Source organism: Mytilus galloprovincialis, chromosome 6 (assembly GCF_965363235.1).
Source record: "Mytilus galloprovincialis chromosome 6, xbMytGall1.hap1.1, whole genome shotgun sequence".
Classification (NCBI taxonomy): domain Eukaryota; kingdom Metazoa; phylum Mollusca; class Bivalvia; order Mytilida; family Mytilidae; genus Mytilus; species Mytilus galloprovincialis.
In genome coordinates, this window is record NC_134843.1 from 64,664,212 (window position 1) to 64,736,300 (window position 72,089).

The following is a 72,089-nucleotide window of genomic DNA, read 5'->3' on the forward strand; positions in this document are numbered from 1 at the left end:
AAGTTACTTTGTACTCCTTTCTACGTAATATTCTAGTTGTGTATAAATCCGAAAGTTTAAAAGTTACAAATATAATTTTTCGATATTCACATGCAGTTACAAAAACTTAAATTGCTTGCTAAATGCAACAAGTGACCGAACAACACATTAATTCACGAATTCGCGTAGCTAATGTGTTAATTATCAGTGTTGTTCGGTCACAAGTTGACTTTTGTTTTCGATATTTGTATTCTTTGATTAGTTCTTCTTTTTATTACATTGACAATGGTTTTTTTTCACAATTGAAATTATCGGTTTTAATTTTACTGGGAAATCACGGCATTTCATTTCAATCAATATTATAATAATGTTTTTTTTTCTATTTAGAGATCCGTATGCTTATGAGTAGACTTTTTTTCCGTTTTTCAAAACTTATTTTATAGTACCTGCATGAAGGTGTACATTTCTTCAAAAGCTATATCACATTAATTATCTCCTTTATTTTACTAGTTATCAAAAATCGTTTAACAAGCTTTTGATTTTGCCACTTAATAAGGGACATTCCGATTTGAATTTTCTCTGAGTTCGGTATTTTTGTCATTTTACTTTTTAGATCTTTGCAACATAAGAGTTCGTGGCATCCTAATTTCTCTAGCATATGTTTATGAGTAATTCATTAGAGTTCTTGTGAGTGACGTAAACATGGTAAACACAAATAAAGATTAAGGTTGCTGAAGAAGATATTCAAAACAATGCAATTGCTATCTTTTAAAACCTTATTTGAATCACTGAAATGTAAGGTTAAACTTGCCTTAGGGTTTAAATAAATCTCTTTCTACCATCAAAATGATTTTGACCGCTTGCAAAAAACAACAACATTATAACAGAGAGCACTATAAAATAAATATCATTTTGATAAATCTCCAAACCATCGCATTTAAGTTGAGTGCCATTGCTTTCATTGTCATTCATTTTGTCAGACCTGTTTATTCAGTTTCATTCCTGCAGCATTCTATGAGTGATATGTCTTTCCATAATTATGGTCCTAGATCAGTATTGGAGTTAGAGCTTAAAACTTCTCAGTAGCAGGTCAGAATTGTTACTTAACTTTGCAATATTTTCATAAATATTTATTGGATATATGTTTTGTTTTTATGGCCCATTTATAGGCATTATGTTTTCTGGTCTGTGCGTCCGTTTGTCCGTTCGTTCGTCCGTCCTTCCGTCGTCCGTTCATCCTTCTGTTCCGCTTCAGGTTAAAGTTTTTGGTCAAGGTAGTTTTTGATGAAGTTGAAGTCCAATCAACCTGAAACTTAGTACACATGTTCCCTATGATATGATCTTTCTAATTTTAAAATTAGAGATTTTCCCCCATTTTTACGGTCCACTGAACATAGAAAATGATAGTGCGGATGAGGCATCCGTGTACTATGGACACGTTTTGTTTGTAAATTTAATTTTGATAAATTATGGAAACATAAAAAAACTTTCCGCAATGCGTAGGCAGGATTCACCGTTTTTTAAAGTCCTTATGTTGACGATTACTGGATTGTTCAAACGTTCTAAAATGCACCAGTACACACCACTCCTCTGTGATTCATAGATATAATCAGACCTCTATTATGTACGCCAACTGATATCCGGACTGTCCCTGATTGGGTGTAGTCTTTAATAAATCTTTTATATGTTGCCGACTACTAGAATGTTATTATGTTCTCCACACAATAAGTACACACCACTCCTGGGTGATTTATAGCTATTATTACACCCCTATTGTGCACGCCAACCGATATTCGGGCTGAGGCTGATTTGCTGTAGTCTTTAATAAATCTGTTATATGATATTCAATATTAGATTTGCAACATTAAAGGAAGCATTATTGAAATCATCCTAGTGTAACTATTTGCAAACTATCAGATAATTTTAAAACAAATATGCCATTATTTGTAAATAAATCATTTGTTTTTATATGTACAAATGTATGTAACACACATGTTTGGCTTCTGCAATTACTCAATTTTTTGAAATACAACAGAGTGGAAATTAAAATGATTTTCACCATGACTCTGCATCCATGTTAAATATAAGAGGGTATATAGGTGGTTAATAACACTACATGGAGATAAATCCATAAAAATCAGCTGAACGTTTTTATCAAGTTTAATTGTTAAGGCAATATTAAGGTTCTCAATGATCATAATTAGTGTTTGTCAAACTGCTGTACATTTTTCCGATAGTGTGTGGTTCAAGGTTTTTGAAACTTTTATATATCTTTGTCAAGGGATCTAAGTAAATATTTTGTCAAAATTTTATGAAAATTAAACGAGCCAAATTAATTTTAGTCAAGGTGTTTGGTACCACAGGCACATTAAAGAGGAGGTCTCCACTTCCGTATTCCTTTTTTTTTAGTATCCTTTATTTTTTTCAACATTATTCTCATTTTGTTATTCTAATCACTTGGCATCCGTCGTACTCCATTAGCTTGAACAAAAATTTGAAACCAAACTTTGCTACAATCATCCTCGTGATATCTGCTCTAACAATTGTGTCCGACGAGCCCGCCTGCCAACCAACATGGAAGACATGACTTAAAATATAACATAAGGGTAAAATACATATGTTGTCTATTATCTTTACTTAATTTATAAGTGATCCGAAATGAATATACTTGTACGGCATTATGTCTTTTATTAACTGTAGTCGTATGTACTATCAACTACAAACACTTTTTTGCGTCTTTGTCAGATTTACAGTAACATGAGTAAACTGCAATGACTTTTTTTACAATTTTGTCATTTTTGTTTGTTTGATTTTTGAGTTAGTTGTGTTGTATGTCCATTGTGTATGTTTTCACAGTTTTGGGCTGCTAAATCCCAATTAGAATCACATTAATCCATAGTGTCTGTTTGGGTTGTTCATCCAGTTTTGTCAAAATAAAGAAACTATCAACCTTCAGCCATTTTTGCATTTTGCGAAAAAATAAAAATTGTGGCGATTTAAATTCATTATTGGCGAAAGAATTTGTTATTACGGTTCGACTTCGTCAATCTTGTTTATTTTTTGGGGTTACTTGGACTTATCCCCCGATTAGACATAACTGGGAATTCACCTTGAACTCGTCAAGTGTGACGATTTTGAAGGAAAAATCAATTATCCGCTGATTGCATTTGATAGCCACCGGCAACACTTGACTTATCAAAGGTGCTGTTTGAATTGTTTAAAGAAATTGCGTCACTTGTCACATAAAGAATTTTTTTTAAGTGAGTATTTCGAAATCGTTATAGCAACGCACATGTTTGAAGCATAGTATTACGTCTCAACCTTTTCTTTAAATAATTGTCTAGAAAATCAAACTGTCGTTTACAGAAAAATGTTAAAAAGTAAGGAAAAAATTGTTAGTAAGACAACTAAGAAAATTTTAAACGAATTGTATGTTTATGTTAGTTTGCGGAAAAGAATTGAAAGTGGCGAAAAGAAATGGTTTTGTTTCAGGTCATATCCTCTCAAACAGGCCTACATAAATGGTCAAGGAATATAACATTTCATTTACCTAAATAAGAGACATGCACAGCCCATTTAGCTTCAGAAACTGGACTTCTGTAGACTTCAGAGACTCTGTCATCTTATTAAGATGCATCCCCTTTTACATCATCTTCAAATTCAAAGTTTTAGTTAAAGTAGATTTTCAATAAACTACATACTCAAGCTCTAGTGAGCTTTTCAAATCAACTGAATAACAAAATATATATATTCAGATATGAAAGTCACGAGAACAACACATAATTTGAAAGATATAGTACATGGTAAGATACTATCGATGACATATAAAAGTTAAAAGCATGTCTTTTCTAGCATTTTTGTCGTATGAACAATCATAACTTTCATACATAAATCTGAAAGATCTTTCTTGAATTTTTACCATTTTAAATGATTGTTTTCGCTAAAGTCGTACCAAATATCTGAACAATAGTTAAAATTCGAAAGAATGAATGAATAGTATGTTGTTAATCTATCTAGTCTGTTTGAATATACTGTCATTCGTTTTTAGAATATTTAATTGTCTTGATGCCTTTTTACATATTTCAGATATATGATTGTTTAAGTTTTGTCCGAATCTTTAGTTGTTCCAAGAAGTTTAACATTTTCTTCACAAGACATGTTGGTTCCATAATGAATGTCAAATTATGTTTATTTAAGATTTTTTCAATGGTTGTGGCCTAGAATTTGACAGGATTAACCTTCATTAAATTTACAGAAAACGAGATTTTAACTATCAGTTTCTAAATTTGTAACAGCTTTATCTATATCTTAATTACTTTATAATACAGTGTTATCATAAACATAATTAAAAATGGTACTATTTTGTACAAAATGAAATATCTTATTTATGAAGACTTTAAAAAGAACTGGACCAAAAATTGCCCCTTTGTTGTACACCTTTTATTCGCAGAAACACAACCTGCAAGTGCCACTTCAGAGTTTGATGAATGGAACAACAGAATTTTAAATGCTTTTAACTTATGGATTACTCCATCCAGAGCATATATTTAGCCTCTGTCATTATGTTCTGTTTCCTGTTCTGGTCAGACTATATAAATATTCTTTTTTGACTCACCCCTACTCCAATTCCAATTCAAAAGGAGTTTTCTAAATGTAAAGGTCAGCTTTTTTCTAAGGTGACACCCATTTCCTTTTTACTCTTTTTACAGTAGCACTCATCATAATAATCAAATATATATTCAAAGCGAGCGATCCCTGGATTATTTGAGGTTGAAAAACGCAAGTCGACACTTTAGTCGAAGAACATAAATTAACGAAATAGACATGCATCAATGTATGTCCTGAGGTCGATTGCTAGCAGACGTTTATTTAATGCGCAATGTTTAGATAAATAAACACATGTCCTTTTTCATTATTCGAGCATTTACCATTCCAGTGTATTTATAGGGTTTCCTGATAATAAACAAATGTCTTATGAAAAGAATTTATTTTTTTACCCATTGTATTGGACCATGAATAAGACACGTTACTTCCCTAGATTCATATAACAGGTGAAGTAATTAAAGAACTTTATGGTAATAATGATTTTCAACTTTTTGATCAGGTATTAATTTTTAGTTGAACGCGGGGTATCTGTGATCACTAAATCTAATTCAAGATTTCAACTGTAAACCTTATATAGGTCTTTCAAAAACAATGTTGAGGAGGGTGGATAGAGACAGTGTAAACCAACACAAAAATGTATGGTAAAGGTTGTAGACGAAATAAAAGCATTTAAATTTTAGCAGAATTTGTAAGCATAGTTTACGTAATAATACTTGCAATATACATTTTCGCATCATCTGTATTTCTAACAACATATAATGACGACTGCTGAATTGCATGAGCTACAACCACGCTTCTATTTTTTATTTTTCTTTAAGGCGAATTTGCTTACTCTACTAAACAATTAACTAACAGAAGAACTTTTTAAAATTAGTGTGCATAAAATCAACATATATTAGCTTTTTTTCTTTAAATGGATTTCCATATTTGACAACCACAAAAGATCGAAAGATAATACTTAAAAGTACCTTCAGTATAATTCAAACGTAAACATGAACAAGCTCATTCATAACATTTCTAATAAGTTTGTAAACATTTTCAACCACGCTTCCCACGCTAAACTTCAAGTCAACAGAAGAACTGGTTTAAACTGCTCAGTGTGCATAAAATCAACACATATTAGATTTTTTTCTTTTAATGCATTTCAATATTTGACGACCACAAACATTCGAAAAGATAATACTTCAAAGTACCTACGGTATAATTCAAACATAAAGCTCAAACATAAAATTTCAAAAAAGTTTGTCAAACTTTTCTTCTTTTTTTTCTTTGCATAAATATTATCATCGCGTACTTTAAGACATTATTCGCACTTTGTTTGCAGTGATCGTTTTTAAAAGTTTTTTTTTCAAAAGAAAATCGAGACAAAATAACGTTTCGGTAACATTTAAAAACACAAGGGACGCAATACACAAATAAACGAAAAAAAAAGGAGCGATACGACCTTACAGAAAGAAAAAAACAGAAAGGGGGGAGGGGGTATTCAGCTGTTCAGGTGGTACCGTTTGGTTAAATAATAACAGTCTCTTGAAAATTCCAACAAAAGAATATAACTGACTGCATGTTGTTAATTCGTTTGTTCATATTAATTATGTATTTGAAATAAAATCGACTGCGTGCACGTGCACTCTTCTTTTTTTCCTCATTAACCCTGATTAACCCTGTATAAAAAACCGAGAAGAAACAAGAAACTAATAGGAGAGTACTACATTTTGAAATATAATATATATAAAACATTATTAGCTGCTTTGACTATATTCTCTTTGCAATCCACACTGAAATAACGTATCTGAATAGATTCTGAATACACATTTGACTTTAATTCAAAGTTTGAAACAACACAATAACTAACAAAGACATTTCTTTCTTCGTTTTTGCATTAAGAATATAATTTCATCACTTTATCCATTTTGAAACACAAAACGCATGTAAAGGTATTCACGGAAACTATGAGCGGAAACTATGAGTTGTCCTTGCGCACGCAAAAGTCATGATACGCATACCCTGTGTCTTATTCATCATGTAGCAATACATGTTGTTTTCCTTTAGCTGTACTTTCTTTTTGTCTATTTTTTTAAGTTGATCTACTGTTTAAAGGGGCCAACATGTAGAATATATTTTAATATAATAGTTTATTCACAAAACAATTTTCATACATGAAAATAAATCTTTGCTTGCTCTTTCCTTTTGTATTATCTTTTTGACGTGTTCAACAATGTTTTAAGTAAGATATAAGCCTCTAACAGTCCATTCTGTAAAATATTGAACAGGTCTTCGGCCTGCGGCCTCAAACCTGTCCAATATTTTACAGAATGGACTGTTATCGGCTTATATCCCTTAAGTATTTCGAAAAAAAATGGCATTATCTAGCATACACATACTTGAACATCATTCAAGTATGCTCACAAGGAAGCTATTAAACCAAGACTTCCAAATGGTGAAGTTGAAATCATCCCTTCGTTAATTTTACGGAAGCCATCACGAGTTGGTTGACCGTTATGGAATAATCGTTTCACAAATGATATCCGATATGTTCCTTACGTCGTTACTACAATCCCCTTCCCTTTAATGAATGTGACCTACAGAATTAGACTATTTACCGGAATTTGTTATAACATAAGCAACACGACGGGTGCCACATGTGGAGCAGGATCTGCTTACCCTTCCGGAGCACCTGAGATAAACCCTAGTTTGTGGTGGGGTTCGTGTTGCTTATTCTTTAGTTTCTATGTTGGGTATTGTGTTCAATTGTTTGTGTTTGTCTTTTTCATTTTTAGCCAGGCGTTTTCGGTTTATTTTCGATTTATGAGTTTGACTGCCCCTCTGGTATTTTTCGTCCCTCTTTCAATTATACTTAAAAGGCATGGGTTACCTAATATAGCAATACGCCAGTAACCAAAGTTGTATGGTTATAAGTTCTATTCTATACTATAGAATATATTGAATATTCAGGGTTTTTTTTACTCAGTATAAATGATGGTCTACGAAGTACCTTTACGATCAAATTGCTATAAAAAGTGTTCCAGAAATAAAATATTTCAGATTCTTTGTTGAAACAAAATATTTAAAACTGCAACAACCATAAACATATCTACATGTATACTGTTAAATAATGTTAAACATTAAAAGAGAACCGAAAAAATATCAAACTAATAGGTCGACGACAAACTAACACCCCATGTCAAAAAACAAAAACGACCAAACAACAGTTACATAGAAAATTTAAAACTAAGCAACAGGAACCCCCTGCTTTGTTGGTCTTAAGTGCTCTGAATACCATTTACTACAGATAAGAGCAGTGTTACTATTAAAAACATTAATTAAATTGTTTTTACCAACACGAACTGTAACCGTACAGTATGTTAATCTTACAAGAATAAAACTATTTCGAATTGATTTATATGATGCCTTTCATGATGGAAATTAAATAACGATGTTCGAAACTCGTCAACCATTTTGAATATTTGAACCAAGATAATAAAACAAAAAAACTGAGAGAATTGTAAACGGAAAATGACCAGTTGTATCAATAGGATAAATAGTTATTAAAGGTACCAGAATTATAATTTAGTACGCCAGACGGGCGTTTCGTCTACATAAGACTCATCAGTGACGCTCATATCAAAATATTTATAAAGCCAAAACAAGAGCAAAGGTGACGGATAAATTTCTACATTTATGCACGTATCACCTGCCATATGTCTCGGTAAAGATGTCAAAAACGGTAACAGGACGCATTCGGTAAATATAGATCAGGCGATTTGCTACACCTATTCCCTTAGTTTGGATGTTTGTTCTGTCATCGTTTTAGACGAGTATCTCCGACACTAACGTCTGAGGTTATGAATTATAAGCCTGCTGTGGTTCAACAACTACTGAGTTGGTACCACTTCTGGTGTACATTTCATCTTGTGTTTATCGCTGTGACAGTTAACAGTACTGTTGTTGAAGGCATGAAGGCATGTTCTCTGCAAATGATTGGTCGAAATTTAATTGTGACGTTACTTTTCATGGTTTCTATTGAGTTTTCATATTGCTACGGCACGAAAAAAAGACGACCTCACATAAAAAGTAAACAACTTTCTTCAAATCTTTGAAAAAGAAGGCAAAATATTATTAGATAAACAGATTCAACCACTATAACTCGTGTATAACGACATTTCCCCACTCTCAACTATTACATTTTAATTAGTTTAAAAGCTCGGCAAGCCTTATGTTTTAAACATCAAAATTTAACTGTCTCCAGTGGAGATATATCAGAACACACTTGTTGCAGTTGTGGAATCTATATTTATCAATATTTGGCACTACAGTCCTTGGATGGTGTAAACTTCCCACTAACACCATACACCATTACACCATACACCATACACTATTACACCATACACCTTGTACCATTACACCATACACGTTACACCTTTGCACCATACACCTTACACATTACACCATACACCATTCCCCATTCTGTCTACACGATCCGAAATTACCCATAATGCAATTAAATTTCAACGACTACACAATTATTTATTTGTTTTAAAAAACGAATTTTGATCACAATATTGCAAATTAATATATAAAATTAAGACTTCCGTGATCATGGTCATGTAAACAATACAGATCAAATACATGTATTTGTAAATAAAGTACGCATAAAACTTTGCTTGTATAAATTAAGCCGTGATCTGCCTTCCTGTAGAGGCTGTGTTTAAACATCGTAATGCATATTGAAGTGCATATTGTTTCATTGGTGGATTTTAGTAATGATCTCATACAAAATCGTGGAGGTATAATTAAAAACAACAAAATAAATAATATATATTTATATGTTAAAAAAATTATTATAATAATGAGACAATGTAATACAAATATTCATAATAACTGGGGTTTTTTTGGCTGCCGATCCAACAATGCTTATCAAGATGTGATTGTCAAAGCAAAATAATCCTTGGACATACATTTTACTAAATATCTGTATTTCTCAGTCGGTTAAATCCTTTATATGTAAGGATAAAATCTCATAACAAGTAGTATGAAATAAAACGTAAGTTATAGTGTTATAAAATCTATTACAGAAGGGATATCGCTTTGCACTAATGTCTGATAATTGAATTTTGGGTTTATTCGCTTATCTTCATTTCACAAGATCCATCAACCATTTCCAACTCTTTTGAGTTGAAGGAGACGATCAACTCTCTAAGTCCAGCTTTTGTGGGTAAGATTTCGACTGTTGTCATGAAGGTTTGAGTGCTAGATACAATGCTGAAAATATAATGTAAGTGTTAAATTTAAAGTCAAAGTTTTGAAAAAAAAAACATTACTTTACAACTTTCATAGGTATAGTCACACAATCATTTATGTACGACAGTAGTAAAATAAATTATTGAATTAAGGAAGACATGTTGAATACATTCAAAGATGAAGCATCGATGAAAGATAAAAAGAAGAAAATTATAATAAACAAGAATGTGTCCATAGTACACGAATGCCCCACTCGCACTATCATTTTCTATGTTTAGTGGACAAATTGGAATAAAGACTCTAATTTGGCATTAAAATTAGACAGATCATATCCTTAGGAACATGTAAACTAAATTTCAAGTTGATTGGACTTCAACTTCATCAAAAACTACATTGACCAAAAACGTTAACCAAACACTTTAATCCGAAACTTGCACAATCATTTTCTATGTTCAGTGGACCGTGAAATTGGTGTCAAAACTTTAATTTGGCATTAAAATAAGAAAGATTTTATCATAGGTAACATGTGTACTAAGTTTCAAGTTAATTGGACTTCAACTTCAACAAAAACTACCTTGACCAAAAACTTTAACCTAAAGCGGAAAGGACGGACGAACGAACGGACGCACAGACCAGAAAACATAATGTCCCTCTACTATCGTAGGTGGGGCATAAAAATAATATTAAACTTTGTTTTCTGTAGTAAACATACTAGTATTTTGCACCAACTATTCCAAGTACATAGTTTACTTGAATATACCCGTTTTATGAATATCTTCACCGAGCAGCTATATATGTTGTATAAGAATCCTTATTCAATTTAACAGAGAATACAAACCTTTGAGGTATAAATTGGTTTTTCGTTAAGCCGGTACCCTCAACCGTCAATTCGCTACTAGTCAATGCACATGGAAGTGGATTTGTGAAAGAGACTTCAGCTTTTATCTTCTCTCCAACCTTTCCAGTAGCTGGTGCCTAAAGCAACAGTATCGACATATCACTATCTTATAAATGCAAAACAACAAGGTACCATCTAATATGATCACATGATATAAGAAAAAAAGAAAACAAATGAGACAGTTTTATAAGACAATACACGAAAGTATACAAAACAAAAAAGAAAGGTATTATTGTAGCAACTACAAAATTACGTTTATGATTTAGTTCAACCATTATAAATATAAGGAAATAAGGATATAGGGCATAATTGGCAATGAGACAAACAAACAAAAGTTCTAAAGGGACTTGAAACGATGATGTATAAAACTCACTATCAATACAATCAAAACAAATATAGAAGACAGCTTCCGCCGGAAACAACTTCCTGTTCAATGAATTTTTACTTTAATTCAACAAAAGAGCTTAAGCATGACATAACGGTGAGTTGCCCGAGACGAAATCAAATTAGTGTTTTGCGTCAGATACCAATTTTGGCGAATTTCGTGGTGACAGGTGAACCACGAAATTAAATGTTCAACGAATAACAAATTTCATCTAGTCTTATATACAGACTTTGGCAAAACCACGACATCCATATCCTCGAAAATGCAAGTATTTTGTAATCCACGACAATCGGACCCAAAAAAAAATAAGTGAATCCACAGTGATGCTTAAATTGAAGATGAACCCGTTTTTTTTATTCCTGGAAATGTAATTTTAATGGAGCTCCTCTATAAATAAATACCCTTATTTAACCTCATTTAGAAACGTTCAAAGTCGAATATTTTACTCTTCTTTGACATTCGCTCCGTGGTTTGATACAGTCGAATGTTTGGTTTTGTCTAGTATTTGTCATTTTTTGTGAGTGTATCTTTGAGTTTTTTGTTTTAAAATTTGTTTGTTAATACTTATTTCCTTTATAAGATGTTTGTATTAGATACACATTGATGGCGTTAAACGAATGGGTGTTTCTAATTCACGTCAAGAAATTATTGTCCATGATGAGTGATAATTTTTAATAATTAAGTAAGAGGGTCTTTTAGCCATTCACCATATGTTGTTGAAAAGCATGATAAATGCAGAGAATGTAACAACATCCTGCTTAGAGTTTAAAATTTAAACATAAACGATACGATATTCTTGTAACGGCGTTTTAATTCCTATGATCCAAGCTAAAACTACATTAAAGTTTATATCTATATATATAACGGAAGCACTTTTTTTTGCAGATACGCTTATCAACTGTCAATTTAATTGATAATGTCACCCATTATTACATGCATCTTGTTTGTGTTGATGTGTCGTGCAAGTAATGGTACCGGTAAGACTGTATTTTAATCATGTTCACGATTTTTAGCTACAAAATGTCAATTAATTTATGTTCGATAGCTGATGGCGTTTTATTTTTAATAATCATAATAAATCGGCCTTAAAGAAAATAAAACTGTTTTCTATCAATTTCGGGTATACAAGGCGCTTTTGTGTTTACAATTATCAGAAAGGCTGTAACTCAATCATTTAAAAGCTATAAATGAAAAAGCCATCAGCAAATTTAGACACGCACGACCAAACAGGACCCAGCACATATCAACATGTCTCGAAACTCATTTAGGGTCCTTCTCCGATAGTCAACGTTTACTGCTGAGCAAATATTCTGTAATCATTGATTGATACCACAAAGTCGATATTTAAATATCTAATTAAAACGCTTGACAGAATTATATAATTCGTTAGTCAGCTAACTAAAAAAAATAATTTCTATGAATTAAACGCTTACTGTAAATAGTATAACTTAAAAGGATGTTTCAAGTTCTGTCAAGATTGATACGTTATAAAACAACTGGACTAGACAATTTTAGGAAACGTTCTTGATTGTAGTTGTTTCTTGTTTTTTAATTCGTATAAATTATAAACACAAGAATATTAAAAATCCTAAATTTACAGATCTTTTAAACATTGATAAAAAAAAATGTTTAATTTTATTTAGAATATGAAGTACAACTGTTAATATCAATTCCAACAGAAATTGTCTACTGCAAATAAAACTAGAGGCTCTAAAGAGCCTGTGTCGCTCACCTTGGTCTATGTGAATATTAAACAAAGGAAGCAGATGGATTCATGACAAAATTGTGTTTTGGTGATGGTGATGTGTTTGTACATCTTACTTTACTGAACATTCTTGCTGCTTACAATTATCTCTATCTATAATGAACTTGGCCCAGTAGTTTCAGTGGAAAATGTTAGTTAAAATTTACAGATTTTATGAAAATTGTTAAAAATTGACTATAAAGGACAAGAACTCCTTAGGGGTGAATTGACCATTTCCGTCTGTTCAGGGAGAGCAACCCAACAACAGGTTGTCAGATTCATCTGAAAATTTCAGGGCAGATAGATCTTGACCTGATAAACAATTTTACCCCATGTCAGATTTGCTTTAAAGGCCGCGGTTTCAGAGTTATAAGCCAAAATCTACATTTCACCCCTATGTTCTATTTTAGCCATGGCGGCCATCTTGGTTGGTTGGCCGGGTCACCGGACACAATTTTTGAACTAAATACCCCAATGATGATTGTGGCCAAGTTTGGAATAATTTGGCCCAGCAGTTTCAGAGGAGAAGATTTTTGTAAAAGATAACTAAGATTTACGAAAAATGGTTAAAAATTTACTATAAAGGGCAATAACTACTAAAGGGTTCAACTGACCATTTCGTTCATGTTAACGTATTTGTAAATCTAACTTTGCTGAACATTATTGCTGTTTACAGTTTATCTCTATCTATAATAATATTCAAGATAATAACCAAAAACAGCAAAATTTCCTTAAAAATACCAATTCAGGGGCAGCAACCCAACAACAGGTTGTCCGATTCATCTGAAAATTTCAAGGCAGATAGATCTTGACCTGATAGACACTTTTAACCCATGTCAGATTTGCTCTTAATGCTTTGGTTTTTGAGTTATAAGCCAAAAACTGCATTTTACCCCTATGTTCTATTTTTAGCCATGGCGGCCATCTTGGTTGGTTGGCCGGGTCACGCCACATATATTTTAAACTAGTTACCCCAAAAATGATTGTGGCCAAGTTTGGATTAATTTAGCCCAGTAGTTTCAGAGGAGAAGATTTTTGTAAAAGATTTCCAAGAATTACGAAAAATGGTTAAAAGTTGACTATAAAGGTCAATAACTCCTAAAGGGGTCAACTGACCATTTTAGTGATGTTGACTTTTTTGTAAATCTAACATTGCTGAACATTATTGCTGTTTACAGTTTATCTCTATCTATAATAATATTCAAGATAATAACCAAAAACAGCAAACATTCCCTAAAATTACCAATTCAGGGGCAGCAACCCAACAACGGGTTGTCGGATTCATCTGAAAATTTGAGGGCAGAAAGATCTTAACCTGATAAACAATTTTACCCCCATGTTAGATTTGCTCTAAATGCTTTGGTTTTTGAGTTATAAGCCAAAAACTGCATTTTACCACTATGTTCTATTTTTAGCCATGGCGGCCATCTTGCTTGGTTGGCCGGGTCACGCCACACATGTTTTAAACTAGATACCCCAATAATGATTGTGGCCAAGTTTGGTTTAATTTGGCCCAGTAGTTTCAGAGAAGATTTTTGTAAAAGTTAACGACGACGGACGACGACGACGACGACGACGGACGACGGACGCCAAGTGATGGGAAAAACTCACTTGGCCCTTCGGGCCAGGTGAGCTAAAAAGCATTCCATTTGAAATCTATAATACGTTATAGTTGTTTATCAAATTCTATATCACATTAAAAAAAACAAATCTATATCACATAAGATTTTTATAAACATAAGTTGGAAAAATTTGACAGAATTAAGTGATGCAGCCAATACAAAATGTGCCTTTGTATCAACAAAACACGTATGGTAAATATTAAGAAATTATAATTATTTACATTGAACATTACAAAGTACGATAGAGAGTTTTATTCTAAAGAACTGTATGTGCGCATATTTTTATGTGTATATTGTACTTTTTTTACGATTTATAAATCTTTTTTCAGCTGGATTTACAGCAACATTACCTTTAGGTTTTACACCAGTGTCGATAGGAAGTAAAGTAAGATACAATCAGATCCTTCTAAATAAAGGCGGAGAGTATACCTCGGGTCTTTTTACGGTTAATACGAAAGGTCTTTACCACGTGTCTGTTTCCATGATGTCAGGCCGTGTAACCTCTCACACTACTCTAAAAAAGAATGGACAAACTTTGGTATGGCTATACACTAATAATGAATATGATATGCCTTCCCAAAGTATCAACATTGAACTGATAGTAGGAGACGTGATATGTGTTCAATTAAACACTGGGTCGAACCTGTTTAGTGTTTATAACACTTTCAGTGCAGTTTGTATAGGCCAAGGTAGAGGAAGTGGATAATAAAATTGGGCTACACTTACAGGTGAAGATGTAGTAAGCTAAACTATGTTACGTTTGAAACGAAACAAATGTAATCAATGAATGCTAATAAATACATGTACACTTCTCCATTTTGTTATTGTTGGACTTTTTTTAATGAGTAATACATGTATATATTCTACTCCGCGACTTAGAAAGTCAATGTTTTGAATATATAGAAAGTCAATAGTTTTGAATATACCATGCCCTCATTTTTATTTTAAATTGTTAAGGTGAAGGAATTTGAAAATATCCGAAAAGTCCGAAACATAAAATTGTCATTCTCCCCCCCCCCCCACCCCCCAAAAAAAAATAATAATTGCAATGTTGATATAAATGTAGTTAAATGAGTTCTTCCAATTAAATATAGTCCATTATATAGTTACTTCCAATTTTTGCTAAATATTGCTTGAAATGTTTACATTTGTAAATTGTTTATTGGAGAAATCACAATTTATTGTTGAAATGTTTAGAAGATAAATGTAATCATTTTCAAGATTTGCAGAATTTATCATATTAATACTACCCATCTCTGTTTTTGTATGAACGCATATTCATACTGCATTTCAATAGACATGAACATAAATAAAGGCAATAACGATATACCGCTGTTCGAAATTCATAAATCAACTGAGAAAAAACAAATCCAGGTTACAAACTAAAACTGAGGGAAACACATCAAATATAAGAGGAGAAAAACGACACAACAGAAACACAACATTAAAATGTAACACACACAGAAACGAACTATAATATAACAATGGCCATTTCCTGACTTGGTACAGGACATTATAAAATAAATGGTGGGTTAAACCTTGTTTTGTGGCATGCCAAACCTACCACTTTTATGGCAATGTTGACTATAACATTATAATGACATCATTTCATGATAGGACTACAATACAAATAAATGGGAAAACATATAGGACAGAGAAACACACGAATAATAGCTAACAAAAGGTGACAGGTTTAAAATTTAAAACGCCTGACGCGCGTTTCGTCCACACAAGACTAACCAGTGACGCTCTGATGAAAAAAGTTCGAAAGTCGAAGAGCATTGAGGACCAAAAGTTTCAAAAAGTTGTGTCAAATACGGCTAGGGCTTTCTGCCTGGGATAAGAACATCCTTATCATTTAGAATAATTCATACTTTTGCAAACAGTAACTTTTTATAAAATGACTATATAATGGACATAAATGATAAAACAGGTGACTAACTATAAAATAAAAACAAATAGATAAATAACCTAAACCAGCATATAAAAATTTGCAACCGCGTTAGCCAAATCGATAAACGCACACATTTAAGTGACGTCACATTTGAAGTTCTAAAAATTTCCCCATAACAGGATAGAATTAGGATAGAATTCAAGATTAGGTTTGTAATGTTGACATAACATTTATTAATAACAGTAAAAATTACAATACGAATTAATTTCAAATTGTAATAGTAATTAGATAATTAATTTATAATGTTGACATAACATTTATTAATAACAGTAAAAATTACAATACGAATTAATTTCAAATTGTAATAGTAATTAGATAATTAATTTATTATCTAGCTATGTCGGCATTTCTTCTAAATCAAACTGTAAACCAAATATATCGTATAAATTTTGTTGAGCCAAACTAAAATCTAATAATAAATGAACTGGATGATTAATTATCTTTACCATAACACACGAATACAACAGAAAAAAAATAAAATTTACAACTACAAACGATAAGACATTTGACAAAATCCGATGAGAATAACAAATATTACATCAAAACTAAATACATGAATTTCAAATAGAAAAGGAACGTGGCACGTCTTATAGCAATGCGAATTCACACTCAGCAAAACAGTCACAATCGGGAATAACTCACGTTCGGTAATTAAAAGATCAGACGATGTAATGACAAACCACAATCTAACACGTTGTAAAAATGTCCTTAGTTAGTTTGGACAAAGACACATCGTATGGATCAACCAATTTGTGATGTTGTCCGTAAAATTTACGAAGTGTCATTTTTAATCTGTCTTCCACATGACTTTGTTGGAGCAGTTTCTGCGTAAGGAGCACACTCCTGTATACGAAGTCCGTATAGTGTGAACATGCACGAGCATAATGTATCAATTTGGATATGGAGACACCATACGAAGGGGCAGAGGGTTTGTTACTCACAAGGAAGCTATTCAACCAAGAGTTCCAAATGGTAAAGTTGAAATCATCTCCTATCGCGAGTTGGTGGACCGTTTTAACAAAACCAGACTGGTTATCAGAATCAAAACTAGGTGAAATCTAGACAAATCTTGAAATCTAAAAATGTATTTTCCAATGTCCTCACATTCTGATAAATTATTAATTAATTAATCGTTCTTCAAATCTAAAAAGTACCACCGAATATTTCTACTTCCTCAATCAATTTCATAATATTTTTGATTGATCAATTGTTTTTTCTTTTTGTTTTTCGCGGTTTTTGAAATCATGCCAAATTAATTGAGAAATTGTAAAAATATTGGAAGTCTAAAATGAGAATTTTGAGATTGAATATAAAAACAGATTTGTTATGATTGCCAACGAAACAATTATTTTCCAGAGACAAGGCGATTAACCATTTGTTTCATTAAAAGGTATTGACGGCAATCTACTTAAGCAAGATATTTTTTTCCAAATCAGCCTTACTGGCATAAGTAGTTTGGTAAGAAAATAGAATTGTAGATTTGTTAATCATACTTTTACTTTTAATCACTTTGATTGCCAATGTGACATATATCCACCAAAGGTCAATTAAAGTGGAAGTCATTAATTAAAGGCAAATGTACGACCTTCAACAATAAGAAACATGCATACCGTTTAATAGGTGTTCGTTCTAATTAAAAAGATAAGACTCATTACCACGTTTGACTGAATGCTATTGTAAAGGTCTAAAAACAGCTTTCAAGTTCATCCGCTGAAAGATATATCACTTTTAAAAAGACTCCCCACCCTAAATTATCCCTAAATACTCTCGGTAACCATATATAAGAACCTTACACAGCTTAAATTAATTTAATAAAGAGCAGGTCATATTTTTTTTTACGTATTTGTATTTCAATCGAAAAATTACACATCGGTTTATGCCATGATTTATTCCTTGTTGATTCTAAACGTTTAGTGGCAAATATTTCATTACAGAGCAAGAAACGTGTTTATTCCGAATCAAATACCTCCTTCGACGCTTACTGTTCTTGCCATTATGAATCACTGTTCAACTAGTCAATCAGTTTCCTGGATTCAACTAAAAACAATCAATTGAAATCGAGCCATCACAATCATGAGCATATGCAAAATTTCTTACACTTCTGGCCGGAATTTAATGAAATCTCTACAAACTTTATTATAAATAGAATACATATCACGATGCTTGTTTCGAAAGTTTAGTTTGTTGAGAAAATATTTCGGTAGTTTTGACAAATGGCAAACATTATACGCCTTAATTATCCGGGATCCTATATCAAGATTTGCTTTATTTTTTTTTTACTAGAACACTATTACTTAACATGTTGCATTAAAAAAAGAACTTGCAATATAATCGGTATTCCTTTTGCATTGATTTAACAATATAGTTACTATTGATCAAATTGAAAATGGAAATGAGGAATGTGTCAAAAAGACAACAACCCGACCATAGAACAGACAACAGCAGAAGGTCACCAATAGGTCTTCAGTGCAGCGAGAAACTTCCGCACCCGGAGGCGTTCTTCTTCAGCTGACCCCTAAACAAATATCTTTACTAGTTCAGTCCTAATGGACGTCATACTAAACTCCGAATTATATTCAAGAAACTGAAATAAAAATCATACAAGACTAACAAAGGCCAGGAGTTCCTGACTTGGAACAGGCGCACAATTTAGGCGGGGTTAAACATGTTTTTTTTAGATCTCAACACTCCCCTATACCTCTAGCCAATGTAGAAAAATAAACACATAACAATACGCACAGTAAAATCCAGTGCAAGAGAAGTCCGAGTTCGATGTCAAATGAGGTAACAAAAGAAAATAAAACAAAATGACAATAATACATAAATAACATCAGACTACTAACAGTTACTGACATGCCAGCTCCAGACCACAAATGAACTGATTGAAAAATTATGTCTACATCATATGTATATCAGGCAAAGTCCCTCCCATAAGGGGTTTAGTATTATTTCATCATAAAATATATGAGAAGAACATAACCCGTGTCATGCCAACAACTGGTTTTAATATAAATGTTTTAATTCCGATGCAAAGACCCTATAAGTGAATCAATATTGAAGCCAACATATGCAATCTTTAATGACCTGGTATACATGTACTTTTCTTTTTTTTATACTTTGACGTACTGTGGTTCTATTTTCGATCTCTTGTTTATTCTATTTTAGGATCATTTTTTCTCTCTCTTGTTATTCAATTCAGAAAAATCTGATTCAATCAACAAACTAAAAAAACGTTTGTATGTTCTTAAAGAAAATTGTGTATTCAACGTTACCCACAAGACACCTTCAACAGGAGACATAGATTTTTTTTTAAATACACTTCAGCGTTGTTAACACTCCTGGAAGTATCCAACATTTAACTAAGCGTTCATGTTGTTTTGTCTTGTAAATAAACTCATCATAGATACAAGGATTAAAATTGTTTCTATGCTAAACGCGCGTTTCGTCTACAAAAGACTCATCAGTGACCCCTCGAATCCAAAAAAAAGTTTAAAAAACCAAATAAAGTATTAAGTTGAAGAGCATTGACAAAATTCCTAAAAGTTTTGCAAAATACAGGTAAGGTAATCTTTCGTAATATTCTTTCTAAATAGCTACAGTTCCAACCTAGTCTAAGAAAGATTTTCCTCCATGATAGGTACCCGACCAATCACGACTACAACTCCTTTATCATCCTGCGAGTCGGTCTGAAATTTCATGTTATACATAGAAAAACATATTAAATGCAAAAATCGTTTACTTGAGATCATAAGACAAGCATGTTAAAACCAAGACAAAGCCCTTTAAAAACTGTGATCAGCGACCTAACAATGGGTTCATTTCGTTAGAATATTTCACGGCTGATACATCCTGACCTATTGCGCATTTTTACTGCGGTGCAGATTTGATTTAAATACTATTAGTTTGGGAGATGTGGTGGTAATTTTTGTTGATGGACCCAATCTTTGGATACTATTTAAAAGCTAAGGAACATACATTCAGTTCAAATTTGAAGGTATTTAGACCAATTGTTGCAGAGGAGAAACTTCTTGGAATAGTTTTCGACGACGACGACGTCAACGGACGACTTCAGACGTCAAGTGATTGCATAAGTTCACATAAGGCTCTTCGGACCCAAGTGAGCATAACAAGTTTTGCATTTTAAAAATATCAAAATATATGAACTCGATGAAATCAGAAAAGTTTACTAATTGTAAGAACATGGGAAGCATGTGATTACTTTTTTTTTGCCTTTTAATTCGAATTCGAATTGTTCAATGTCACGAAATATCGTTCAAGATAAAAGTTAAAATGGTACTGACATAACTAGAATAATCAAAAATGATGGGTGACGAAGTGAGTAACGTAACACTTTCACATAATGGCGACAAAGGACATGACTTAGATTTGATTTTATTAAGGAAACAATAGCTGTTCAATGTTTATGAAAAGAAATTTACCCAAAATAAAACACTGTCAAAATATTAATTAGAATTTGACATATGGCTATGCATTTTCTATTGAACATACTTGTCCTCATATTTGCATATTTTTTTATTAATCTAGACTGGTAAAGTTCTGTTATACATTTCATATGCACGTTTTAGATGTGTTTGAGTATTGAACTTTGCCCTTTGTTAAAAAAACAGAAGATACCAGAGGGACATTCAAACTCGTAGATCGAAAATAATATTATAAACAGGTAAATAATAATAGACACAACATAGAAAACTAAAGAATAAGCAACACGAACCCCACCAAAAATTAGTGGTGATCTCAGGTGCTCCGAAAGGGGAAGCAGATCCTGCTCCACATGTAGCACTTGTCGTGTTGCTGATGTTATAACAAATCCGGTAAATATTCTAATTCGGTAGGTCACATTCATGAAAGGGAAGGGGATTGTAGTTACGACGTAAGGAAAATATCCGATATCATTTGTGAATAAGACAATAACAATCAAAACCAAGGGGTAAACAAAGACTCACAAAGCAAAGGACATTTACATCAACAGTAGAAATAATAAATAAGAAACAACACGAACTCCACTAAAAACAGTGAATAACATATATATTGAAATTAAATGGCGAATATGTAACAAAAGAAACTGAACAGAATGACAATAATTCATAAATTACAAACGACGATTAGCAGTTACAGGCATGCCAGATCTATACCTCAGTTAAACTGATTTAAAGATTATGTCTTCATCATATAAAATCGTAAAAGTAATAGATGATTTTATATTCTGATAAAAAACTGAACTTTGTGCAATGATTGAAGAATCAATTGCAAAATGTTTCCTAGAAATAACATAATATGTATATTTGGGGATTGATAGAATATGAAGAAACTTACTTCTCTCTGCAAAAAGATAAGTTCTTAAACAGTGGAATATATGCAGAATAAATCACGTCAACATTAAAAATGGGCACATTTTTGGGATGGCGTTACAAAACTATGTATGTACAACCATGTAAGGAGACAAAATGAAATCCTAATAAATTGAAACATAGTTCCAATGAATATACCTGTGAAAAACTTGAATGCCTGCCGCGTTATGTATGCTAACAGCAACAAACCAAAGACACAGTTACAATCGACTCTCCGTGTTGATTACTATGGATTCATTATTATTCGTTCGATGCCAATTTTCGTTGTTTTCGTGGGTACAGTTGAACCACGAATTTGAATTTTCAACGAAATACAAATTTCTATAAAGTTGTATTCGGACTTTGGTAGAACCACGAAATCATTCATCCACGAAAATTCAGGATTTCTGCAATCCACGGAAATAAGTACCAACAAAAAGAAATGAGTCCACAGAATCTTAAAGAAGGTGAAGAATATAAACAACACAGACATGACAAACAAAATATGAAAGTTGATATCGTTAATTAAATTTCATCTGATGTGTTGCTTTGACAAAAAATCAAATACCATAATTTATGAAAGCAAAATCTTTTCATTACTAAAACATATTTATAATTTAAATAAACACTTTAGACATTGAACTTCTTCTTAAAATTTTTACAGACATGGAAATTCATCAACGTTATTATTCACAACAAGTATGATACGTAACATGTAACACATTAACTGTAAACATGTAAGCAAACGCAGCTGTGAAAACTTGTACGTCAATTCCGTGTCAAAATTAAATTCTACTCAATGCCTGTATAAGGAATTTTACGTGTACTTCTGTAAATTACTTAATGAGCTATGCGATGTCGTTTGTGCGGACTTTTAAAGGTACATACACTTGTTTAAATCCTAGACAAAGGATTTCTGCAGAGTAGTTTCACAATGAATTCACCTCTTTGTTTGATACTGTTTTAAACAGAATATTTTAGAAATCTTTAGAAAGTACCAATGAAATTAATTTAAGGTGTGCTCTCTAAAAGGCCAATGTATAATTTTATAAATTTATAAGCACGGATACAAAAAAACTAGTTTGTTCCTTTATCCGCTTAAACAACGTTAACCGATTCCACCATTCTGTTTACCCTTCTAAAAATAAAATTAATGGGTAGTGTATAAATCTTTACAACAGATTTGAGTTCATAAATGATCCTGTCAGGTAGAATATTTTTATTTGATGGGATTCACAATATATGACAGATACGATTATTATGTCAGATGGGCTATGTTTATCAAGTGGGATTCAGAATATATGACAGATACGATTATCATGTCAGACAGATTATTCTTATCAGGTGGGATTCAGACTATATGACAGATACGATAATCATGTCAGATAGACTATTATTATCAGGTGAGATTTAGACTATATGACAGATACGATAATCATGTCAGATAGACTATTATTATCAGGTGGGATTTAGACTATATGACAGATACGATAATCATGCCAGAAAGACTATTATTATCAGGTGGGATTCAGACTATATGACAGATACGATTATCGTGTCAGATAGACTACCTTTATAAGGTGGAATTCGTCATAATATTATAAACATCTTAAGGGGCCAGCTGAAGGACGCCTCCATGTGGGGGAGTTTCTGGCTGCATTAAAGACCCATTGGTGGCCATCGACTGTTGTCTGCTTTACGGTCGGGTTGTCTTTTTGACACATTCCCCATTTCCATTGTCAATTTTATCTTTATTACAATTTGATTTTGATTTTTGAATTCTTAATCATTTAATCATCAACAAAAAGGGTGCGGATGGTCAATAACTGAACGTGCTGAAGGAGAAGATTAGGGAGTAAATAGCATTTAACACAACCAAAGAGAAGGAGACCAAACGCAATCATTCACATACAATTGAAGATGGTCATCCTCGAATGAAATAAGCAAATCAACAAAGCAGATGTCCTGATAAATCTACTGCCTACATTAAATGTATCGCAACCTTTGCATACAAAGCATTTAAGGTATCAAACTTGTTGCACAATATGAATACATTAACGGTTTACCTGACTATCAAACCGACAGTTTGGCCTGTCAAGGAAAAAATCCATAAGGAGCAGATTCAACAACTGTAATATATTTTAAGACCAGGTAAGTTGATGTTTATATTTCAAAATCTCAAATAATGGAATTTATCAATACAATTTTAAAGGAGTTATATATACACATGGAAAAAAGTATTGCAACACCAAATTGAAATTGAAATTAAAAAAACACTTTTCATTTTTTGGGATATAATTTGGTAAAATAGAACTAGTTAAACATTATTTAAGTATCACCTGAGTTTAATAAAAAAATATCGACTCGATAATTTTTTATCTGCACATGCAGCTACTCTACCCGTAAACAGCAAAACAGTTGTTTTTATCCTCATTGTTTTCAACCCTTTAAATAACCAAATTTTTAAAGTTATGTAATTGACATCTTATAATGGGTGCTGGACAACTCTTAACTGCAGCAAGATGGCAGATTATCAGCATAAGGGAAGCAGGGATGTCGCTGTAAAAACTGCACGTTTTGTTGGTCATCACCATTTCTCTATAAGTCGTTTTGAGAATAAATCAGGCAATAAATGCTGTAAAAGACATTCCGAGATAATGAAGACCCCCTATACCATTTGCTAAGAAAAATCAAGCATAATGAAGGTTGGTCAGAAGGAAACCCATTGCATACAAGACAATCCTAAAAAGAGAGTGGTGGCCATACAGGAGCCTTTTAACAAGAACTGTTCGAGATCGACTCATCGCTACTGGTTATCGTGCGATAAGACCATTTCGGAGACCTTTGCTAACGAACAGACACACAGTTTTCCGGATCCAATGTTGTGCAGAGTTCGCCAAAGTTGGAAATTAGCATCGTGGAGGAAGATCCAATGTTCAAATGGAATTCGGTTCATCTTCCTTGGCACGATCGTAGCCCGGATTTCAACCATATCGTTATCATAAACTATGTTTCAATAATATTATACACATATTTTATTATATTCATCCAAAAAAAGAGGCTGATTTTTCAAGTTTTAAAAAATCAAGGTGTTGCAATACTTTTTTCCATGTGTATATATAACAATATTCTATTTGAAGATACTGGCTAAAATCATTTTAATGTAATAAAAAAAACATGCGTCCGAAGCAAAATTCCAGATTAACATTCATTTTTGTAACGTCGAATATTGTATACTTCTTTGACATTCGTTTCGTGGTTTGATATAGTCGAATGTTTGGTTTTGTCTAGTTTTATGGACTTTTTTAGCGTATCTTCGAGTTGTTTTTTGTTAAATTTGCTTGTTAATACTTTTTTCATTAATAAGATGTTTGTATTAGATACACCTTGAGGGTGTTAGACGAATGGTTACATCGAATTTACGCCAAGATATTATTGGCAATGATTAGTGATAGTTTTCAATACGTGTATATAATTAGTTATCAAAGGTACCAAGATTATAGTTAGATACGCCAGACGCGAGTTTCGTCTACACAACCCTCATTAAAGACGTTCAGATAAAAAAGGTATAAAGCCAAATAAGAACAAAGTTGAAGAGCATTGAAAACCCACATTTCCTAAAAATTGCGCCAAATACGGCTAAGGTAATCTATCCCTGGGATAAGAAAATCCATAGTTTTTCGAAAAATTCAAAGTTTTGTAACAGGAAATTTATTAAAATGACCAAATAATTGACATTCATGTCAACACCAAAGTGTTGACTACTGGGCTGGTGATACCCTCGGGGACAAAACGTCCACCAGCAGTGGCATCAACCCAGTGGTGTAAATAGTTATCAAAGGTACCAGGATTATAAGTTAGTACGCCAGACGCGCGTTTCGTCTACATAAGAATCATCAGTGACGTTCAGATCGATATAGTTATAAAGACAAACAAGTACAATGTGTATAAAAAAGGGGTTCTTTTGGCCATTAACCATATGTTATTGAAAAGCGTGATAAATGCAGGGTATGCAATTTCATAACGATACCCTGCTGTAATTTAAAGGTATAAACATATACCTGTACGATATTTTTTGTAACGGCGAAATACTTACAAGCTAAAACTATATACATATTTATAGTCATAGGACAAAAGTGAGTTCCTACTCAAAAATGTCTTATCATTTCAACTAAAATCGATATTTTTTCAAAAAAATATTTCAAAATAACTTCTTAATCACATGCACGATTTTAAGTTACCAAAATGTCAATTAATTTATGTATTGATAGGTGATGGCGTTTTATTTAGATAATCATGATACCTCGGCCTCAAAGAAAATAACACTTTAGTTTATCAATTTCGGGTATACAAGGCGCTTTTGTGTTTACAATCATCAGGAATGCTAAAACTCAATCATTTAAAAGCTATAAATAAAAAAGCCATCAGCAAATTTAGACACGTACGACCAAACAGGACCCAACATATTTTCAACATGTCTCGAAACTCATTTATGGTCCTTACCCGACAGTCAACGTTTACTGCTGAGCAAATATTCTGTAATTATTGATCGATATCATACAAAGTCGCTATTTAAATATCAAGTTAAAACGATTTACAGAATTATATAATTCATTTTTCATCTTATTAAAAATAAACATTTCTATGAATTATACGCTTACTCTGAATATTATAAATTACAATTATGTTTCTAGATCTGTTAAGATTTTTTACGTTATAAAACACCATGACTTGACAATTTTCAGGAAGCGTTATTAATTGTGATTGTTTGTTGATTTTCAATTCGCATAAAATAATCTTTTTTTCAGCTGCATTTACAGCAACATTACCTTTAGGTTTTACACCAGTGTCGATAGGAAGTAAAGTCAGATACAATCAGATCCTTCTAAATAAAGCCGGAGAATATACCTCAGGTCTTTTTACGGTTAATACGAAAGGTCTTTACCATGTGTCTGTTTTCATGATGGCAGGCCGTGTAACCTCTCACCTACTCTAAGAAAGAATGGAACTGTTTTGGTATGGCTATACACTAATAATGAATATGATATGGCTTCCCAAAGTATCAACATTGAACTGGTACAAGGAGACGCGATATGTGTACTCGTGAACACTGGGTCGAACCTTTCTGGTGTTTATAACACTTTCAGTGCAGTTCGAATAGGTGGAGGAACAACACATGATAATCAAAGATTACAATTATAGGTGAAGATGTAAAAAAAATAATAATATTACGTTTGGGACACAACTAATGTAAGCAATGAATGCTTTTAAATAGAGTTTGTAATTGTTGGACTAATTTTTAACAGTAAGACATACATTATGTTCTACTCCTCGACTTGAGAAGGTCATTAGTTTTAAATATGAAATTTCCTCATTATGATTTTAAATTGTTTAAGTGACGGATTTTGAGAAAGTCCGAAATCTAAAATAGTCACTTTTGCCCAAACAATTGCAAGGGATACTAATGTAGTTGATTGAGTTCTAGTAATATATAGTTCATAATATAGTTACTTCCAACTTTTGCTAAATTAAATAATTCTTGAAATGTTTACATTTGAAAATTGTTTATTTGAAAATATGAGTTTCTTGTTGAAATGTTTGGAATTTTCAATATTTGAAGAATTTTTCACATTAATACCACCCATCTCTGTTGATTGTATGAACGCCAATACATACTGTAATTCAATAGACATCAACATAATTGTTTTAACAAAACCCGATTAGTCATCAGAAGAAAAAGAAGGTGAAATCTTGGCTAATCAGAAAATCAAAACAAGGATTTTCCAATGTCCTCACATTCTGACTATGATGTTATTTATGTATTATTGTCATTTTGTTCTTGGACTCGGACTTCTCTTAAACTGAGTTTTACTGTGCGTATTGTTGTGCGTTTGTTTTTTCTACATTGGCTAGAACTATAGGGGGAGGGTTGAGATCTCAAAAAACATGTTCAACCCCGCCGCATTTTTGCGCCGATCCCAAGTCAGGAGCCTCTGGCCTTTGTTAGTTTTGCATGATTTTTCATTTTAGTTTCTTGAGTATAATTCGGAGTTAAGTATGACGTCCATTATCACTGAACTAGTATACACATTTGTTTAGGGCCAGCTGAAGGACGCCTCCGGGTGTGGGGAATGGGGAATGTGTCAAAAAGACAACAACCCGACCACAGAACAGATAACAGCAACAGGTCACCAACAGGTCTTCAATGCAGCGAGAAATTCCCGCACCCGGAGGCGTCCTTCAGCTGGCCCCTAAACAAATATATATACTAGTTCAGTGATAATGAATACTAGGCAAACTTTTCAATTGTGAGATGAAAAGGGAACAATGAGGATTAAAACATCTGAATCATTATATTTAAAAACTTTATACCATGGGCTATAATTTGATACTAGTTTGAACATTAGTGAACCTGTACATTTTGGGAAAATTCAGTAAGCGTATGCTGTTGTATTAATTCCCCATGTTATCTTATGTCGGCCATACTGGATTTTTTTCATGACATATTCAAAAATGTTTATAAGTATCATAACTAACTACATGTATGTGTGAAGTTATATGTTTTTACTTTAAAGTCATAAATTATATTGATTTCCTCAGGACAAGTACAGCTGACATCAGATTAATCGTTTACATGTAAACTGCAGTATATTGTATTTTCAAATTAATATAACATAATTCATTTACATAAATATGATGCAATATTATTCGTATAAAAATGTAAAAAGCTACCTTTATATATAATAAAAAAGGTAAATAGAATCACACTAAAGCATTTCTAAAATATGTCTTAAAAAAAAATGTAAATCAAGATGATCACTTAAGCGCTGACAGTAATTTCACAAGATCCTTCCACCATTGCTAATTCTCTTGAATTAAATGCAACGACTAACTCTTTTACTCCAACCTTGCGCGGAAGGAACTCAATGGTTGTCATAAACGTCTGTTTGCTTTCTACAATGCTGAAATACGAAATTATTATTCAATTAACCTCAGTTACCAGACCATATGATTTTTTGAAAATATATTTTATGAAATATGCCTTCAGCATGTTCAGCTTAAACATTTGTTAAAGAAGATAATATACGAATGTCTAAAACAAATGGGTTCTGTTACCGAAATTAAAGAATATTTTATCCTCATGTTGATTAAAACTGTTCGTCACAAAGGGCACCTTCCAGCGGTTGCCGTTATGGGTGCTTTCTTTGATTGTTTTTCGTTTATTTGTTGTAGTAAAAAACAGGCGGTTGCTGTTAAATAATATCAAATTTTATCAGCCCGAAGATTTTTTTATAATTTACTTTATGTTTTGCGCTTGCATATTGTTGAAGGCCGAATTATAAACTGGTACCGAAATTGCTAACGTCTTTGTCCTTTGGTATTAGATGGCTGGTTGTCACATTATCATACCACATATCATTATTGTTAGATAGGTTATCAGTATAAACATGATAAATGTATGATACGGATTTCAGTCTAAATGACACTTATTTCTTAGCATTCTTCAATTTTTATCATGAGCAAAAGTTTAAAAATTAACAATTAATTTTTGAGAACATTCAAATCAACCTGAAACGGCCACTTAAATATCATCAAATGGCCTAAAGTGACCAGCCAAACCCGTCTAAGCCAAACTTGTAACTTGATTGTACCGCTTTTACAGGTGACTTTAATTGTAATTTGAATATAAATCTCTTAGGTCTAACACGTTGCATCGTCTCTAACCAATCATTGACTATAACTATGGTTTTAACAACTGCATATAGCTGCAACTTCATATTTACATGTATAAATCCAACTTCAAATGTAATGCACTTCATAAATCATACCTTTGTTTTAGCACACTAGGTTCCTGTAGCCCTGGCCCTTCCACCGTTAACGTACAATGTGTCAGAGTACATGGTAATGGATTTGTAAAGGAAACATTTGCTTTGATTAGTTGTCCAATCTTCCCAGTAGCTGGTGCCTGGTGGACAACAGGTTTTCAAATTAAAAAATGATAATTTGACATAATTAGATAGTTAAGCATGGTACTTTGTACTTGACGTATAAATTATTTCCAAACCATGAAGGGTACATAACACATAAGGGAGTTAATTCTTCAAAACTCAGCTGAACGTTTTAATCATAGTACATATGCAATATCAAAATAAGTGTTTGTCAAACTGCTATATATTCTAATAAAAATATTCCTTTAAATTGTGTAGTTATAATAGATAGTAAAACGCTTTACAACAGATTTCGCATTTGTCTTATAAATAAAACGCATCAAATACGTTAATTTCTTCTAAAAAAAAACATGTTATAAAAGAAAATAAATGCCAGTGGAATGATTGGCATTCGTACGACCTGATTAACAATGCGCAATAATTACCGTACTGTCTCGTGATCACAATTTATATGGCTTCATAACATGTTAAAATTTTCAGGTACTGACAGGAAATAGCTTAAACATTACAGAAATGGAAATAGAGTCAAAGAAAACTGACACAAAGACAGTTTCATATTAAATATCTTATGAATATGCAATGTATAATTTGATGAACAACTTGTATACCTTGATTAAAATGTCAGGTTTGAGTAAACGAAATGTGTCTTGATGGACGTATGTATGTTTGGTCTCCAAAACTCTACACATGCATGACATTTTCATATGACACTGTTCTACTAGTTGAGGGAGGTACTCATTAAATGTCACCTTCACGCTGATCACTTTCTCTATGTACAAAACATTTTATCTATAATTAGGTTTACATATACAACAAAAGTATTTCATGGCTTTTATATATCTCCTAGAGGTTTTGGTTAAATTAGAATACATAAATGCATGCAACAAAGACTGAGAAAACAATAAACGTCAAAGTGATAGGCATGATCAACGCTAATATTATTGAAATTTATGAAAAACAAAACGAAACACAGAAAAAAAGTATGAAAATTCAAACCAAATAAAACAAAAACAACAGACGATGTACAAGTATTTTATGTATTAAGAATCTGAATTCATGTATATTGCAAAATAGCCAAATGTATCGCCCTTTCTGATTAAACTGAACATTCTCATTGGCATAGAATAAACAAAACAATGGTATTGATATTTACAGACCGATTAACTGGTTACATTTAATTCATAATTAATATTAAATGCACATTTTAAAGTTTTTGATGGGTATTTATAAACGTCATCGAAGTCGAGAAATTTTGCAATGCAGAGATAGTTCAATTGAATTCCAAACATTGATTATACAATAAGTTTTGTTTCAAAAAGTTGCAAAGAGAAAAACTATCACAAGAAGTTCATGGATAATTACATATAAGGAAATGGCATACCATGCGGAAAAGAGTAAGACAAATACAGTTAACTTATCAAAGAGTTAAATACATATAGGAAACTATATGAAAACATAATGCCTGAAAAATTGTTGACAAACAAGTTTACTTGTAACATACCAGATACCAGACAAGACTAAAGATAATTAAATACTTGCCTGATGTTGCCTGAACGTTTTCTGCGTTAAGCTCTACAGTCTTGATTTTGTTTGCTGGAACACCGGTATAGTGTATGCTGCTCGTGCTGATACAACCGGAGATAGTGCGTTCTTCTTTACTTGTATTCTTTATTTTCAATAAGATTTCAAAATCATTTCCAAAAGGAACTGTCTCTTTGTCAACCAGCTCAAATTCTACGTCCTGTGTTTATAATTTTAATCTAAAAGTCAACTTTTGTAGGTTTCTTAAATTTTCGGCTGAACAGGGTTTTTCATTTTTCTCAAAGAATTTAAAGCAATATTTTCATATAAAACCTAATACGCGATAAAACCAGGTTCAATCCACCATTTGAAAATGTCTGTACCAAGTCAGGAATATGACAGTTGTTGTCCATTCGTTTGATCATGCATTTTGTTTTGTCCATTTGATTGGGGACTTTCAGTCTTGAAATTTCCTCGGAGTTCAGTATATTTTTGATTTTACTGTTTTCATAACGTCTATGTCAAATCGTGGCATTCTTTGTATGGAAATTGGTGCGTACAATGAAGATGTTTAACCTGTTGATGCTACTAGTCTCACTTCATTCGCAATTATTGTGATCCTTATTTTCATTTATCTCGTGTGTTTACATGTATACGATGATTGCAAGATATTTTTAATGGCATATTGTCATACTAGTAATACCCTTAAATGATTATAGATTAGAACAAGAACATATGTTATTGATACGGGAACGTATTTCAGTTTGAGGGAATAAAATTGAAAATTTATGGAATGAAAATCGTACATAGGGGCATAAATAACATTAACCATCATCAACCAATAAGAAGAAACACAAATATATATTCTTGTTCGCGTTTGATATTTGGACTGAACGATCTCATTAGCATAAAATAAAAAAAAACAATGGTAATCAATTGAGTGTAAGTGATTGATATAACAAGGAGACGGTAATTCTTTAACATATAATAATGAACATTTACCGATTTTCTGCCTTCATCATACAGTCCTTTCTTTGTTGAGTTCTGATTTGCCTGCAAAACAGCTGATCTTTCTTCGTTAGATCCTATAGTTATGAAAGAAGATTATTGTAGTACTATGATGATGAAGTGTTTGACGACCTTGACTGTCTATACAGCACTCGCACGTTCGGTTGTATTACTACGCCTATAACATTCCAATTTACAGCACTAATAGTAACATCTTTATAACATTTTCTATTACAATGTCGTACAAACTAAACAAAAAGAATGTTTGCTTTGTGGTTTTAATGCATTTTAAAAGCCAGATTGATCCATGAAAGCGCTATTTTTAACGGAAGGAATGACGCCAACCAAATTCAAACTTGATCTGTGTTTTGTGGTAATATGCATTCTGTATTAATTTCATACCAATTGGTTGAGGCAAACTAAAGTAAGAGAATGGAAACTTATTTTTGGAGGTACGCCCAGACGGACGTACAGACAGAAGGGTAACCCTTATCATTACCCCTCTGCTGCGGCAATGGGAATACAAATATAAAATGTGTGAATGTAAACATAACTTAGACAAACATGACATAGTTATCATTATTCACAAATTCACCAGACAAACGACCACGCCTACGTGTACTAATCAGCACACATATATACATGTAGGCAATACATTTGTGTGTTTACCTTCTTCGTATTTGTACATTCGAGTTACGTCTTCTCTTTGTATGTCATAACAGAAATGCTCGATGGAGCCTGATTGTCCTTTTGGTAGTTTGGTACTGATTCGCATTCCAACACTTAAAAGAAAAATCCATCAAATAATCAAATAAATATCAACAACAAAGTTACCCAAATCAATCTAAAATCTATTTGAATTCAATAATATAAACTGTCATAACTTTTGACTCTGCTTCATAATTACTTTTGTATTTAATGATTTATTTTTATTTTCTGTAGTTCAGAAATTAAAATTAGAGAAAAATCAGTCATAGTTATTCGTATAAATGGTTTACAAATGCTCATTAAACTTATCGGAAACGTTCGAATAGGTTATAATTATAAAGAATACAGAAGTTCGACAACATATTGCCTTACAAATTCTATTTGAAATTTCAGTTTTAAAAGACTAATAATACTTAAAATAATGATCTCACAAATTAGCTGTTCAAATATTTAATTTCTTTTCGTTTGATAATACGTACTAACCTACGTCTTTCCACACCAACATTATGGGTTTCATCAACTTCATTTAATTCCCAATTGACCCGATCGGCATTAACTTCAGCAAAAATAAACGGTGTATCATATGGCATGTTTACCTCTCCCCGTCTGATAGCCTCTAAAGACGCAGGACCACAACAATATACACCTACAATTATTGCACAATATACTTGTGAAATAGACAGTAAATTGTTGTACGGGATACACATCCAATAGCAATAACAACAGTTAAACTCAGTTGGTAAAAGATTGACATTGTTGCATTGTTGATTACATGTAAACAACTTCAAGATTGGCGCAGTAGAAAATGGAGCCAATCCTGCTGTTCATGTTTGTTCGTTTGTATAAAATAGATAAGCCTTTAAAGAAATGCTTAGAAGCTAACAGAACGTGAGTAAATCTATAGTTAACACAAGGTCTGGCAATACGTCATTGGAATGATATTGCAATACACATCTGAGGTCACGCAGGTTCATGCAACACTCGTTAACAGCAATACACAATCGTAGGCCGTCAGTGGGCATTGCTTTAAAGCGATATTTGTATAGTATAAAGATAAAAATGTTGGCCTGTAAATATATAAGACACCCTATTGCAGGATAAAAACCAACACTCACAGAACTTATCATTGTTCTTATGAAAATAAGAATGTGTCAGTGTGTATGTCATGTGCACGCAGTAAGATTATGATTAACTTATGTAAGTATATACTATACTTAAAATACTTTCCATAATTAAGTGAAATTTTTCGGATAAACATGTCTTTTAACAAAAGAAAATAAACCTTACCGTCACTGGCTTCTTGTGGTGTGGCATCTATTGCCTGCCACCCACCGTATCCAGACGGTAAATCTGGTCTAGCCATCCATACATCATTCCACACGTGGAAATTCCTGTAGGATATTCAAACGCATAATTAATAAAGCATTAAGTTCTTCCAAGTACAACCGCTGGCAAGTATATCAATGTTGAATGATATCCACACCTATCATTGATTTATTGTTCTATATATTAAGTAAACGTCCAGTGGCAAGCAATGTGCAGGGCGAGAACGTGTCAACACATGTAACACAACACATGGTTATTTGGAATAGTAGTTTATTAAAGACCAGTGTCCATAACGGACGGTCTCCCCCTCATACAGTAAAATACATAAGTATATATACAGAATATAAACAGTGTCAAGGTTTCTATTAATTTGATCATTATAGTTTTAATTCTAAAGAAACAGGGATGAATATCTATTAAGTTGACTCTAATTGACATGTTTTGACCAACCTGGAAATTGATGTTTGAAGAATACACGTATGTCCAGTGTTTTTGCTAATTGCTATTGCAAACTGTCACCACCTGGTCTGCATGTAAACATATTATATGCAACGTAGCGGTCAATTGAACAACCTTTTACAAGGTCATAATTTTCTTAATGGATATTCCCCTGTATTTATTTTTTTTCAATTTAATAAACATTTTGAGAATATATAATCATCAATATAAATATAACTATATATATTTATATATTTTTTAAGCCCATCATATTGTCACATTTACTATAGTTCAGCTGTTGTCGTTAGTTCATGTCCGTCATAGTTCAGCGGTTGTCGTTAGTTCATGTTCGTCGTAGTTGAGCAGTTGTCGTTAGTTCATCATGTCCGTCATAGTTCAGCGGTTGTCGTTAGTTCATGTCCGTTATAGTTCAGCGGTTGTCGTTAGTTCATGTCCGTCATATTTAGCGGTTGTCGTTAGTTAATGTCCGTCATATTTTAGCGGTTGTCGTTAGTTCATGTCCGTCATAGTTCAGCGGTTGTCGTTAGTTCATGTCCGTCATAGTTCTGCGGTTTTCGTTAATTAAGCTCATGTCCGTCATATGTGTTGGATTTATTTGTTAATTGTTTTGTCAATAATTAGGACGTTAGTTTTCTCAATTGCTTTGTTTTGTATTTTTCATGCCGGGGCTACTTATAGCCGACCACACAGTACTAATATATATGTTTTTCATCATTGTTGAAGGCCGTACAGTTGCCTATAGTTGCTTACATATGTTTTAACTATTTTGGATGTTTCTCTCGTTGGAAATCATATCACATCTCCTTATCTTTTTATAATCCGAGTTAAATATCACTGTTTGCTGTTTTACTTTTCTTACCATACTGAATCGCTGTTCAACTCTTCGATTGGTTCTCCTGATTCTGACCAAAAACTATCAATTGAAATCGATCCATCACAATCATGAGCAGATGCAAAGTTTGTTACACTTCTGGCAGGAATTCCAAGAGCTCTACAAACTTAATAATAAATGAAATACATGCTAAAATGCTTGTTTTGAAATTTTAATTTTTCGAGGTTTTTTTCAATATCTGTGTACCACAAAAGATTGATTTTAGATTCATCAGTTATCATCTTATTTTAATATGGATTAAATGTACTAGTCTTAAATGGGATTTATTATAAACAAATCGTTATGAAAATTAATGAAATTCATAAGATATTTGATTTATTTTTTCAAGATATTTCATAAATTTTATACTAAAAATGGAAATGGGGAATGTGTCAGAGACAACAACCCCCGAAGGCCACCGATGTGTTTCAATACAGCGAGAAACTCCGGCCCGCACCCGGAGGCGTACTTCAGCTAGCCCCTTAACAAAAATGTATTTTAGTTCAGGGAAAATGGACGTCATACTAAACTCCGAAATATAAAAAAGCAACTTAAATTAAATATCATACAAGACTAACACAGACCAGAGGATCCCGACTTGGGACAGGCAAAATTCGGCGGAGTTAAGCATGTTTTTTAAGATCTCAACCTTCCCCCTATACCTTTTGCCAATGTAGATCAGAATAATACACAGCAATACGTACAGTAAAGCTCAGTTAAAAAGAAATCCGAGTCAGATGTCAGAATAGGTAACAATAGAAACTAAACAAAATGAGAATGATACATAAATTAACAAAGGACTACTATCAGTTACTGACATGCCATCTCTACATAATATATAGTAACTTCGTGTATATCCCTTCTTAATAAGTCAGTTTAATGGTTTTGTTAGCTTTTTAGGTGAATGCCGACATGTTTGTACTTTGTAAAGAATATTATCATAAAAGATTGGATTTGAAACACCTGAACGTATATGATTTATATTTACGAATTATGTCCTTATACCGATGACATAATTAAGTAAAATGTTTAAACTAGTTAGTGATATCGAAAACTCTGGTGAAATAATTTTTCCGGAATGCATCAATTGCTTTCGCTTACATTTTTTACGTTGTTACATACACGAGCGAATCGTACAAGTTGAGATATAAAAACACTATAGGATGGTGACAAGGGAACGTCATGGACAATTACATGTAACAATAGGAAATGAAAAGTTATCTCTGTTATCATAAATTTGGTGATAAGCTTCCCGTTAAGGATATAAATATTATAACTGAAGGAACTTCCTAAGCAAAATAAAATAAAAGGTTCGGGTGGTTGTTTTCGAGATATTAGCCATTGAACATTTGGCGGGGGGAAATTCTCTTTAACTTTTTCGTACACTGAACATTCGCATCCTTTTTCATTTAAAGAATATGAAAAAATAACAAAAATTCTATAAACTAATAATAAAATTATGATAAGAAAAGTATATCTTAGTGGAAAACAAATTTTGATTGCAGTTCATGAAAAAACTCAGAGGATTCCGAATAGCTGGTAAAAAATCATAAACAATAGGACTGAACACTCTAAAGTTTGTACACAGGTACAGAGCAGAAAACGGTTTGAATGGTTAACTCTGGTGATGGTTATTTTCTAATATACAATGACATCTTATTTGAAATTTTGTCGATAAACTGGACAGGGTAAAACTTTTCTCATGGCAAGTATTTCTTTATTTGAAACAAATATAAATTCTTCACAAATTTTTGAAATCCATCAAAGTAAGCTTCTCCTTAAAGAACATTTTGTATCCACAGTTACCCACTGTCCACACAGCAGGGAACACATGTTTTTTTTCAATATACTTACGTGTTGTTAACACTCCTGAGAATACCCAACATTGACCAAAGCGTACAGGTTGTTTCGTCTTGAAATATTCGTTTAAAATAGCCACACTTCCAACCCAGTCTAATGGAGATTTCCCTCCATGATAGCTACCAGACCAATTACCAACTAAAACTCCTTTATCATCTTGCGAGTTGGTCTAAAATTCATGTCATAATACGTATTGAATGCATCAAAAATGTTTACTTGAGACCATACAAATATTTTTGAGTGAAGAATTAAAATAAGCGCTTCGTGTGCGGGGATTTGTTTTTGTTAACAATTAGGTGTATATATCAGAGCTTAGGTGGTCTCTGTTATTCAAAACCTGTCACAGTTGGGGCAATCAAACTCACTTCAATATCTAAAACTCTAACTACAAAATGTACAGTGACCTTTTTAAAATGTCGTTTCTGAATGATAATAACTGATTCGAATTAGTTGACGTAGATTTTATAGTTTAAACGTTTAAACAAAACACTATTATTTTTTTCGAGGCAATTGACATTTACAAATTTATTAAACCTTTCTTTAATTTGATGTCATCGACATGTTATTTTACATATGGAAAAGGGTAACCGTGTTTCTTTCTATAACTTCTGTTTCTGTTTCAATTATTAATCAAGGTGTTGGTTGCTTTAATAAAAATGATAGGTCCTGTTGAAGCCAACTATATAGTTCCGGTTTTGCTGATGGTAAAGGCTGTATGTTGACCTGTAGTTGTAACATCTATTTCCTTCCGTCTCCGGCGATCATACTGCATTTTATTAATATTTACCGAACAGAAAGAAACATATCTAACATATACACACTGTTTAAAGTGAGATTATGTTATTTTCATAGAAGTAACGTAACGTCAGTAACGTGAGAAGAAGCGGTATACCAATAACTACACTAGACCTATTAAAAGTGCACAAAATACATTTATACAATAGAAATACAGGGATTCGGAAACAAGAAGAATAACTTATATAAACCATCTCCCTTAACCTATTAGAAGTATTAAATGTAAAATACATTCTAAATTGAGATTGAACATACATGTGTATATGTATTAATCATTTAAATTGTAATAGTCTCTGGTAGACGACGGCCGTAAATACAATCGTGTATAAAAAAATTAAAATAAGATGTTGCATGATTGCGAATCGCACAACTCTCCAGTACAAGAGAGCAAATGACAAAGACATTACCAACTATGGTCACTATACGGCCTTCAATAATGAGAATAACCATTACTGCATAGTCCGTGATATTACAAATGTAAAACAATTCAAACGAGAAAACTAACGGTCTGATGAAAGAACTAAATAATGACCGAAAGAAAAATATGATAAACAATAACAAACGACAACCACTGAATTAATGGCCTTTAACTAGGGACGACAGGCACATACAGAATGTGGCGGGGTTAAACCTGGGACGTGGTTTTACATTTCAACCTAATAAAAACTGTAATAATCAGTTGAAAAGGACTTAACTTATCAGACTGACACAAGGGAGAAATGCATCTGACAAAAACATTGAGTATATGGTTATATATGTACAAATGCGTGATAGTCCGAACTCTTAGTTATCTATGTAGCGTGTGTTTAATAAGTTATGTTGCTAGGGTTCTCTATTGACACATTATACAAATGTATACGGTTACATTTTCTTATTTATATATAATAGCCGATAAACATTTTTTTTTTAAATCTTTAAAATTATAACAGCAACATAACTTACAATTGCTGACAATTTTCTGGCAACTTTAACTGGATCTCCTCTTACGGTCCATGCTAACTTGTTCCGATCTAGTAGGCACATGGCACAGTCAAGGATGTTTTCCTCAAACTACAATGTGAGGGCAATTTATACAAATCAAAATATATATAATATAAATCAAAGTTGTAGATTATTATGTCTTTTCGTATCAATTTCTAACTGAGATCATCCCTAGTTTTTGGTGGGGTTTGTGTTGCTTATTCTTTTGGTTTCTATGTTGTATCATGTGTACTATTGTTTGTCTGTTTGTCATTTTCATTTTTAGCCATGGCGTTGTCAGTTTATTTTCGATTTAAGACTTTGACTGTCCCTCTGGTATCTTTCGTCCCTCCTTTCTATTTTGCAGATATTTGCTTAGCATATATTTAAACTTTAAATGGAAAGATATTGAAGTTTCAAATTTTATCAAGGTCCGCATTGTTCTGTTAAGTCTATTTGTTCTGTTAAGTCTATAAAAAGAATGACTAATTGCATACATTTTCATTCAATTATGTTCCTTGAAAGTTCGAAGTACAAAATAAAGTTATGATTATATTTAGATACGTAAAGCATCGTTAAATTTCAAAAATTATCAGCTAACCATGTAAAAAAATCAATATAAAAATCCTTCAATTTTAAAAATGATGGAAAACAAAGAAAAGTTAACTTTGACTTATCAAAAATATCACGCATTTCCCGCTAAAACTGAAAATAAGCTGCTGCAAACAAAAGGGTGCAAAGTTGATTAATTGATTGACTGGTCGTTGTCTGCTTAACAGTATGTGATACTAATCTGTAAATATTCCATTCACACTATACAGGTCTACAATATATTAACAGTGAAAAGGTAGGTCGACAACGGGGTTAAAGGGCTTGAAATATAGACTGTAATTTGAAACAGACTACATGTTTATAGGGAAAACAACTTTTGCTTTGAAACAGACAACAATAAACAGACACACATACGTGTCTAGACTACTGAAAAAGAAATTATTTATAATTGGTGTTTTCTGCAGAGGTCCACTATTTCCTGTTTATTGTGTTGTTAGATGTTTACTTGCACTTATCATTAACTCTTCCGTTACATGAATCGATCTTTATTCTAGGGTTAATTTAACCGTATAATGAAATTTAAAAATCAATCAGTCAACTGAAAGAAAGTACATGTTAAATGTTTTGCCTTATGATATATTTTTTTTGCATAAATAAAGAATTATAATAAATGTTTTGTTTAATTTCTTTGAAGAATTTTCTTATATATTCTATTGTTTTATATTAATTTTACCTGGCCAAAGTTCCATTTTTTGCCATTGATTTGTTTTCTATTTCCAGTATATATTTTCCCTGTGTCGTTCAAAATATACTCGTCCAACAACTGTTTGTCAGGTTGGTATACTTGATCATCTTGAAAATTAATCAATGTTCAAAGTTAAGTATACCATTGCTACATGAGTAAGCGTTCAAAATACAGAATAGATTAATGCTTGCATTTCTTTTCCAAATGATCTGGGTGTTTTGATATCACAAATAGTAGTCATGTCTTGGACTGTTAGAAGGGATTTGACAATGGTGATTGGAGTATTTATTAGTCTGCAGCTAATAAAAGTTGAGTAAAAAGCTCCATTTCGGAGCACATGAGATCACCCCCAGTTTTTTGACGGGGGTTCGTGTTGTTTAGTCTTAAGTTTTCTATGTTGTGTCTTATGTATTATTATTTGAATGTCTGTTTGTTTGTCTTTCTTTTTTTTTGCCATGACGTTGTCAGTTTTTTTTCGATCTATAAGTTTGACTGTTCCTCGGTTTATATCTTTCGCCCCTCAATTTACATACTAGTACCTATAAATTAGTTATATTTACGTATGTATTTATTTGTTTTTTGGTGGTCCGTATATTTGCTGGGTATATATTTTTTTTACTGGCAACAGTATAAGATTGTTATAATTACAAGTTGCAATTTGAACATTAGCAATTCTCTAGTTATGGTATCCTACCTTTGCACCATGGATTAAACAGGATATAAATTTCTTGATCATGGTTATACTCGAATATAACTTTCTTATTGTCAGCCTTTTGTATAGTTTCTACTTGGAGTTGCCAGATTCCAACGTAACAAGTAGGAGGCGTGTTTATCCTAACTGTAAGTTCTTTGTCCTCGTTTTTCATTATCCATGCTCCCCATTCTTTTTCCTCGTCTTTGTCGGACAGGATGAGTGTAACTCGAGTACCTTTTGGCGGCGATGGATCATCTCCTGTACGGTTATTTGTAGTGGTAAAAAATAAGCAATGCATAAAAGAATCCAACAATATAGTACATACCCTTTAACCGACAATAGGTACTGGAAATATAATAGGGAAAACAGATAATCAACTGTGTCCGATGGCAAAGTTAACTGAATTTTAAACTACAGACAAAAATCTGATATACACTATACCATAGCAACAATAGTGGTTTTGAATGACAATCGGGAACACTCTACAGTGTAACTATTGTATTTGTAGTGGTTGTAGCCGGTACTTATTATAAATAATGTAGTGTTCATTGCGATATTGCTATCAATTTTGTCCCAAGTTGCCGAGTATATTCCTGATGTTGGTTTAGCAAAATTTGTAAAGTACAGACCTTCTCATATATAGTCATGTATCAGTCGTTTTCGTTGTATGTGAGTAGAGGGAAACAGGGGTTGAAGGGAAGAGCAATGTCTTAACAAAAACATAAATAAAGAAATCTTTAATTACAGCAACATATAGAGGAAAACGATTATTTTAAAAAAAAAAAAACTATTGTTTTTTTTTATACTTAATTCATTAGAATCAAATATCTCTTCTGAAGCAGTTTTTCACGAAATTCAGAATTAAACAAAGTATATTTAAGAAACTATTTTTTCTTTCCCCCAATAGAATAATCAATTTTTTGTGTTTTATAACAGCAAACAACTTTGCTACATATTCAAACGTTTATTTTTATTTATATTAGAAAGGACATACGAGGGTAACCGTGTGGATGGTGGTTTACATAATAGAAAATGAATGGCAAAATATAAAGAATAGAAAAAGGGAAGAGAATAGATGATAATGAGGTGATAAGATATTAAGTATAAAGATTAAAGAAAAGTTGTATAAAAATAAAGAATTACAAAAATAAATGATCCCCATCCAGACTCTTATATATACGTTAATGAAACGGCTTTCAATATTTTATAGCTGACTATGCGGTATGGGCTTTGCTCATTATTGAAGGCCGTACGGTGACCTATAGTTGTTAATTTATGTGTCATTTTGGCCTATTGTGGAGAGTTGTTTCATTGGCAATCATACCACATTTTCTTTTTTATATTCAACATAAATCCGCGTCTACACACTGTATCAAGCATGGGGAAGCTCTTCATACCCCTATGACTATAAACTTCTGATATACTTCAACCCCTTAACTTTAAGCTATAATTAAAAACAATTAAAGTTGAGAAATGCACATGGACATGTGACGGATTTTAAGTATTGCTTTTTCTTTTCTTAAATTCGGTCTAACCATATTCAACGTGAATTCTATTAAATGAAAAACTTATAATAGATAACCGAGTTTATTTTGATGTAGTTTGTACACTTGATATTTGCAAATATTTACTTTTTTGTCTAGGTCAAAATTGTCAAGTATTTAAAAAAATTTAATATCATTTATCCTTCGTGTACCTGTATACTTTGGTATAAGACATGTTTGTTTAAACTTTTTAAACCTTTTTTATAACCTCTTCTTTAATTTGTAAATGTTTTGATAAATGCCTTATTCGTAAATAAATTTCTGTTTTACTATATCTTAATGTAACTAACTCGAAATGACGGAAACCTTACACCGCTGAACTAATACATACAATTTTTCAACACATACCTAGATGAGAAGGAGGCCTTCTGATTTCGATTTTGTTGGTCAAACGCTAAGAAACAAACATTTCAGGTATTAAATACTTTGACATTTACTATACGTATGCGTAAATGGATTGGTTCATTATTGAAGACCAAACAGTCTTAAAATTGATGACATTCTCTGATGTCTCTGCTGAGCATGTCTCATTGACAAACTTTTATTTTTTTTTCTTATTTCATAAAGTTCAATAGAAGGATTCAACCATGCTAGAAGGTGAGAACTTTTCATTTTGAGGCCTTTTATAGCTGACTATGCGGTATGGGTTTTGCTCATTGTTGAAGGCCGTACGTCAATCTATAGTTGTAAGTTTCTTTGTATTTTTTTTTCTCTTGTGGAGAGTTGTCTCATTGGTAATCATACCACATATTCCCGTTAATATTTTGAAAGTATTGGAGAAAAAAAGCATTTGTGACGATTGAGAAGTCTAGCATGGCTCAAACATACTCTTAACACAGATGTCGAATATTAAATCCATTCTGAATGGACGCGTCTCCTTGAAGGAAAATCTGTAACTGCTCGAGATATATCATTAGTTACATGATTAAAAGCATCTGAACAATAAATACAGGCATATCAAAATATTACTTAAATTACCTGCCAGAAAAACTAATTGAAGATCATCTTTCTTTGGATCATACTTTTTGTTAAATGCAATGGTAATATCAAATGTTTGTCCACGTCTCACAACCAAATCTCTTGCAGTCTCGCTGATATGATATTCGTCAGTCACGTGATTTTTGCTGTTGTTAAAGACGTTAAAATCTATGTCCTCGACCTGAAGGTCTTGGTTGACTGGGGGTTGTTGAACTGAAACAAATAATATCAAACGAAATTATTAAATAAAAAGTTGGTGTTCTTTTGATGTTGGGTTGCTGTTTAACCGCCATGTACCGCATATCTATTTTTATAGACATAAAAACGACAACAAAAAGGGTCTATGTGATTATGTGGAAATCAATAAGTTAAAGAAAATTGATAAAAAAAATCAAAGCTCAATTTTTACTAATCATCAACTTTATGACAAAAGTTTCAAGTTGAACAAAGATACTGAACTCAAGGTTAAATTTAAAAAAAAAAAATGGAAGTCCTTAAAACCATACAAAACCAACCGTTCAACTATATGAACAACCAACGGAAAGAATGGAAAACAGTTGTCACATTCTTGACTTGAAAAATCAGTGACTTTTACCTGGCTTAAAACATAAATACCACAGTACAATTTAGTTCAATAATATCAAAATTATCTACCAAGTAAACTATAATCAATTTCAAGTAATGGTGGCTTTACCATGGCTTAAAAAATTACTGTGCATTTTTTTGCTGTGTTACATATTGTTTTTCGTTCCTTTTTGTACATCAATAAGGCCGTTAGTTTTACCGTTTGAATTGTTTAACATTTGTCATTTCGAGGCCTTTTGAAGATGACTATGCGGTATGAGCTTTGCTCATTGTTGAAAGCCGTATAGTGACTTACAGTTGTTATTTTCTGTGTCATTTGGTCTCTTGTGAAAAGTTATCTCATTTGCAATCATACCACATCTTCCTTTTTAGAGAAAAATAACCTGACACTTTTTTTATATAAAAATATAGTTTGATTTCAAACAATATTTTGTTAAATCAACACATTAAAAGAATAATTTAGGATGGAGCTACATACATTGTGTAACTAAATGTACCTCTCGGACGATTTGCCTCTGTCGAATGGTTCCTTGTCAGTTATAAAATTTAAAGTACATCGTTTGGAGTAAATTGCAATGAACATACCAATAGAAGGTTGCCAGAACCATAGATGTAATACCCATAGATAAAGTTCAACAGAAATCCCCCGCTGATCGCTATTGTTAGATAAAGAGAAGCCTATAGAATCTTATTGTCTTTGATGTTATATGTGTGTTGTCGCCAATCAATTTGACTTGATTGGATTTTTTATCGGATAGCGCTAGTCGACCCATCATACATTTTATTATTATCGTAGTAAATTAGAGTTACCTCCCTTACACTTAAAACTAACTTCCTGACGAGAAAGCGTGTAAAATTTTGTGTTCAATGGTACCAAACAGGGGAAAATCGGACAAGATTTACAGTTTCTACAGCCAAAAAATGAAAATGCCTTAGGAAAATGAATGCTTCTGGTGAGTAACTTTAACTTAAAAGACGGAAATGTTCCTGTAAGTTCCTGAAAAAGGGAATGACATACATCTATTCAGCATAAACAGACGGTTCTATTGATATATTCCAACATAGCGTCGAATCGCGTCGAAAAAAAATATATTTATTTTTTTCCACATGAATTATGTGATAAACTTAGTTTTTCACTGTGATATAATGCAATTTAGGTATACTTTTTTTCCAAATAGCTCCAACATATAGTGATTTACATGTACATATTATTATTAAAAGCAATGCCATATGATTAAGAAAAAGAAAACACATCATAATAATAGTATGAATGTGCAGCTGAAATAAATGTGTAGTTACAACAAACATGTACGGTCGGTCAGAATGTCTAAATATGAGATTTATTTAACTTTGTCTTGGTCAGTTGTCAAGTAGCTGTTTTAAATTAATAATTTTAACTCTTGGAGCATGTTCCTTCTAATACTCTGTAGGCACACATTTATGTAAGACACATGCAAACACATTTTAATTTAATTTTCAGGTTCAACAATTCATCAGGAGATTTTGAGAAATTTTTGTCGTTTGTGTGGTAATAAGCAGGCCGTAGTAAGTAAATACCCTGTTTCAAAATTCAACTTAGGAAATGATGTTAAAAAAGCACTAGATATTGACTTCTCATTTGATATTTCATATATACATCCACCATTTATATGCGATTGTTGTCGTTTAAAGTTCTCAAGGTGGAGGAAGAAAAAAAAATTGAAATTAAAAGCAAGCATAAAATTAATATTAATGTTTTTGAGTTTAAAGAACATGACAACACTTCCTGTTTAATATGTGAAGATCTTGTTGACAGTGCAGTGATCGATAGTGACTTTTTAGATTGTTGCAAAGATTTTGGTTATGCAGTGACCGAAAATCAAAATGATTTTCTAATTTTTAAAATTGCTGTTTCTACAGAAAAATATAGTGAACGAATTTACATTAACAAAAAGGACAGAAATTGGCAAATTTTTATTCATGATCTAGATAAATCCAAAAGCAAGCACTTTGAAAATATACCGGGAAAATATTCCTTGAAAGGATTATTGAAACTGTTAACAGAATTAAGAATTTGTGAGGGTAACAGAGGATTTGACGAACTATGTCGAGGAAGGTCAGAGACCAATCCAGCAGTATTTCTTGCGCAGGATGGACAAACTGTTTCTGCTTATGAAGAAGTTAGTTTTAACCATGTTAAGACAGTCCGTCACAGCAACTGCTAACATCAGAGGGACGTTGTGAAGAGTGTACAAACTTTAGAAAAGTATTGTATGTAATGCTTAAACGTCATGAAAAAAAATAGAAATTGACCCCACAACTTTAAATTCAAAAATTAGAAACGATTATTTAACAAGTGACCAAAAAGGGGATAAACTATCAACTTTGAAAGAACAAAATAATCAGCTGAAAAGAAAATTAACTGATCTTGAAACAAAACTATCTGAAGTATTATCCAGTCAAGGTGAACATTTAAATGAAAATTTAGATTCCTCTTTGAGACAAATCATTTTAGAACATGAAGATAGTTTAAATTGTCTACCAGATAGTTCTCCGCAAAAACTTCTTTGGACTCAACAACTAAAATATGTTAAGAAAACAGACAAGCGTCAAATGAGATGGCATCCAACCATAATAAAGTGGTGTATAGCCATTCATAGTAAGTCATCAAAAGCATATGATCTTATGCGAAAATTAGGTTTTTTAAATTTGCCACATGAAAGTACTTTATGGGATTATACCCATTTTACAACAGCAACATCAGGATGGAATTTAAAGATTGTTGACAGAATTAAAGATGACATAAGATTTGAAAAACTAGAATAATTCCAAAAGAATGTGATCCTTCTTTTTGATGAAATTAAAATTAAAGATGGACTTGTCTACTCGACAGAGACTGGTGAACTCATTGGATTTCTCGACTTGGGAGATGTGAATAACGAAATTGAAAAACTTGTAAATATTTGTAGAAGAGGTGATGATTCAGATGATGAGTTGCAGCCTTTAGCAACTCACATCATAGCTTTTATGGTACGTGGGATTTTTTTGAAGTTTTTGGTCACTTTCCATGCACTGGTTTCAACAGTCATCAACTATATTGGAGTGTTTGGTCAGCTATTGGAATTTTAGAAGGTGCTGGATTTCATGTCCGTGCTTTGGTTTGTGATGGAGCGACTCCTAATAGAAAGTTTTACCGAATTCATGGTGTGCAGCAGGATAGCTTGACATTTTATTCGATGAATAGATACCGATCTGGAAGCAGAATATATTTTATATGGGTATTACATCTATGCCAGAACGAAATAATGATGATAATGTGTCAGTCATTCTGTTGATTGTTTGTTTATTTTACCGATTGTAAAACAGCGTTGACTATCGTATGTTCGGTAAATATAAACATTGCGTATAATTTTTATGGTCAAATGTTTACAAGTATTTTTTATACAAGCTTTAGAAACATCGGATAGAAAAGCAGAAGGTATTCGACCTGTTCTAAAGTTTCTCAAGGAGAACAAGTGTATCATATTTTCCCGGCAAAGTACTTCATTTCCCCCTGCAAATGTTCATTTGTTTAATTTTCTGTATCTAATTTATTAGGACATTAATTAATCCGCATTAGTGAAACGCGGACACAGAAGAATAAACTTCATAACACATATGTTTATATTACCAGCAGACAGCAAACAGAAAAAACCATGTAAAGATGAACAAGTTCACACAAGTTATCGCTATACAGACAACTGCTGATTAAGCATCACGAATTAAAAAAAATAAAGCAGTGGTTAATTCGGTGCTCAGGAAGGTTAAGAGTTCCTGGTCTACCCGTCGTTTGATGATGGTAAAAAAATTAATGCTATAAATATATTTAGTGCTGTACACATTTCGGATAAGTTCACTTATACTAACTCTTTAATGACTGAAATTTACTATGCTTGCATTTAGCTATCGATTACAATACTTTTACATTTAAAACGTGAATTTTAACACTTTTACATGTTTCCAGACATAACAGATATTTTTGAACAGAATTTAAGGAAAAAATTGACATTAAAACACTTTAAAATGTATATTGAAGGAGTTATAAATATTCATATCACCTTTAAACACTAAATAACTATATTTATCAAGAAAAATATATGATTTAAATTGTGCATTTGATTTGAATTTGTCTCAGCAGGGTTGAACTAAATTCAAATTTGTATTGCGTATTTAAAAGTAAAAAAAAAAATCTTATGGTTTATTTGGTTGCTAGGTAATTGTGCATTACGAAATACATGATAAATACCTACTTAGGAGGTAACATTAAATGACAAGTTTTCTAAAGATTCACATAATGATTACTTAATTGCGAAACATTCAGCCGGTTTACACGTACGCAAACAGGTTGTATTCAATTTAAAAGTCTTTTTTTTATATACTTCATGACAACTTCGGGTAAAGATCAGGGGCCAATTTCACAAAACATCGTAAGTCTAAGATAACACTTACGTCAAGTCTTAAGTCAAAAACCAATTTCACAAAAGAACCTACGTCAAAACTTACGACCAACTTTGATCGTAAACTTAAGAGTGCCTCTATCCACACTTAAGTGTCTAAGAAATACTTAAGACCACTCTTACGATTATCTTAAGTATTTATCAAATGATTGCAGCGTTGCCAATTTTTTTCTTTATACGCCACTTACGTAGAAAAAGCATATGTAGAGACCGTACGACCCCACTAGATATGTATACAGATGCCGAGATAATAAACCGCTACCGTTTTCCAATTCAAGGGCCAACGCATACACATATTAGCACCTTAATGTATATCAAGAAAATAAATCTACAATTTTGCATCATATATATTGTGGATCTTATAATGAAGATTAAACAGTAAACATGCTTGGAAGAGAGACGCATAGTGGTCACTCAATGTCCAGTGGCTAATATGTCACGAAATTCAGGATTAACGTAATTATACGATAAAATAACGGTTCCATAGGAGAGCCTAACTCCGGTGTATGGACACATTACAAGGTGACAATGAATATTACCCAGGGAGAGGCGGTGATTCACAAGCTATTTAACGAGCACCAGCATATGGCATAGTATGAAGCAGGGATGGGGTAATCGTAATCTGTAATCATAATCGATTGTAATTGATTACATTTTTTCAAGTAATCGACAGTAATCTGTAATCGACCATATTTTCTATTACATGTAATCGTAATTTAATCGATTACAGCAAAAAGTATGATGTTATCATCGATTACTTTCGATTACATTTCGATTACTTTAGTAAAATAGTTTGATAAAATAAAACCTATAATTTAAATGAATATAGAAAAATGCATATATTCATCAGTTTATAGTATTGATGAAATAAAGTGTATCATTATTACTTGAGAGTTTATCATATACCTTAGATCTCCATTTGGATTAACCTGATCTCCTTAAAAATTTTACTATATTTCCAGCTTTTGAAATAAGCGATTTCAATGTTTGTAAATACTTCTAGACCTTTTATATAATACACAAAAATGTTTAAAATAAGAAAATAAATTCAAAATAGGAAAATACATGTAGTCCGCATTTAAGTTATGTACTACATTGAAGTAGTAAGCGTAATTGTGATATAATTCCTTAAAGCTTGATTTTCAATTATAGTTCCAATTTATCTTAGAATAGATAACCATTGATTCCTCCTAATGGTATGACATTAAAATAAGGAAATAATACAAAATTCACTTGATTTGGAAAGTTTGAATAAGTAAGAAAATTAATAAAAGCATATCAATATATACTCGACATATGCAACATACTACCATTTCATCAACAGACCACAGCTCATGTGGGGCATTTGCATCATGGCTTAATCTACTTTCAACACTAACAATTTGAACCAAAAGGGTTCTCCTTGTTTAGTGAAGTATGAGTTTTGCTAATTTTGTAGGGCTTCATAGCTAGTTTAGAATGAAGTACAGCAATCGAAGTGTTGTTATACTTTTATAAAATTGAGAATGGAAATGGGGAATGTGTCAAAGAGACAACAACCCAACCATAGAACAGACAACAGCAGAAAGTCACCAATAGGTCTTCAATGCAGTGTGAAACTCCCGCAACCGGAGGGTATCCTCAGTTGGCCCCTAAACAAATATATAAACTAGTTCAGTGATAATGGACGTCATACTAAACTCCAAATTATACACAAGAAACTAAAATCAAAAATCCTACCAGACTAACAAAGTCCAGAGGCACGTGACTTGGGACAGGCGCAAAAATGCATAGCTATGTGTCAGGTTTTTACTCATAATCGTTATTTTTCATATTTCCCTTCTTATATTCATAAGACGAAGTACCTGTGCGCTAACCCTGAGGAGATACTATCATAGGACTCATAATAGCTGCCTAAAATAAGTGTTTTTGCTTACCTCTAACAATTCTACTAATTTTCATTGATAGTTTTGTATTTTAATGTCTATAACCTACTCAGTATTCAAACAAAGTGCACCATGCCAAGAAATCCTCGCTAAAAACTCCGGTGGACCTCCTACGGCACCCATTAGTAGATACAGATTTAATTTCATTCAACAAATTAATTTATGACCTGCATGCACGTGTCGATTAGAACACGACAATGTACCAAATGGTCAATATTTATCATCCGTGTAATTTGCTCTATGGGGTATTTGCAAACTTTCAACGGAGGCAATTTCATGGCATGGGAGAAACAAAGAAGACCATTCACATTTAGTCTAACTTTTCTTTTTAAATATTTAGAGTTCACAAGATACAAATATTCCGTTTGGAACACATCCTTTTATCCCTTGAATGAGACTTTCCAATTTAATATAATTGCTTTCTAATCGATTAATCTATGTACAGAACGGGCAACTCTCTTTATTCAAAAATAAAATCTACACTACCGTTAATTACACATGCTGTTGTCTGCTTGGAGTCCCCGCCTTAACATAAGAAATTGCCCAACTCCAAAATACTATATTCCTGCATTACATGATTTGTACCACGTTGGACCAACATTTATAGAATAAATACCAAATATAGAAAGTTGACCTACAATTCAAAACATAAAGTCCGAAGGCACATAAAGAAAAAAGAAGATTTATTTTTGGCTAAGGGTGCCGGTTGTACCTCTCTGCGTTTGAAATAAACATGAATATTTGCCACTTTACCTTTTCTGTTTTATAAATCCTATCCCTAAGCTTTCTATTATTTGCCAAGAAATCCTCGCTCATAACTCTGGTGGACCTTCTACGGCACCAATTAATAGATGAAGATTTGACCTGCATACATGTACGTGTCGCTTATGCAATCAGGGGCGTTTCCAGGATATTTGAAAAAGGGGGCGTAGAATACAATCTGAAAAAATTTTGGACCTTTTTTTGGCTAAAAAAATAAAATAATTGTGAAGTGCACTAATGTAACGGTTCCTGACTTGGAACATGTAATTTAATAGTTAAAGTATCAGGGTTGATGCCGAATTCTCTCGATTAATTGTCTACGGTACATTAAAATGAGTGAGTGGATCCAACCAGCAGAAAACCAATAACGAGAAATTCCAAATTCTAGGGTATAAGGCGTTACTTTACATTTCAATAGTCATAGGCCAGGATTTTAAGAACGGGAGGCATAATTCCAGTTGCCCTTGTATAGGGTCCACGGGGAAGGTCAGAAGCTCCTGGATTTCAACAATTTGGCATCAAATCATAAAGTATTATAACAGCCTCCATGATAGACAAATTTGTGAAAATAGTCTGCCTTCGGATCATTCAAATTATGTATTGATTAACATGTGGATATCAAATCTTTGGTAGAAGTTTTAAATTTTAGTTAAAAGGTTATATGAAATTTGCATGACAAATGAAAAATAAATCTTGATCGATAGCTTTTTCTGAACTAATACCCGTTTTGTTAAGATATACCTTTTCACAGTTTTGGTCTTTTTTGGGGAAAATGTCGTTTGTGCTGTATTTAAACCCCTTTATCATGAAATTTGTTTTGCATGCACACGTATAAAAATTGCGGTTTTTATCCAACGCAATCATAGGTTTAAAACATTGTTTTCAATTTAGTAGATATAAAAAGATGTGGTATGAGTGCCGCAATGAGACAACTCTCCATCCCCCGGGTAGATGTAGAATGGCCATTGGGGAAATGTCACACAAAACAACCATTTCATGTATAGATTTACTTACCGTTTTGGTTGTTTAAAAAGGTGTCCCAGTCACCCATCGGATAGGGGAATCAGTATAAAATGAAATCAGAGTATGTGTTTAATTAATGAATATGATAAATTGCCATATTCAATACAATATAAGCTAATGACGATAGTTTTTTTTTTTTTTTGCAAAAAGGGGGGGGCGTACGCCCATTACGCCCTTACGTGGACCCGCCCCTGTGCAATGTAACAAATGATCAACATTAGTTAATTCAACGGCCGAAGCAATTTCCTTGCATGTATAAATACATAAATAAGTAATTGCACTTTTTCACTAGAATGAAGGGTAGACCATTTTTTCTCCTAATTTTGCCATACTGTTACATGGGCAATGAAAAAAAAACAGTGTTGTACCTTTCGACAACCTGTGCCCAACAGGTACTTGTTTTTGTCTTGGATAGTCAGGATTTTGCCCGAACTTTCCCCTAATCACAGAAATGTTGGATGTAACTGTGCCAGAGAGTACAAGAAGCTCACTCTCTGAATAGTGTGGCTTTCTTTTTGTTATTTCCATCAGATCTACGTGGAAAGTATTCCGTTCCGTTTTGTTTACATAGGGAGATACCGCTGCGCATGCTTCGATGAAACGAAAGTACGTTGCTAAGGTATTTATATCTTAAGAGTGGTCGTAAGATAAGACTTAAGATTTAATCGTAAGAGTGGTCCTAAGTGTAGGATTAAAACTTACGATATTCTTTGTGAAATTGTCTTAGGATTGCACTTAGGAAAGTCTTAAGTATAACACTTAAGACTTAAACTTACGATGTTTTGTGAAATTGATTCCAGACTTTGATGGCAAAAATATGCAAGTGAGAATGCATTAAATCAATATCAGAATAATCAAAATAAACTTTATCATTTTGCAGGCTTTGGTTTACTGAAAATATATTTGGTGTAGAATGCACTGCAAACAACTGACTAAGGGAAATAAATCAACGGTATATAATGGCGTGCATACATGTTTCATACATGTATCATACATGTGCCTTAAATGCCTCTGTTTATAAGGCAAGATCAAACACGTTTTCCAAAATTTTACCGCCAAAGCCTTACGAAGGTTCATTAAATAAACTGCAAGTTGTCAATTGTTATGTTTTTATTTTGTGTTGTTTATGAAATTGTGTATATATCTGATCAAATATGTGACACTATAATAAAATAAATCATTATTATTTATTATTATTATTATTATTATTATTATTATTTTATTATCCGAGATTGCTTAAATGTATATAGAATGGGAAGCAACGTTGCAAATATTATTCAATTGTAAACAGGTATGTTGATATTACCGGGAGACGATACCTAGGGGACAAAAATACAACACCATGGTCAAACTATGTATATTATATTCAGACATACGACATAAAATGTTTAAAAGTCTGCGCTGGCTTTACAAATGATTGCAAAATTAACATAGAACTACTAACCTCGGGTAGATGTCTTCTTTCTCTAGAGCAAAACCAAACCATTTTCAAAAATGTCTTTGAGTTTATTAAAAGTTCGGAAAGATTTCAAATGGTCTAGGTAGCAAACCATGATCGCACACACATCATCATCTAAGAAAACTTCTTCTCCCTTTTTTTGTCCCTTTTTTTTTGTGTTTCTGTTTTCTAAATAATCATTTATTTATTTATATATATATATTTTTTTCTGTATTATTATTATTTTCTTTTTCTTCAATTTTCCGTCTTTTGATCCATATTTATATATATATATATACCAAATAGATATACCATTCTATACATGCAGCTCATACATATATTTTTGTATTATATTGCTATAAATGTTAAATGGAAAAGACTTCATAAGTCTGTTTGACTTGTGTCTTATCCAATTTGTACTTAAACAAATAAAATATGTTTAAACTAAGAAAAACCCCGAAAAGACGGAACAAGTCCACAAAAGTTAACACTAAACAGACAACTGGTGATTAAGCAACACGAATCCAACAAAAATAAAATACGTATAACCACTGAATACAAAATATAATTCCACTAATGGGTCCAAATAAAATAACCTAATCTCAGACTAATACATTTTTGACCCACCGTAAAGGTATATAAAAGTCATTTTTTTTTACTTTGTCGAGACGAGACAAAAAGCTTGTAAAATTTGTGTTGACATATATCGAAAGTTACCAACGAGAAAATAGTGTTATGTAAGTAAACTTCACTACCAATTTATTTAAAGAGTTTTGCAGTTACCGGGTAAATGATGGTCAAGTCTGTATTACCGGATACACGATGGTCAAGTCTACAGTTTCCATGTAAACAGTGGTCTGCAGTTACAGGCTAAACTATGGTAAAGTCTGTATTTACCGGGTAAACGATGGTCAAGTCTTTAGTTACTGAGTAAACGATGGTCAAGTCTGTAATAACCGGGTAAACGATGGTCAAGTCTGCCGTTACCTGGGTAAACAGTAGTCAAGTCTGCAGTTACCAGGTAAATAATGGTCAAGTATGTAATTACCGGGTAAACGATGGTCAAGTCTGTAGTTACCGGGTAAACAATTATAATCAAGTCTGTAGTTATCTGGTAAACGATAATCAAGTCTGTAGTTATCGGGTAAACGATTGCCAAGTCTGCCGTTACCAGGTAAACAATAGTCAAGTCTGCAGTTACCAGGTGAACAATGTTCAAGTCTGTAATTACCGGGTAGACGATGATCAAAGCTGACATTGTTAAATGTACACGTGGTATAATGCATATCATTTATAAAAAAAAACCAAGAGTTATGAAATTCAAAAGAAAACAAAATGAAATGCAAATTTCCATTTAAATATGTTTGTTACGAATCTTTTATTCCCAATATTAACATTTAAACACATAGTATATAAAAAAGAAGATGTGGTATGAATGCCAATGAAACAACTATCCACAATAGACCAAAATGACACAGACATTAACAACTATAGGTCACCGAACGGCCTTCAACAATGAGCAAAGCCCATACCGCATAGTCAGCTATAAAAGGCCCCGATAAGACAATGTAAAACAATTCAAACGAGAAAACTAACGGCCTTATTTATGTAAAAAAATGAACGAAAAACAAATATGTAACACATAAACAAACGACAACCACTGAATTATAGGCTCCTGACTTGGGACAGGCACATACATAAATAATGTGGCGTTGTTAAACATGTTAGCGGGATCCCAACCCTCCCCTAACCTGGGACAGTGGTATAACAGTACAACATAAGAACGAACTATCAAATTCAGTTGAAAAAGGCTTTACTCATCAGATGGACAAAAATACAAGTGGACGTGGCCGGGTACTTATACATCCCGACACAAAACGACACAATGAACAGATCTGAGAGTACTCGCAGTTATCTGACAGCTAGTTCAAAGCCACTAACAACTAATAAAAAAATCATTCATCTAAGACTAAACTATCAATCCGTACCATGTCAAAACATGGAATTTTTTTTATTAACCAACAATGCATATGTCTGTGCATACAGAACGTCCATGTTTATGTATCCGATTTTTTTAAATCAATGTATAAATGTAAGAAACTTTAGATAAGTACTATTCCACTTCAGACGAACCCATGTACAAAAACATATTAAAACACAAACAATAGTGGAAAAAACAAAAAATAAAACTTAACATTCAGTGACACCAATTGAGAAAAAAGTAATATAAAGCTTTACTAAGGAAAAAAAACACGATTACCTGTTGGTGGTACCACTAGTCTTCTACCATGACTGGTAATGGATGTTCCTGGTTCACTGTTTGGTTGTCTATATCTATTTCCACGGCGATAAATAACTTCAGAAAATGTTCGAAATGGTGAAGTGGTAGGTGTTCTAGAATGCCTGTAATATGGTGTTCTGTATCCAGTTGTGCTTCTATTAATATACATTCTCCTCATCTTGTTAATAATTTCTGTATGAACATGTTCAAATTATTTTTTTGTGATTTTAATCAGTTAATTTTGTCAAAACATTACTATCGTTGTCCTTTTACACGATTGTAGGCCGTACGGTATCCTATATAATTGTATGGCAAGCCGTTCTATGTTCAAATCATTTTTCGAAAATTTTACACACAAAGAATTTAAAAAAAAACCACTGAGATTAAAAAACCTAAAAACACACACACTGAGAATAAGAAATTACACACTGAGATTTCATAAAGACGCACTGAGATTACGAAAAAGAAAAACACACACTGAAAATTGAAAATTACACACTGAGAATTGAAAATTACACACTGAGATTTCAAAAAGACACACTGAGATGAAATAAACTGAAAAACACACACTGAGAATTTAAAATTACACACTGAGAATTTAAAATTACACACTGAGATTTGTGCGCACTTTTTATGCGCACATATCTAATTAGCATACGTAATCTTAATCTATTACAAGCTTAAAACAACTAGGGGACAGAATTCGTTAGTCCTTCAATCTGGCGCCAAATGTTTTATAAGATATATTTGCAATACAACGTTAAAGACTAATAGAACAAGAAAAATACCCACTTTCTCCCATTACAAAATATAACCAGAGACATGTATTATATGTCTCTGATATAACCAAATGGTGAAAACGTTATTAAAATTATAAGAAATCATTGGAACAATCTACAAAAAGACAAACGATGCAATGACATGTTCACCCATGTGTCTATTATAGCATATAAACGTAATAACAAAAATATAAAAGAATACCTTGCGAAATCAGGGTAACAGTTGAAAGATTTTTGAAAAAGTACCTATGCTTAAACAGTTTTAAGCAAACAATCCCGATACACCGTTAGCAATAATATTAATCTGAATTATATTGACTTATATTGACAGTGTGTAATTTTAAAATCTCAGTGTGTAATTTCGATTTCTCAGTGTGTTATTTTAGGTTTTTAAATCTCATTGTGTAATTTTTTCGAAAAAAGGGTTTAAACCTAGTTTTGACAAGAACGGCTTGCCATATAATTGCTTACATGTGTATATCCACTTAAATTGAACATCTTTTTGATTTATTTGATGGGTTGTTCAGCATGTAATGGCAGGAAAGAACCGTAAACGAGAAATCAAAATGTATGAGTTAAAATTTCTTCAAATACCTAAGAAGAATTACTTTTTAAAGTCACTGGACGTGGTCTATTGATAATAGTTATCATTTATGTTTTATCATAGGGATTATTGAAATACATAAGAGACGTTCCTTAATTGATTAGCTGTCATATCATGGGTTATATTGTATTCTAAATTACTTTCACCCGGTTCAAACCGTGTCAGAATATACATGTTTGAACAAGTGAACTATTACCGAAACGAACAAACTTCGCTCATAGCACAAGAAGCTACGTCAGCAACAACAAAATAAACAAGAATGTGTCCCTTGTACACGGATGCCCCATCCGCATTATCATTTTCTATGTTAAGTGGACCGTGAAATTGGGGTAAACACTCTAACCTGGCATTAAAATTAGAAATATCATATCATTAGGATCATGTTTACCAAGTTTCAAGTTGGTTGGACTTCAACTTCATCAAAAACTACTTCGACCAAAAAATTTTAACCTGAAGCAGGACAGACGAACGGACGAACGAACGCACAGATTAGAAAACATAATGCCCATAAATGGCGTATAAAAAGCGTCGATTTGTCTCGGCTAGAAAAAATATCGCATGACCTCCAGCATTTAAAGCAAGTCTACAAAAACGGTTCTCCGTCATTGATTACTGCTACCTAGTATGTTCTGTACAAACATTAAGGACAGTTCTGGATACATTACATTTAAAATAATTTTGACATTTCAAACTGTCTATCATTCATTGTTGCATATAAAAGATCAACCAAACACTAGTAGAAAAACTACTGGTGAAATTGCACATGACTTTTTAGAACAGGAAGATTATGCAACAAATTTGCATACATCGTCAAATTCAAATAAATTAGATTTATCAAATGCAACTTGTAATTTACTGAAATTTAACACCAGACCTTAAATTATTCTAAACTGTAATCCAAATATTTACATGTAAATGGGAGCTCTAGAAAACTTGCCAAACAGACATGATGAAGGTCACTATTAGAACATCGACACACCATTATACTTTAGGTAAAATCATTAAGCTTTTTGTGTTTAAAACTTTGTGAATCATAGCAGCTTCAATCATTTACTGATACAAACAATTTTGAGATTTTTACCTACTTGAAACATTAACACATTCACTTTTTAAACCGTAATAATTATTCATTGAAATGCATTATATAGTCTCAATCACAAGGAATTGTCAGTTGTTAGTTACTTTTTGAAAACTCACTTTCAAATATATATTTCCTTATATTATATTTCCCTATATATACGACGAACAAAAATAAACCATGTAATTTCTCCTTTAAACTTTTTTCAAATATTATAAAACCAAAAGTTAAAGTGTCTGATTTTCTTACTAGTAGCAAGTCCATTCTACAGCGACCTCAAAAGAAAACTAAAACATAAAAAATACCGAACTCTAAGGAAAAATAAAATCGGAAAGTCCCTTATCAAATTGCAAAATCAAAAGCTCAAACACGTCAAACGAATGGACAACGACTGTCACATTCCTGACTTGGTATTGACATTTCCTTATGTCGAAAACGGTGGATTAAACCTGGTTTTATAGCTAGCTAAACCTGTCACTAGTATGACAGTCGACTAAGCAACTAAGTATAGCATGCTATGCGAAATTATGATTAGGTTGATATCAAGTGGATTAAGTGTAAAAACGTCATTACATTCCAAGAAAAAATTATCTTGCGCAAAAACATATTTAGTCGTTTTAGAAAAATCGGTAACATTGCAATGCATTAAACCATTCAAACAGCTTGAATAGGGATATTATCCTAACGGTTCTGCTGTGAAGTTCTAAAATCTAAGCTCTTGCAACAATCTAAATACATGTACTTTTAACCACTTGCACACAAATATATTACATTATGCTTTGACTCGTTTCTTGACCGTCCAATATTTCCTTTAAACATTTTTATTCAAATATATTATATTTTTTGGTAAAATTATATATTAAAAGAACTTACCGAATTTGAATTAACAAGGTAACTTAAGATTCAATAATGTTTAGCAATTTTCCTGTATGGTATATACTGTTTACTAGTGATATCAAAAATGTGAATGTAAAGATAATTATGCACCGCTTTCTTGAGTGTTTACCGTTTTAAATCAAGGTCCACCCACATTACAAACGCCAACCGATGTCAGGATTGTCGCTGATTTGATGTTCCCTTTAATACAACTGTTATTTAATATTAACATATTGAACTTACAAAATATCATGATCAGTTATAGAGCATTTGGTTGCAAAATATCAAGTTTTTAAATTAAAATATGGGTATAACTGTAAGTATATACTTTAGATAAAATATTGTATAGAATTTTAATATACAATTATTCCCCAAAATGTACAATATACTAATTTGCGTCTATGTACAAAATACCTTTTATTTAGTGCACACAAAAGAGTACCTTAACACAGTATGAAAGTAACGATAAAAAACTCTTTTTCGCACATAATGTATTTTTCATTGTTTTCGATACATAAGTCGGGTCCAAAAAAAAAAAACATAAATAAAAAGAATTCTGCATGATTACAAATATTTCGGAATTTATTATTGTTTTCAATTCAAAGACATTTGGGTTTTAATTTCAGTAAAATATTAAACGGGTAATATACACTTATGTACAAAACTGACGCATCTGTAATATTTGCCACTGAAGTTAAACAAGCAATGATCATGGAATTGGATTGTTTTAAATTTAAGCTTTCCTGTCAAAAAATGTAAATCAATCTCGATTAAGGTTCATAATAACCCTACATGTCAATGCTAATGTACTTGCTGAATAAAAACGCTCATGTTAAATAGGAAATAATGTGAAAAGTTTGTGTATGTCGGCTGAAATAAATAAATTAGACTAGTCAAATGCAAATTTAATGGCTTTGCGAAAACTGACAAGATATAACGAAGGAGGCTGCTGTATTTAATATAGATATAATGTAATGAATTGTGTATATTCTTTTAATGAATTAAGATTTCGTTTTGCAAGACCAAATAAATTATGTTGATTTCAATCTTTTGCCGATACACACAGTTGAAGGATAGTTTGTTGATATGAATGCATTTACTTTTAATAACTTTGGATATAATAGCTTATAAAAATTAAATGGTTTCTTTCACATAGAATATTTAGTTTTTCCAGTTACAATAGATCTCGCACTTTTATGATATCTCGTCTTTTAAGCGACTAAACAAATATATATCCTGGTAAAATATGCCAAAGTGTTATTTGTTGTCGTAAACGAAAAAAGATTGTTATGAAAACCTGCTTTTACCATTAACATGTCCATTCAATAGCTAAAAGTGATGACTGTTTAACGTCCACTGACAAGTTACTTTGTACTCCTTTCTACGTAATATTCTAGTTGTGTATAAATCCGAAAGTTTAAAAGTTATCGATATTCACATGCAGTTACAAAAACTTAAATTGCTTGCTAAATGCAACAAGTGACCGAACAACACATTAATTCACGAATTCGCGTAGCTAATGTGTTAATTATCAGTGTTGTTCGGTCACAAGTTGATTTTTTTTTTCGATATTTGTATTCTTTGATTAGTTCTTCTTTTTATTACATTGACAATGGGTTTTTTTCACAATTGAAATTATCGGTTTTAATTTTACTGGGAAATCACGGCATTTCATTTCAATCAATATTATAATAATGTTTTTTTTTTCTATTTAGAGATCCGTATGCTTATGAGTAGACTTTTTTTCCGTTTTTCAAAACTTATTTTATAGTACCTGCATGAAGGTGTACATTTCTTCAAAAGCTATATCACATTAATTATCTCCTTTATTTTACTAGTTATCAAAAATCGTTTAACAAGCTTTTGATTTTGCCACTTAATAAGGGACATTCCGATTTGAATTTTCTCTGAGTTCGGTATTTTTGTCATTTTACTTTTTAGATCTTTGCAACATAAGAGTTCGTGGCATCCTAATTTCTCTAGCATATGTTTATGAGTAATTCATTAGAGTTCTTGTGAGTGACGTAAACATGGTAAACACAAATAAAGATTAAGGTTGCTGAAGAAGATATTCAAAACAATGCAATTGCTATCTTTTAAAACCTTATTTGAATCACTGAAATGTAAGGTTAAACTTGCCTTAGGGTTTAAATAAATCTCTTTCTACCATCAAAATGATTTTGACCGCTTGCAAAAAACAACAACATTGTAACAGAGATCACTATAAAATAAATATCATTTTGATAAATCTCATAACCATCGCATTTAAGTTGAGTGCCATTGCTTTCATTGTCATTCATTTTGTCAGACCTGTTTATTCAGTTTCATTCCTGCAGCATTCTATGAGTGATATGTCTTTCCATAATTATGGTCCTAGATCAGTATTGGAGTTAGAGCTTAAAACTTCTCAGTAGCAGGTCAGAATTGTTACTTAACTTTGCAATATTTTCATAAATATTTATTGGATATATGTTTTGTTTTTATGGCCCATTTATAGGCATTATGTTTTCTGGTCTGTGCGTCCGTTTGTCCGTTCGTTCGTCCGTCCTTCCGTCGTCCGTTCATCCTTCTGTTCCGCTTCAGGTTAAAGTTTTTGGTCAAGGTAGTTTTTGATGAAGTTGAAGTCCAATCAACCTGAAACTTAGTACACATGTTCCCTATGATATGATCTTTCTAATTTTAAAATTAGAGATTTTCCCCCATTTTTACGGTCCACTGAACATAGAAAATGATAGTGCGGATGAGGCATCCGTGTACTATGGACACGTTTTGTTTGTAAATTTAATTTTGATAAATTATGGAAACATAAAAAAACTTTCCGCAATGCGTAGGCAGGATTCACCGTTTTTTAAAGTCCTTATGTTGACGATTACTGGATTGTTCAAACGTTCTAAAATGCACCAGTACACACCACTCCTCTGTGATTCATAGATATAATCAGACCTCTATTATGTACGCCAACTGATATCCGGACTGTCCCTGATTGGGTGTAGTCTTTAATAAATCTTTTATATGTTGCCGACTACTAGAATGTTATTATGTTCTCCACACAATAAGTACACACCACTCCTGGGTGATTTATAGCTATTATTACACCCCTATTGTGCACGCCAACCGATATTCGGGCTGAGGCTGATTTGCTGTAGTCTTTAATAAATCTGTTATATGATATTCAATATTAGATTTGCAACATTAAAGGAAGCATTATTGAAATCATCCTAGTGTAACTATTTGCAAACTATCAGATAATTTTAAAACAAATATGCCATTATTTGTAAATAAATCATTTGTTTTTATATGTACAAATGTATGTAACACACATGTTTGGCTTCTGCAATTACTCAATTTTTTTAAATACAACAGAGTGGAAATTAAAATGATTTTCACCATGACTCTGCATCCATGTTAAATATAAGAGGGTATATAGGTGGTTAATAACACTGCATGGAGATAAATCCATAAAAATCAGCTGAACGTTTTTATCAAGTTTAATTGTTAAGGCAATATTAAGGTTCTCAATGATCATAATTAATGTTTGTCAAACTGCTGTACATTTTTCCGATAGTGTGTGGTTCAAGGTTTTTGAAACTTTTATATATCTTTGTCAAGGGATCTAAGTAAATATTTTGTCAAAATTTTATGAAAATTAAACGAGCCAAATTAATTTTAGTCAAGGTGTTTGGTACCACAGGCACATTAAAGAGGAGGTCTCCACTTCCGTATTCCTTTTTTTTTTAGTATCCTTTATTTTTTTCAACATTATTCTCATTTTGTTATTCTAATCACTTGGCATCCGTCGTACTCCATTAGCTTGAACAAAAATTTGAAACCAAACTTTGCTACAATCATCCTCGTGATATCTGCTCTAACAATTGTGTCCGACGAGCCCGCCTGCCAACCAACATGGAAGACATGACTTAAAATATAACATAAGGGTAAAATACATATGTTGTCTATTATCTTTACTTAATTTATAAGTGATCCGAAATGAATATACTTGTACGGCATTATGTCTTTTATTAACTGTAGTCGTATGTACTATCAACTACAAACACTTTTTTGCGTCTTTGTCAGATTTACAGTAACATGAGTAAACTGCAATGACTTTTTTTACAACTTTGTCATTTTTGTTTGTTTGATTTTTGAGTTAGTTGTGTTGTATGTCCATTGTGTATGTTTTCACAGTTTTGGGCTGCTAAATCCCAATTAGAATCACATTAATCCATAGTGTCTGTGTGGGTTGTTCATCCAGTTTTGTCAAAGTAACGAAACTATCAACCTTCAGCCATTTTTGCATTTTGCGAAAAAATAAAAATTGTGGCGATTTAAATTCATTATTGGCGAAAGAATTTGTTATTACGGTTCGACTTCGTCAATCTTGTTTATTTTTTGGGGTTACTTGGACTTATCCCCCGATTAGACATAACTGGGAATTCACCTTGAACTCGTCAAGTGTGACGATTTTGAAGGAAAAATCAATTATCCGCTGATTGCATTTGATAGCCACCGGCAACACTTGACTTATCAAAGGTGCTGTTTGAATTGTTTAAAGAAATTGCGTCACTTGTCACATAAAGAATTTTTTTTAAGTGAGTATTTCGAAATCGTTATAGCAACGCACATGTTTGAAGCATAGTATTACGTCTCAACCTTTTCTTTAAATAATTGTCTAGAAAATCAAACTGTCGTTTACAGAAAAATGTTAAAAAGTAAGGAAAAAATTGTTAGTAAGACAATTAAGAAAATTTTAAACGAATTGTATGTTTATGTTAGTTTGCGGAAAAGAATTGAAAGTGGCGAAAAGAAATGGTTTTGTTTCAGGTCATATCCTCTCAAACAGGCCTACATAAATGGTCAAGGAATATAACATTTCATTTACCTAAATAAGAGACATGCACAGCCCATTTAGCTTCAGAAACTGGACTTCTGTAGACTTCAGAGACTCTGTCATCTTATTAAGATGCATCCCCTTTTACATCATCTTCAAATTCAAAGTTTTAGTTAAAGTAGATTTTCAATAAACTACATACTCAAGCTCTAGTGAGCTTTTCAAATCAACTGAATAACAAAATATATATATTCACAGATATGAAAGTCACGAGAACAACACATAATTTGAAAGATACAGTACATGGTAAGATACTATCGATGACATATAAAAGTTAAAAGCATGTCTTTTCTAGCATTTTTGTCGTATGAACAATCATAACTTTCATAGATAAATCTGAAAGATCTTTCTTGAATTTTTACCATTTTAAATGATTGTTTTCGCTAAAGTCGTACCAAATATCTGAACAATAGTTAAAATTCGAAAGAATGAATGAATAGTATGTTGTTAATCTATCTAGTCTGTTTGAATATACTGTCATTCGTTTTTAGAATATTTAATTGTCTTGATGCCTTTTTACATATTTCAGATATATGATTGTTTAAGTTTTGTCCGAATCTTTAGTTGTTCCAAGAAGTTTAACATTTTCTTCACAAGACATGTTGGTTCCATAATGAATGTCAAATTATGTTTATTTAAGATTTTTCCAATGGTTGTGGCCTAGAATTTGACAGGATTAACCTTCATTAAATTTACCGAAAACGAGATTTTAACTATCAGTTTCTAAATTTGTAACAGCTTTATCTATATCTTAATTACTTTATAATACAGTGTTATCATAAACATAATTAAAAATGGTACTATTTTGTACAAAATGAAATATCTTATTTATGAAGACTTTAAAAAGAACTGGACCAAAATTGCCCCTTTGTTGTACACCTTTTATTCGCAGAAACACAACCTGCAAGTGCCACTTCAGAGTTTGATGAATGGAACAACAGAATTTTAAATGCTTTTAACTTATGGATTACTCCATCCAGAGCATATATTTAGCCTCTGTCATTATGTTCTGTTTCCTGTTCTGGTCAGACTATATAAATATTCTTTTTTGACTCACCCCTACTCCAATTCCAATTCAAAAGGAGTTTTCTAAATGTAAAGGTCAGCTTTTTTCTAAGGTGACACCCATTTCCTTTTTACTCTTTTTACAGTAGCACTCATCATAATAATCAAATATATATTCAAAGCGAGCGATCCCTGGATTATTTGAGGTTGAAAAACGCAAGTCGACACTTTAGTCGAAGAACATAAATTAACGAAATAGACATGCATTAATGTATGTCCTGAGGTCGATTGCTAGCAGACGTTTATTTAATGCGCAATGTTTAGATAAATAAACACATGTCCTTTTTCATTATTCGAGCATTTACCATTCCAGTGTATTTATAGGGTTTCCTGATAATAAACAAATGTCTTATGAAAAGAATTTATTTTCTTACCCATTGTATTGGACCATGAATAAGACACGTTACTTCCCTAGATTCATATAACAGGTGAAGTAATTAAAGAACTTTATGGTAATAATGATTTTCAACTTTTTGATCAGGTATTAATTTTTAGTTGAACGCGGGGTATCTGTGATCACTAAATCTAATTCAAGATTTCAACTGTAAACCTTATATAGGTCTTTTAAAAACAATGTTGAGGAGGGTGGATAGAGACAGTGTAAACCAACACAAAAATGTATGGTAAAGGTTGTAGACGAAATAAAAGCATTTAAATTTTAGCAGAATTTGTAAGCATAGTTTACGTAATAATACTTGCAATATACATTTTCGCATCATCTGTATTTCTAACAACATATAATGACGACTGCTGAATTGCATGAGCTACAACCACGCTTCTATTTTTTATTTTTCTTTAAGGCGAATTTGCTTACTCTACTAAACAATTAACTAACAGAAGAACTTTTTAAAATTAGTGTGCATAAAATCAATATATATTAGCTTTTTTTCTTTAAATGGATTTCCATATTTGACAACCACAAAAGATCGAAAGATAATACTTAAAAGTACCTTCAGTATAATTCAAACGTAAACATGAACAAGCTCATTCATAACATTTCTAATAAGTTTGTAAACATTTTCAACCACGCTTCCCACGCTAAACTTCAAGTCAACAGAAGAACTGGTTTAAACTGCTCAGTGTGCATAAAATCAACACATATTAGATTTTTTTCTTTTAATGCATTTCAATATTTGACGACCACAAACATTCGAAAAGATAATACTTTAAAGTACCTACGGTATAATTCAAACATAAAGCTCAAACATAAAATTTCAAAAAAGTTTGTCAAACTTTTCTTCTTTTTTTTTCTTTGCATAAATATTATCATCGTGTACTTTAAGACATTTTTATAAATGTAGGAAAAAATTAATGACGAATCAGGTTGTATAAATGTGGTATTTATTTATCAAGTAAATTGTTTTGTGTTGTTTTATTGAAATCTCGTTTATCTACACCTTTGTGTTGTTGAATATTACATCCAGTTGAAACTAAAATAAAATACTTTCAAAATTCAAATTTACAATTTCAACTGTGAAGAAATTAAATAGAAATGTTATGAAAAAGGTACAAGATATCTTGTTTTGATTATCATATGTTTTTTATCCAGTTAAAGATAATTCTCTGCGTTGAAATGATTTAAATGATATAGTTTCGCTTTTGATTGACATTTCATTATATTAGTATAATTCGTCTAGATAACAGTTGCAATTCCTTCCGGAACAATTACTTTAATCAGATGTTAACCTGTTTGATGAACTAACTCCCTTGTAAAAGGTTTACTCTCAAACTTTTAGGTTTTTTCTATTGCAATTTTGCACCAAAATATTAAACATTTCATCATAGATGCCCAAGTGGATAATTTTGTCAAAATAAAGGAAGTAGAAATACCAAAAGAAAAACATCATTTATTGAAAATTCTTTGTTATTAACCAAGACTTTTAACCATTACTCATCAAACTTCATGTATGTAAAACTATCAATTGTAGTCTTCTTGCCATTATTTCAATACTGTATAAACAGATTTGGCTTAAATAACTTAAATGTGAGGACAAACTAAAATGCACAAAATACTCTGGACGATTATTGTATTTGCCAGATCGATATCCAATGGGTTCCACGGAAAATATCAGTCTTTTAATAACAACATCAAATTGAACAAAATTAAATGAAACAAAATATATTTTTTTACAGAATGACTTACCAAAACAAAAATCCTAAACCATTACAACAAAGCATTAGTTATAATCAATTCGACCGTGTATAGCATATTCACACAGTAGGTAAATTGTTAAAGTTACAGTTTTGTGTCACTGTGCATGTCGAAGTGATGTTAGAGCACTAAACGTTTAACGTGCTCAAAATTCAGTCATATTTTCTTCAAAAGCAACAAATTGATTTTACTCCTATGTTCCATTTTAGCCACAGTGGCTATATTTCGTGTTGTACAAGGAAATAAAAAACAAAATTTATACTAAATACTATGCAACTCATTCAGAAAACTTTTATAAAGTAAGCAAACTTCATTTTGGTCTCTTGTTGAGAGTTGTCTCATTGGCAATCATACCACATCTTTTTTTTTATATAGATGAACAAATTGTGAAAAAAATGTATGTTAAGGGCAATTACCCCTTAAGGGTTCAATTTACAATTTCTGTCATTAAACTTATTTGTATATCTTACTTTGTTAATCACGTAAACTGCATATTTTCCTTAAAATCATCAATTCAGGGACAATAATCTAACAATCAGATACCCGATTTGGCTAATAATTTCAGGGCAGGGAGAATTTGACTAAATGAATACTTTACCTTCTTGTCTGATTTGCTCTAAATGCTTTAGTTTTTCAGATATGTCCAAAACTGCATTTTACCCCATGTTCAATTTTAAGCCATGGCGGCCATGTTTTCTAAGAAAACAGAAAATAAAACACAAAATTTATTTTAGATACCCGATGGATCATTCAGTCTAAGTTTGGTTGGAATTGGTTCAGTAGTTTCAGGGCAGAAGATTTTATGAAGTTATAAAATATTAAAGGGCAACAACTCCTTGAGGGGTCAATTGACAATTTTGGTCATAACACTTATTGGTAGATCTTATTTTGCTGAACACTTTTGCTGATTACATTATATCTTTATCTATAATAAAATTCAAGATAATAACCAAAAGCTGCAAAATTTCCTCAAAATTAACGATTTAGTGGCGGCAACCCAATAATAAGTTGTTAGATTCATATAAACATTTTAGGACTGATAGATCATGATCAAATGATCATGTTTAACACACACTCTACTGCCCTTCTCTCCCATGTAAGATTTGCTCTAAATGCTTTCCTTTTTGAGATATGAGCCAAAAACTGTCTTTTACCCCTATTTTTAGCCATGGCGGACATATTTTTTGACGAAACAAAAAATTTTAAAAAAATTATTTAAGATACCCTATGGATCATTCAGCTCAAGTTTGGTTGGAATTATTGGTTCAATAGTTTCAGAGGAGAAGATGTTTGAAATAGTTTACACCAGACGGACGACGACGGGCACTAAGTGATGGCAAAAGCTGACGTTTCCTTCGGAAAGGTGAGCTAAAAATTATCTAAACGCTGATATAAACATCCCAATTGTTAAACATAGCAGTAATCTGTGTCATTAAAACATTCCTATTGAATTCCATATACTAGTATCTGTAAAACATTGTTGTGACGTCATTTTATTGTTCTAACTGTTCTTTATTTCAGTGATCGGACTATCATTTACCTGTAAGAAACCATTATGTTACCTTAAGCTGTTCAATATTTTTAAGAATATCCCTCTCCTTTCTTAAAAATATTGGACAGCTAAAGGTAGCATAACTGATTCTTACAGGTGAATGATAGTTGAAACACTAAAATAGAAAAACTATTAATGACCCTAATTGTTTTCATCACAACCAATACTTATATCACAGCCATTTTTCTCATGTTTTTGGATTGCCTCTTTTTGCACAATTTCAGTAAGTTGATTATGCTCGTTGTAAATCTTGTTTTTATTGCCCGTCTTGTTTTTGTTGCTTATGTGAAATTCTTTTATCAAAAGATTTGTCTTCGTCCGTCCTTAGGTAATCACAATTGACCTCTGGTGTTGCTCTTATTCTCCCTAACATCATTTTCAACTACAATTAAAATGAAAAAAGCATTTAAGTAATGCTTTTTAAATTTGATAGATCATGCCGCAATACAAGGGCCGCCAACAACCTAAACCTTATCCTGCGTACAAAGTGCGAATCTAGAACTTCCTTTATCAACTAGGGGACTATAATACTTTTTAGAATTTTCAGTTTTCGGCGTTGATTTACAAGTTGTTGATTTTTTAAGTTATTGTATGAATATGAATATAATGCAACACTTCGCTTATGAACGACGATTAATATGGGAAGCATAATAAAGGAAGACATTACCGCATTGTATCTGTCAAAAAAAAACCAATCATGTGTCCTATTCGCACTTTGTTTGCAGTGATCGTTTTTAAAAGTTTTTTTTTCAAAAGAAAATCGAGACAAAATAACGTTTCGGTAACATTTAAAAACACAAGGGACGCAATACACAAATAAACGGAAAAAAAAGGAGCGATACGACCTTACAGAAAGAAAAAAACAGAAAGGGGGGAGGGGGTATTCAGCTGTTCAGGTGGTACCGTTTGGTTAAATAATAACAGTCTCTTGAAAATTCCAACAAAAGAATATAACTGACTGCATGTTGTTAATTCGTTTGTTCATATTAATTATGTATTTGAAATAAAATCGACTGCGTGCACGTGCACTCTTCTTTTTTTCCTCATTAACCCTGATTAACCCTGTATAAAAAACCGAGAAGAAACAAGAAACTAATAGGAGAGGACTACATTTTGAAATATAATATATATAAAACATTATTAGCTGCTTTGACTATATTCTCTTTGCAATCCACACTGAAATAACTTATCTGAATAGATTCTGAATACACATTTGACTTTAATTCAAAGTTTGAAACAACACAATAACTAACAACGACATTTCTTTCTTCGTTTTTGCATTAAAAATATAATTTCATCACTTTATCCATTTTGAAACACAAAACGCATGTAAAGGTATTCACGGAAACTATGAGCGGAAACTATGAGTTGTCCTTGCGCACGCAAAAGTCATGATACGCATACCCTGTGTCTTATTCATCATGTAGCAATACATGTTGTTTTCCTTTAGCTGTACTTTCTTTTTGTCTATTTTTTTAAGTTGATCTACTGTTTAAAGGGGCCAACATGTAGAATATATTTTAATATAATAGTTTATTCACAAAACAATTTTCATACATGAAAATAAATCTTTGCTTGCTCTTTCCTTTTGTATTATCTTTTTGACGTGTTCAACAATGTTTTAAGTAAGATATAAGCCTCTAACAGTCCATTCTGTAAAATATTGAACAGGTCTTCGGCCTGCGGCCTCAAACCTGTCCAATATTTTACAGAATGGACTGTTATCGGCTTATATCCCTTAAGTATTTCGAAAAAAAATGGCATTATCTAGCATACACATACTTGAACATCATTCAAGTATGCTCACAAGGAAGCTATTAAACCAAGACTTCCAAATGGTGAAGTTGAAATCATCCCTTCGTTAATTTTACGGAAGCCATCACGAGTTGGTTGACCGTTATGGAATAATCGTTTCACAAATGATATCCGATATGTTCCTTACGTCGTAACTACAATCCCCTTCCCTTTAATGAATGTGACCTACAGAATTAGACTATTTACCGGAATTTGTTATAACATAAGCAACACGACGGGTGCCACATGTGGAGCAGGATCTGCTTACCCTTCCGGAGCACCTGAGATAAACCCTAGTTTGTGGTGGGGTTCGTGTTGCTTATTCTTTAGTTTCTATGTTGGGTATTGTGTTCAATTGTTTGTGTTTGTCTTTTTCATTTTTAGCCAGGCGTTTTCGGTTTATTTTCGATTTATGAGTTTGACTGCCCCTCTGGTATTTTTCGTCCCTCTTTCAATTATACTTAAAAGGCATGGGTTACCTAATATAGCAATACGCCAGTAACCAAAGTTGTATGGTTATAAGTTCTATTCTATACTATAGCTATAGAATATATTGAATATTCAGGGTTTTTTTTTACTCAGTATAAATGATGGTCTACGAAGTACCTTTACGATCAAATTGCTATAAAAAGTGTTCCAGAAATAAAATATTTCAGATTCTTTGTTGAAACAAAATATTTAAAACTGCAACAACCATAAACATATCTACATGTATACTGTTAAATAATATAACATTAAAAGAGAACCGAAAAAATATCAAACTAATAGGTCGACGACAAACTAACACCCCATGTCAAAAAACAAAAACGACCAAACAACAGTTACATAGAAAATTTAAAACTAAGCAACAGGAACCCCTGCTTTGTGGGTCTTAAGTGCTCTGGATACCATTTACTACAGATAAGAGCAGTGTTACTATTAAAAACATTAATTAAATTGTTTTTACCAACACGAACTGTAACCGTACAGTATGTAAATCTTACAAGAATAAAACTATTTCGAATTGATTTATATGATGCCTTTCATGATGGAAATTAAATAACGATGTTCGAAACTCGTCAACCATTTT

At 32.2% G+C, this 72,089-nt stretch overlaps 1 protein-coding gene across 1 annotated transcript; it reads right to left on the minus strand.

Annotated features, from left to right (window-relative positions):
• Positions 1 to 28,410: 28,410 nt before the first annotated feature.
• Positions 28,411 to 59,697, minus strand: LOC143080109 (hemocyte protein-glutamine gamma-glutamyltransferase-like). Its single transcript, XM_076255789.1, has 16 exons — positions 59,567 to 59,697; positions 56,212 to 56,424; positions 43,744 to 43,956; positions 41,222 to 41,479; positions 40,516 to 40,634; positions 39,213 to 39,320; positions 37,470 to 37,644; positions 35,604 to 35,742; positions 34,247 to 34,350; positions 33,443 to 33,605; positions 32,921 to 33,033; positions 32,246 to 32,328; positions 31,262 to 31,463; positions 30,331 to 30,491; positions 29,603 to 29,739; positions 28,411 to 28,735 (listed from the first exon to the last, which is right to left on the minus strand). Exons 2-16 carry the CDS (start codon positions 56,408 to 56,410, stop codon positions 28,594 to 28,596), a joined length of 2,316 nt encoding a protein of 771 aa, XP_076111904.1. The 5' UTR covers positions 56,411 to 56,424; positions 59,567 to 59,697; the 3' UTR covers positions 28,411 to 28,593.
• Between the last annotated feature and the right edge of the window lie 12,392 nt (positions 59,698 to 72,089).

Bases quoted from the DNA above. Each gene is read 5' to 3' on its own strand.
- LOC143080109 (XM_076255789.1), bottom strand. From the start codon at position 56,410: ATGAGGAGAATGTATATTAATAGAAGCACAACTGGATACAGAACACCA. The intron at 40,635-41,221 runs GTAGGATACCAT...TTAATTTTCAAG, and splicing joins GTTTAATCCATGGTGCAAAG to ATGATCAAGTATACCAACCT. The intron at 28,736-29,602 runs GTATGATTTATG...TTCGTATTTCAG, and splicing joins CCTAGTGTGCTAAAACAAAG to CATTGTAGAAAGCAAACAGA.